At 38.2% G+C, this 72,089-nt stretch overlaps 1 protein-coding gene across 1 annotated transcript; it reads left to right on the top strand.

The window, feature by feature from the left end:
- The first annotated feature begins 16,362 nt into the window (after positions 1–16,362).
- On the top strand, positions 16,363–39,242 carry Gm10147 (predicted gene 10147). Its single transcript, NM_001099919.2, has 9 exons — positions 16,363–16,471; positions 17,940–18,062; positions 23,671–23,737; positions 24,277–24,311; positions 27,409–27,534; positions 27,844–27,907; positions 36,106–36,187; positions 38,637–38,735; positions 39,055–39,242. The coding sequence occupies exons 2-9, from the start codon at positions 17,966–17,968 to the stop codon at positions 39,121–39,123; spliced, it is 639 nt and encodes a 212-aa protein (NP_001093389.1). The 5' UTR covers positions 16,363–16,471; positions 17,940–17,965; the 3' UTR covers positions 39,124–39,242.
- The last annotated feature ends 32,847 nt before the right edge of the window (positions 39,243–72,089 follow it).

Below are 72,089 nucleotides of genomic sequence, written 5' to 3'. Positions count from 1 at the left end.
ACTAAGAGAACACAAACTGCAGCCCAGGCTACTATACCCAGCCAAACTCTCAATTATCATAGAGGGAGAAACCAAAGTATTCCACGACAAAACCAAATTCACGCATTATCTCTCCACAAATCCAGCCCTTCAAAGGATAATAACAGAAAAAAAATACAAGAATGGGAACAATGCCCTAAAAAAAAAAAGAAGGTAATTCCTCAACAAACCTAAAAGAAGACAGCCACAAGAACAGAATGCCAACTTTAAAGACAAAAATAACAGGAAGCAACAATTACTTTTCCTTAATATCTTTTAACATCAATGGTCTCAACTCCCCAATAAAAAGACATAGACTAACAAACTGGCTACACAAACAAGACCCAACATTTTGCTGCTTACAGGAGACACATCTCAGAGAAAAAGATAGACACTACCTCACAATAAAAGGCTGGAAAACAATTTTCCAAGCAAATGGTATGAATAAACAAGCCAGAGTAGCCATCCTAATATCTGATAAGATTGACTTCCAACCCAAAGTCATCAAAAAAGACAAGGACGGGCACTTCATTCTCATCAAAGGTAAAATCCTCCAAGAGGAACTCTCAATTCTGAATATCTATGCTCCAAATACAAGGGCAGCCACATTCATTAAAGAAAATTTAGTAAATCTCAAAGCACACATTGCACCTCACACAATAATAGTGGGAGACTTCAACACACTACTTTCACCAATGGACAGATCATGGAAACAGAAACTAAACAGGGTCAAGTTGACATTCTAAACAGTCCCATATCCCCTAAAGAAATAGAAGCAGTTATAAATAGTCTCCCAGCCAAAAAAACCCAGTACCAGACGGGTTTAGTGCAGAGTTCTATCAGACCTTCAAAGAAGATCTAATTCCAGTTCTGCACAAACTTTTTCACAAGATAGAAGTAGAAGGTACTCTACCCAACTCATTTTATGAAGCCACTATTACTCTAATACCTAAACCACAGAAAGATCCAACAAAGATAGAGAACTTCAGACCAATATCTCTTATGAATATTGATGGAAAAATCCTCAATAAAATTTTCGCTAACCGAATCCAAGAACACATTAAAGCAATCATCCATCCTGACCAAGTAGGTTTTATTCCAGGGATGCAGGGATGGTTTAATATATGAAAATCCATCAATGTAATCCATTATATAAACAAACTCAAAGACAAAAACCACATGATCATCTCGATAGATGCAGAAAAAGCATTTGACACCCATTCATGATAAAAGTTCTGGAAAGATCAGGAATTCAAGGCCCATACCTAAACATGATACAAACAATCTACTGCAAACCAGTAGCCAACATCAAAGTAAATGGAGAGAAGCTGGAAGCAATCCCACTAAAATCAGGGACTAGACAAGGCTTCCCACTTTCTCCCTACCTTTTCAACATAGTACTTGAAGTATTAGCCAGAGCAATTCGACAACAAAAGGAGATCAAGGGGATACAAATTGGAAAGGAGGAAGTCAAAAATATCACTTTTTGCAGATGATATGATAGTATATATAAGTGCCCCTAAAAATTCCACCAGAGAACTCCTAAACCTGATAAACAGCTTCGGTGAAGTAGCTGGATATAAAATTAACTCAAACAAGTCAATGGCCTTTCTCTACACAAAGAATAAACAGGCTGAGAAAGAAATTAGGGAAACAACACCCTTCTCAATAGTCACAAATAATATAAAATATCTTGGTGTGACTCTAACAAAGGAAGTGAAAGATCTGTATGATAAAAACTTCAAGTCTCTGAAGAAAGAAATTAAAGAAAATCTCAGAAGATGGAAAGATCTCCCATGCTCATGGATTGGCAGGATGAACATTGTAAAAATGGCTATCTTGCCAAAAGCAATCTACAGATTCAATGCAATCCCCATCAAATTTCCAACTCGATTTTTCAATGAATTAGAAGGAGCAATTTGCAAATTCATCTGGAATAACAAAAAACCTAGGATAGCAAAAACTCTTCTTAAGGATAAAAGAACCTCTGGTGGAATCACCATGCCTAACCTGAAGCTTTACTACAGAGCAATTGTGGTAAAAACTGCATGGTACTGGTATAGTGACAGACAAGTAGACCAATGGAATAGAATTGAAGACCCAGAAATGAACCCACACACCTATGGTCACTTGATCTTCGACAAGGGAGCTAAAACCATCCAGTGGAAGAAAGACAGCATTTTCAACAATTGGTGCTGGCACAACTGTTTGTTATCATGTGGAAGAATGCGAATCGATCCATACTTATCTCCTTGTACTAAGGTCAAATCTAAATGGATCAAAGTACTTCACATAAAACCAGAGACACTGAAACTTATAGAGGAGAAAGTCGGGAAAAGCCTTGAAGATATGGGCACAGGGGAAAAATTCCTGAACAGAACAGCAATGGCTTGTGCTGTAAGATCGAGATTTGACAAATGGGAACTAATGAAATTCCAAAGATTCTGCAAGACAAAAGACACCGTCAATAAGACAAAAAGACCACCAACAGATTGGGAAAGGATCTTTACCTATCCTAAAACAGATAGGGGACTAATATCCAATATATATAAAGAACTCAAGAAGGTGGACTTTAGAAAATCAAATAACCCCATTAAAAAATGGGGCTCTGAAATGAACAAAGAATTCTCACCTGAGGAATACCGAATGGCAGAGAAGCACCTGAAAAAATGTTCAACATCCTTAATCATCAAGGAAATGCAAATCAAAACAACCCTGAGATTCAACCTCACACCAGTCAGAATGGCTAAGATCAAAATTTCAGGTGACAGCCGATGCTGGCGAGGATGTGGAGAAAGAGGAACACTCCTCCATTGTTGGTGGCTTGTACAACCACTCTGGAAATCTGTCTGGCGGTTCCTCAGAAAATTGGACATAGTACTACCGGAGGATCCAGCAATACCTCTCCTGGGCATATATCCAGAAAATGCCCCAACTGGTAAGAAGGACACATGCTCCACTATGTTCATAGCAGCCTTATTTATAATAGCCAGAAGCTGAAAAGAACCCAGATGCCCCTCAACAGAGGAATGGATATAGAAAATGTGGTACATCTACACAATGGAGTACTACTCAGCTATTAAAAAGAATGAATTTATGAAATTCCTAGCCAAATGGATGGACCTGGAGGGCATCATCCTGAGTGAGGTAACACATTCACAAAGGAACTCACACAATATGTACTCACTGATAAGTGGATATTAGCCCAAAACCTAGGATACCCAAGATATAAGACACAATTTTCTAAACACATGAAACTCAAGAAAAATGAAGACTGAAGTGTGGACACTATGCCCCTCCTTAGAAGTGGGAACAAAACACCCTTGGAAGGAGTTACAGAGACAAAGTTTGGAGCTGAGATGAAAGGATGGAACATGTAGAGACTGCCATATCCAGGGATCCACCCCATAATCAGCATCTAAACACTGACACCATTGCATACACTAGCAAGATTTTATCGAAAGGACCCAGATATAGCTGTCTCTTGTGAGACTATGCCGGGGCCTAGCAAACACAGAAGTGGATGCTCACAGTCAGCTAATGGATGGATCACAGGGCTCCCAATGGAGGAGCTAGAGAAAGTACCCAAGGAGCTAAAGGGATCTGCAATCCTATAGGTGGAACAACATTATGAACTAACCAGTACCCCGGAGCTCTTGACTCTAGCTACATATGTATCAAAAGATGGCCTAGTCGGCCATCACTGGAAAGAGAGACCCATTGGACACGCAAACTTTATATGCCCCAGTACAGGGGAACGCCAGGGCCAAAAAGGGGGAGTGGGTGGGTAGGGGAGTGGGGGTGGGTGGATATGGGAGACTTTTGGTATAGCTTTGGAAATGTAAATGAGCTAAATACCTAATAAAAAAAATGGAAAAAAAAGAGCAAACTAGTACAGCCACTATGAAAATCCACATCATGGTTCCTCAGACTATTGGAAATTGTTTTGTCTCAAGATCCAGATATACCTATCTTGAGCATACACCCAGAATACTCTCCATATTACCACAAGGACACTTCCTTAATCATCTTCATTGCAGCTATACTCATAGTGGCCAGAAATTGTAAACAACCTAGATGTCCCTCAACTGAATAGTAAATAAAGAAAAAGTGGTGAATATACACAATGGAACACTATTCTGTGAGGAAAAAAAAAGATACCATCCTTAAATTTGAAGACAAATGGATGGAACTAGAAAAAATTATACTGAATGAGGTAACCCAGACACAGGAAAACACACATGGAATGTACTCATTTATATTTGAACATTCGTTTTTCTTTAAAGGAAAATAATACTACAATCCTCAGATACAGCGAGCCTAAGCAAAACATGAAGAGCTCAAGGAGGGGGAACTTATTGATCTCCTTAGGAAGGGAAACAAATTTTGTAGGTAGATTTGAGTCAGGTGCGGATGAAAACAGGAGGAATGAGTGAGTGCATGAGAAAGATGGAGGAACAGAGTACTAGGAGAGAAACTGATAAAAATACAAGAAAAATGAACACCATTGAAATCATTTGACAGTAACAAAAAATGAAATGTCATTAAGGTACTTTGAAAACCAAAGGATACTTAATACTACTCTTACACTAATAAGCACTGATGGGAAAACAATTGAAGTAATATTTATCTAAATTTAATTTTTAATAAAGATTTGTATCTTAAGGTAGCAGGTTCCACGAATAAATAATAAAGCTTATATTGATAAAACCAAACCAACATAGCATATATTATTATATTCAACATGTACATTAAAACCATGAAAAGAACTTCATTGGTAAATAAAATATAAAAGTTTATATAATAAAGGAGTGGGGGTAGGGGAAGAATTGGCACAGTTACACAAAAATGGGCAATTTAAACATCAGAGAGTAACTCTAAAGGGAGGGTGTTTGTCTTGGTGGGCAGGACATCTGGCTAAGCTCAAACCATATCAGCAGGTGGTCCACTACTCATCTTGAGCTTGTCTGGGGGATTATCCTTGCATGCCTTTCTTACCTCAAAGGCTAGTTGGTTCCTGGGATGACTTTACATCCTTTGTTCTTTGCTCTAAGCCCAAAAAGCCCTCCTAACTAGCAAGCTGCATGAGACATGGACCTTGAATAAACTTTCTGGGTAGGGCTTTAAAGTCTTGAATTTAGTTTTCTTTGTTTCAATAGGAACCAAATTTGAGATATTAACATAGTCTTTCCTTTTATGGTTACATTATAATTGGCTATAAAGGAGTCTCCATTGTTCTGCACAACCTTGATAAAACATTTTACCATGAACAAATGTAACAATTTTTTTTAAAATTACAATTATAAAAGAAGCAACAAATATATATATATATATATATATATATATATATATATATATATATATATGTTTGTTTGGGGTGACCACAACATAAGGAACAGTATTAAAGGATTGCCAGCATTAGGAAGGTTGAGGACAACTGCTATAAATGGTACAAATAAGCTACCAGATGCAAGGTAATAACAAGTGAGTTTATAGTAATAGTCCTCTGAAAATACTACAGGCCTTGATACAATGGTCAAGATATGATTAGATATTTCCTAATAAACAGACTTGTTTTATCTAGTTGAAGTAAGACTACACACACTAACATTTTCTGTACCTTGCTTTTTGTCTTGTTGAGAGTGTCCTTTGCCTTACAGAAGTTTTGCAGTTCCATGAGGTCCCATTTATGGATTGTTGGTCTTAGAGTCTCATCTATTGGTGTGTTATATTCAGGAAATGTCTCACTATGCCATTATATTCGAGTTTACTTTCCACTTTCTCTTCTATTAAATTCAGTGTATCTCGTTTCATGTTGAGGTCCTTGATCCACTTGAATGTTAGCTTTGTGCATGGTGATAAATATGAATCAGTTTGCATTCTTCTACAGGCAGACTGCCAGTTAGACAAGCACCATTTGTTGATGCCTTATTTTTTTCCACTGTATGGTTTTAGCTTTTTTGTCAAAGATCAAGTGTCCATAGGTGTATGTGTTTATTCCTGGGTTTTCGTTTTTTATCTCATTGATCAACCTGTCTGTCTCTGTACCAACTCCATGTGGGTTATTATTATTATTATTTTTTTATTATTAATTTTTCTTAAGTGATTCTTCTAGATATTCTTTTATTGTTCAGAATTGTTTTGGCTATCCTGGTTTTTTGTTTTCCCATATGAAGTTGAAAATTGTTCTTTCCAAGTCTGTGAGGAATTATATTGGAATAGTGATGGAAATTGTATTGAGTCTATACATTTTCAACCTAAAATTGTTCCTATGTAAAAGAAATGCGGGGGAAAATGAAGTAATAACTAAAGGAATGGCAGACCAGTGACCAGCCCAACTTGGGATCTATCTCATGGGCAGGTACCAAACCCTGACAGTATTACTGATGCTCTGTTGTACTTTCAGAGAGGAACCTAGCAGAGAGGAACCTGATCTCTGATATGCTATACCAACAACTGAATGAGACAGATGTAGATGCATATATCCAACTACTAGACTGAGGTCAGAGACATGTATGGAAGATTTAGGGGGAGGAATGAAAAAACTGAAGGGGTTGGCAACATGGAAGACCAACAGTGTCAACTAATGTGTACCACTGGGAGCTCCCAAAGACTAGGTCACCAATCAAAGAGGAAATAAGTCTGGTCTGAGGCCACCAATATATATGTAGCATTGGACTGCCTTGACTGGCCTTAGTGGGAGAGGTTCTGCCTAATCCTGTAAAGAGTTGCAGACCCAGGGAAGGGGGATGCCTATGGTGATACCCATCTCAGACGCAAAGTGAGAGGGAATAAGGTGAAGAACTGTGCAAGGGGGTGCAGGAGCAGGACAGTATTTGAGATGTAAATAAAACAATGATAATGGTAAGAATATGCTCTTTAAATAAAGATGAAAAATAACATTTTTCTGACTTCACTGGATCTCAGAACAAAGGAAAAAAAGGACCAATGAAAAAAGAATATGAAAATATTATGGAAACATAGAAAGACAGACTATGTGTGAAAGAGAACTTGGTTGGCACAGCTGGAGACATTGAAGTCTCAGTATATTTCTACTGTGTCTTACATGATCATTTCTGGGGGAATCTAATCTTCACCTTTATCCAACAGAGTCCTTTGAAAATATAAAAATTATGCCTTTTTTAATAATAATAATCACATAACATATATGCACAGTGTGTGTATAAATAGAACCAATTGATATGAAATAATGATTATTAATTTTTAGGCAGATAAGGTAATAAAAGACCAAACAGTTAAAATAGTGTGTTCCTGGAGACATTAAAGCCTGAGTATCATTGGTCTTAGGAGGATTGCATTATAATACATTGTGACTGGTGCAAAAGCTAGAAGGGGAATTGGGGTTGGTATAAAATAAAAATAGAAGATAAAAAGATAGTAGGGGATAAAGACTGAGTATCCAAATACCACTCATGCATTTTGCTTACTGAGAGATTAGACCATGATTGATAGAGATTACAAATGGATTGTCAATCTTTTCCAATTGTTAAAAAGCACCACAGAAAGACATAGGAATCAGTGGACTACTCATTGATAACTTGTGAGTTTGGAGATTTGATGGAATTCACTTTGGGAGTTGAATGTGTAGTGTGCACATGCTAAGTGTATAGTTCCATGAGAGAGATAAACAAATAATGCAAGAATAAAGCCAAAGCTCCTGAACAACAAACTATATTAACTATTCTGCTTCTAAGTAACTAACAAAATACACAGGCTGGATCTAGGCCTCTCAGCTTAAAGGTAATAGATGTACAGCTTGGTCGTCACGCGGGTCCTGAAGAACTAGAATGGGGGTTATCTCAAAAGAAACAACAATTTGACAATTCATTGGGAATAACAAAAAACCTAGGATAGTGAAAACTATTCTCAACAATAAAAGAACTTCTGGTGGAACCACATTCCCTGACCTCAAGTTGTATTACAGAGCAATTGTAATTAAAAAAAAAAAAAAACTGCATGGTATTGGTACAGAGACAGGCATGTAGACCAGTGGAATGGGATTGAAGAACTAGAAATGAGTCAACACACATATGTTCACGTGTTCTTTGACAAGGGAGCTAAAAATAATCCAGTAGAAAAAAGACAGAATTTTCAACAGATGGTGCTGTTTCAAGTAGAAGTTAGCTTGTAGAAAAATGCAAATTGATCCATTCTTGCCTCCTCGTACAAAGCTCAATTCCAAATGGATCAAGAACCTCCTCATAAAACCAGATACATTGAAACTAATAGAAAAGTAAGTGGGGAAGAGACTTGGGCACATGGGCACAGGGGAAAATTTCCTGAACAACAAGAGTTAACAAATGGGACCTCATAAAATTGCAAAGCTTCTGTAAGGCAAAGGACACTGTCAATAAGAAAAAATGGAAACCAACAGAATGGGAAAAAAATTTTAACAATCCTACATCAAATAGAAACCTAAAATCCAGTATATACAAAGAACTCAAAAAGTTAGATGGCAGAGAAAAAATGACCCTATTAAAAATGGGGTACAGAGCTAAACAAAGAATTCTCAACTAGGGAATATCTAGTGGCTGAGAAGCACCTAAAGAAATGTTCAACATCCTTAGTCATCAAGAAAATGGAAATCAAAACAACCCTGATATTCCACCTCACACCATTCAGAATGGCTAAGATCAAAAACTCAGATGACAGCAGATGCTGGCAAGGATGTGGAGAAAGAGGAATACTCTTCCATTGCTGGTGGGGCTGCAAGCTGGTACAACCATTCTGGGAATCATTTTGGTGGTTCCTCAGAAAATTGGACACAGTACTACCTAAGGACCCAGCTATACCACTCCTAGGCATGAACCCAGAAGATGTTCCAATTTGTAATAAGGTCACATGCTCCACTATGTTCATAGCTGTCTTATTTATAATAGCCAGAAACTGGAAAGAACCCAGATGTCCTTCAACAGAGGAGTGGATAAAGAAAATGTGGTATATTTATACAATAGAATACTACTCAACTATTAAAAATTAATTTATTAAATTCTTAGGCAAATGGATGTCTCTGGAGGATAACATCTTGAGGGAGGTAACCCAATCACAAAACACATGATATGCACTCATTGATGAGTAGACATTAGCCCAGAAGTTCTGAATGCTCATGAAAAAATTCACAGACCACATAGGTGTAGATGAGAATGAAGAATTTCAACATAAAGGTACAGGAAATATCATCAAAAAATATATAAGAAAACTTCCCATACCTTAAGAAAGAGATGGCCATGACCATACAAGAAGCATACACAACTCCAAATAGACTAGACCAGAAAAGAAATTCCTCCTGACACATAATAATCAGAACAACAAATGCACTAAATAAAGAAAGAATATCAAAAGCAGTAAGGGGAAAAGCTCGAGTAACATATACAGGCAGAACTATTAGAATTACTCCAGACTTCTCACCAGAGACTGTGAGAGCCAGAAGATCATGGACAGATGTTATACAGACATAAGAGAACACAAATTTTAGCCTAGGCTACTGTACCCAGCAAAACAATCAATTACCATAGATGGATTAACCCAAGTATTCCATGACAAAAACAATTTCACACAATATCTTTCCACAAATCTAGTCCTTCAAAGGATATTAATGGGAAAACACCAACACAAAGATGGAAACTACATCCTAGAAAAAGCAAGAAAGTAATCCTTCAACAAACCTAAAAGAAGACAGCAGCAAGAACAAAATCGCAACTTTAACAACAATAATAACAGGAAGCAACAATTACTTTTCTTTAATTTCTCTTAGCATCAATAGACTCTCTTCCCCAATAAAAGACATAGACTAATAGACTGGCTACAAAAACAGGACCCAACATTTTGCTGCTTGCAGTAAACCCACCTCAGGGAAAAAGACAGACAGTAATTCAGAGTAAAAGGCTGGAAAATAATTTTCTAAGCAAATGGTCCCAAGAAACAAGATGGAGTAGCCATTCTAATATGGAATAATATTGACTTCCAACCCAAAGTTATCAAAAAAGACAAGGTGGTGGGAATCATACTCATAAAAGATAAAATCTACCAAGATGAAATCTCAATTTTAAACTTCTATGCTCCAAATGCAAAGGCATCCACATTCATAAAAGATATTTTAGTAAAGCTCAAAACACACATTGCACTGCACACTATAATAGTGGAAGACTTCAACAACCCTCTCTCATTAATGGGCAGATTTTGGAAACAAAACCTAAACAGACACACAATAAAAGTAACAGAAATTATGAAACAAATGGATTTAGTTGATGTCTATAGAATATTGTATCCTAAACCAAAAGGATATCCCTTCTTCTCAGCACCTCATGATGCCTTCTCCAAAATTGACCATATAATCAATAACAAAACATGCATCAATAGATATAAAAATATTGAAATAATCTCATGCATCCTATCAGATCACCACAGACTAAGGCTGATCTTCAATAAAAATATAAATAATAGAAAACTCACATACACGTGGAAGGTGAACAACAATCTACTCTATGATAACTCTGTCAAGTAAGAAATAAAGAAAGAAATTAAAGACATTTTAGAGTTTAATGAAAATGAACCTACAACATACCCAAACTTATGGGAAACAATGAAAGCAGTCCTAAGAGGAGAACTCATAGCTTTGAATGCCTCTAAAAAGAAACTGGATAGTGGATACAGGAGCAGCTTGACAGAACAACTAAAAGTTCTAGAACCAAAGGAAGCAAATTCTCCCAAGAGGAATAGAAGGCAGGAAACAATCAAACTCAGGACTGAAATCAACCAAGAAGAACAAAAAGAACTATAAAAAGAATCAACCAAACCAGGAGCTGGTTGTTTGAGAAAATCAACATGATAGACAAACCCTTTGCTAGACTAACTACAGGGCACAGGGACAGTATCCAAATTATCAAAACCAGAAATGAAAAGGGAGACATATCAAAAGAAATTTAGGAAATCCAAAAAAATCATCAGATTCTACTACAAAAGCCTATACTCAACAAAACTGGAAAATCTGGATGACTTGTACAATTATCTAGACAGATATCAGGTACCAAATTAAAACCAGGATCAAATAAACCATGGAAATACTCCCATAACCCCTAAAGAGATAGAAGCAGTCATCAATAGTCTCCCAAACAACAACAACAAAAAAAGCCCAGGATCTGATGAGTTTAGTATAAAATTCTATGAGATCTTCAAGAAGACCTAATACCAATACTATTCAAAATATTATGCAAAATCAAAAGAGAAGGAACACTATTCAATTTGTTCTATGAAGCCGGAATTACAATTATACTCTAACCATACAAAGACCCAATGAAGAAAGAAAACTTCAGACCAATTTCCCTTATGAATATCAATGTAAAAATACTCAATAAAATTCTTGCAAACTGAATCCAAGAATACATCATGATCAAGTAGTAGTCTTCATCCCTGCGATGAGAGGATAGTTAAGTATACAGAAATCCACCAACTTAATCTACTAGAGAAAAAAACTCAAAGACAAAAACCACATGATCATCTCATTAGATGCTGAGAAAGCATTTGACAAAATACTACACCATTTATAGTAAAAGTTGAGGAAAGATCTGGAATTCAAGGCCCATACTTAACATAATAAAAGCAAGAGACAGCAAACCAGTAGCCAACATCAAACTAAATGGTGAGAAACTTGAAGCAATCCTACTAAAATCAGGGACTAAACAAGGTTGCCCACTTTCTCCCTACTTATTTAATATAGTACTTGAAGTCCTAGCGAGAACAAATCAACAACAAAAGGAGAACAAATAAATACAAATTGGGAAGATGGCAAAATATCAATATTTCCAGAAGATATGATAGCATGTATCAGTGACCCCAAAAATTACACCAGATAAATCCTAAACCTGATACACAACTTCAGTGCAGTAGCTAAATATACAATTAACTGAAACATGTCAGTGGCCTTTCCCTACACAAAGAATAAAGAGGATGAGAAAGAAATTAGGGATACAACACACTTTACAACAGTCAAAAAATATAAAATACGTTGATGTGACTGTAACTAAGGAAGTGAAAAGTCTGTATGACAAGAACTTCAAGTCTCTGAAGAAAGAAATTGAAGAACTCAGAAGATAAAATGATCTCCTATACTCATGGATTGGCAGGGTTAATATAGTAAAAATGTCTATTTGCCGAACAAAATCTACATATTCAATGTAATACCCATCAAAATTCTAACTCAATTCTTGACTGAGTTAGAAAAGGCAATTTGCAAATTCATCTGGAATGACATAAACAAAAACAAAAAACAGAAAAAAAAACAAAAACAAAAAACTAGGATAGCAAAAACTATTTTCAATAATAAAAGAACCTCTAGGGGAATCACCATGGCTGACCTCAAGCTGTACCACAGAACAATTGTGATAAAAACAGCATGGTACTGGTACAGCAACAGACAGGTAGATCAATGGAATAGAATAGAAGACACAGAAATGAATCCACCCTGAGATTCTACCTCCCACCAGTCAGAATGGCTAAGATCAAAAATTCAGGTAACAGCAGATGCTGGCAAGGATGTGGAGAAAGAGGAACACTCCTCCATTGTTGGGTTTGCAAGCTTGTACAACTCTGGAAATCAGTCTGGCGGTTCCTCAGAAAATTCGACATAGTACTACTAGACGATCATGCAATTTCTCTCCTGGGCATATATCCAGAAGATGTTCCAACCAATAAGAAGGACACATGCTCCACTATGTTCACAGAAGCCTTATTTATAATAGCCAGAAGCTGGAAAGAACCCAGATGACCCTCAACAGAGGAATGGATACAGAAAATGTGGCACATTTACAAAATGGAGTACTAATCAGCTATTAAAAAGAATGAATTTATGAAATTCCTAGGCAAATGGATAGACCTGGAGGCCATCACCATGAGTGAGGTAACCCAATCACAAAAGAACTCACACAATATGTACTCACTGATAAGTGGATATTAGCCCAGAAACTTAGAATACCCAAAATATAAGATACAATTTGCGAAACACATGAAACTCAAGAAAAACGAAGACCAAAGTGTGGACACTTTGCCCCTTCTTAGAATTGGGACCAAAACACCCATGGAAGGAGTTACAGACACAAAGGTTGGAGCTGAGGTGAAAGGATGGACCATCTAGAGACTGACATACCCGGGGATCCATCCCATAATCAGCCTCCAAACACTGACACCATTGCCTATACCAGCAAGATTTTGCTGAAAGGACCCTGATATAGCTGTCTCTTGTGAGACTATCCCGGGGCCTAGCAAACACATAAGTGGATGCTCACAGTCAAGTATTGGATGGATCACAGGGCCCCCAATGGAGGAGCTAGAGAAAGTACCCGAGGAGCTGGGGGTATCTGCAACCCTATAAGTGGAACAACGATATGAACTAACCAGTAACCCCCGGAGTTCATGTCTGTAGCTACATATGTATCAGAAGATGGCCTATTCGGCCATCAGTGGAAAGAGAGCCCATTGGTCGTGCAAACTTTACATGCCCCAGTACAGGGTAACATCAGGGCTGAGAAGTGGGAGTGGGGGAGGGGAGGGGGGGGAGTGGGTCGGGGACCGTGTGGGGGACTGTTGGAATAGCATTGGGAATGTAAATGAAATAAATACCTAATAAAACTTAAAAAAAAAGAAATGAACCCACACAACTATGGTCACTTGATCTTTGACAAGAGAGCTAAAACCATCCAGTGGAAAAAAGACAGCATTTTCAACAAATGGTGCTGGCACAACAGGTGGTTATCATGTAGAAGAATGAGAACTGATCCATTCTTATCTCCTTGTACGAAGTTTAAGTCAAGTGGATCAAAGACCTCCACATAAAATCAGAGACACTGAATTTTATAGAGGAGAAAGTGGGAAAAGCCTCGAAGATATGGGCATAGTGGAAAAAATTCCTGAACAGAACAGCAATGGCTTGTGCTGTAAGATCAAGTATCAACAAATGGCACCAGATAAAATTGCAAAGATTCTGTAAGGTAAAAGACACTGTCAATAGGACAAAAAGGCCACCAACAGATTGGGAAAGGATTTTTACCAATCCTAAATCTGATAGGGGATTAATATACAATATATACAAAGATCTCAAGAAGCTGGACTCCAGAAATTCAAATAACCCAAAAAAATGGGGTACAGAGCTAAAAAAGAATTCTCAACTGAGGAATACCGAAGGTTTGAGATGCACTTGAAAAAATGTTCAGCATCTTTAACCATCAGGGAAATGCAAATAAAAACAACCCTGAGATTCTACCTCACACCAGTCAGAATGGCTAAGATAAAAAATTCGGGTGACCTCAGATGCTGGCGAGGATGTGGAGAAAGAGGAGCACTCCTCCTTTGCTCGTGGGATTGCAAGCTTTTACAACCACTCTGTAAATCAGTCTGGCAGTTTCTCAAAAAATTTAACATAGTAATATCTGAAGATTCAGTAATTCCTTTCCTGGGCATATACCCAGAGAAGGACACGTGCAGTAGTATGTTCCTGGCAGCCTTTTTTATAATGGCCAGAAGCTGGAAAGAATCCAGATGTCCCTCAACAGGGGAATGGATACAGAAAATATGGTACATTTACACAATGGAGTACTACTCAGCTATTAAAACAGTGGATTTATGAAATTCCTAAGCAAATGGATGGACCTGGAGGACATCATCCTGAGTGAGGTAACCCAATCACAAAGAAGTCACTTGAAATGCACTCACTGATAAGTGGATATTAGCCCAGAAACTTACAATACCCAATATACAATTTGCAAAAAAAAAAAAAAAAAAAAAAAAAAAAAAACACAAGAAAATCAAGAAGGAAAACAACGCATGGACACTTCATACTACCTTAGAATAGGGAACAAAATACCCATGGAAGGAGTTACAGAGACAAAGTTTGGAGCTAAGTCGAAAGGATGGACCATCCAGAGACTACCCCACCCAGGCATCCATTCCATAATTAGCCACCAAATGCAGACACTATTGCACATGCCAGCCAGATGTTGCTGAACAGACTCTGATATAGCTGTCTTGTGTGAGGATATGCCAGTGCCTGGCAAATACAGAAGTGGATTTTCACTGTCATCTATTGGATGGAACACAGGGTCCTAATGGAGGAGCTAGAGAAAGTATTCAAGGAGCAGAAGGGGTCTGCAACCCTATAGGTGGAACAACAATATGAACTAACCAGTATCCCCAGAGCTTGTTTCTCTAGCTTCATATGTAGCAGAAGATGGCCTAGTCAGCCATCACTGGGAAGAGAGGCCCGTTGGTCTTGCCAACTTTATATGCTGCAGTACAGGGGAGTGCCAGAGCCAAGAAATATGAGTGGATGGGTATGGGAGCAAGACGGGGAGGGGGAGGGTATAGGGGACTTTCAGGATAGCATTTGAAATGTAAATGAAAAAAATATGTAGTAAAAAAATTGAAAACAAACAAAAAACAAAGAAAAGGAATACACCTCACAAGGAAGTTGTACAAGGCATGAAATAGGACAAAAGGAGTTATAGAGAAATATGCAAATTAAAAAATATCAGTGGGTTTTGTGTGTGTGTGTGTGTGTGTGTGTGTGTGTGTGTGTGTGTGTGTGTGTTAGGTCAACATTAATTTAAACACACCAGATGCATGCCTGGTACCTGAAGAAACCATAGGAATGCAAATAAGTGCACAAAACAGTGGTTGGAAAAATGACTCATCTGTTAAAATCACCTGTTCTATGCAGATGACCAGGCACAAAACACCCACATCGTGGCTCACAATTTATGCACAGCTAAAGTTTCAGAGAATCAGTGCACACTTCCAGCCTCTGTAGGCAACAGAGGCATAAGTGAGAGAGAGGGCCAGAAGGGTCTAGCATGTTCTTGTAATCAAGGTCAGTACTAGGAAGGTGGAGACAGGAGGGTACCAGGGGATATAGGGGATCTGGATGCTCCCTTCTGATCTCTTAGGACAGAATAAACTCTTGTGGTGTGCTTATGTACATTCAGAAAGAGTCCACACACATTCATTGTTACGCATATGAATAAATACAAACCAAAATGGCATGCAAGAGCCTCTACTGTTGAAATAAAGTAGTGCCGTTTGCAGTGTTTCATATGTTTCACATTTGTTCAAGTTTTTCAAGTATGTAAGGGCTTAAAACCTAGAAATTGTCTTAAAGCCAGTAGTAGCTCATTCCCACCTTCTGAAAACTCCCTTTGAAGCGATGGTGCCTGGTACTCCATGTACGCATGAGCAGGATATATTCAGCCAATCAGCACAGACCTGATTTCTCCAGCTTGCATCACAAAGGGTCCTCAGAATCCTCAGTCCAGGAATCTCTGCTGACAACGGTTTTTTACCATTGAGGAGTTGAGCACGGAAGGGTGCAGTTGTGAAGGTGTTCACCTCTGAGATAACCTTTAAGTGATAATCGGCTCTGCTCAGGGTTGTTGGACAGTTAATCGAGGTATGACAGGGTGGGGCATATCAGGCCCAGGTGGCCACTAGGTGAGGGAATGCCTCATGATCGCCATTTCCTATGGCTTCTGATTGTTAACTGAAGGTGGAGGACCATATTCATGGCAGAGGATTGAACAGGTCAGGGCCTTAGAAGATTGTGAACCCTTGGAGGACACAATCATGGGGCCTTGGGATAGGATCAGAGAGCTGGCTGCAGGATTGTGGGTCGGGGGAGCATGGGGCTGTGAGTAAGGAGCCTTGGCGCTTGTCCTGTGTGCTGTAAGGAGCCTTAGGGTCCAACTTGGCGCTTGCCCTGTGTGCTGTCCCGGATCCAATTAAAACACACTGAGGATTCCTCCCTCTTCATTGTCTTCTCTACGGTGTGTTCCTTTGGTATAGACTGTATGGACATTGCAGAGAGGGGAGTGGCGTAGGAAGAATGAATGAAAAGAAGAAGAGGAGACATTACAAGAGATTAATAAGTAATCTGGGAAGGATTCTGAACAGGGATCCTCCTGTCTAATCGCCCATGTATTGGGATTAAAGACTTGGACCACCAAGTTCAGCTTTTTCTCTCAGTTTTAGTTCTGTAGGATGGGATCTTCCTTTGTAGCTCAGACTGGTCTGGCTTGGGCTGGCCTTTAACTTACAATCTTCAGATGTTTGAAATCCTCGGCTTCCCCCAATCCCAAATTTCTCCAATATAAGGATTTTCTGTGTGGGTAGTGGTGGTGAGTGTTTGTTGTAGACTGAGCATTGGGTCTTCTTGACATGAATATATAGTTACCATGTTCATCATCTTTCTGGATAGTACTATGAATTTACTTTAAAACTGAGATATACTGAAAATCAGAATTGCTGATGTTTTGTTTAAAAAGAATCTTTGGGAGATAGTACCAAAATTCAGATGCCTCAAAGTTTAAATGCAAACACATTTTGCTCATCATTTTTGGTGAGAAAGGGAGGACTCACGTATTAAAGGCTGGCCTGTTTTTGCCTTTTTTAAACTGAGAAATGACAGATTGTTAACTTGGGTTCTAAAGAAGGATTTAAAATAAGTAAGTTAAAGAAGATTTTAAAACAAAGTTGGGAGGGAGAGGGACATGATAACTGGGATACATGAAGGAAATTTTAAGGGGAAGCATATATATATATATATATATATATATATATATATATGTGTGTGTGTGTGTGTGTGTGTGTGTGTGTGTGTGTGTGTATACATATACACATACACACACACACATACACATGTACACGTGTGACCATATTGAATATGTATGCAAAACTCTCTGATAAAAACAAATTATTAAAAATATAAGTGTTAAAAAACAAAAGAAACAATCTTTCAATGAGCTAAGATAATTATATAATTATTTGACTTTTTGACATTTTTAACTATTTAAATGATACCTTTGGATTTAGATAACTACATTTTTTTCTTTTTTCCTTTTTATTTTTATTTTTTAACTAAGAAGACAACTGAGCGCTTAAGAGAAAAATGTCTATTAAGAAACTGTGGGTGATACCAAAGGATGGTTACTTATTACTTCTTGACTATGATTCAGATGAAGAAGAAGAGCAGGCTCATTCTGAAGGTATCCAGTCTTCAGTATTGATTGTGTCCTGAAGTTCATTAGACCTTTCCCAACTCACCTGCAATGGAAGAAGTCTTTTCTAAGTTTTCATATACTTCATTTCTAATTTTACCTATATCTATATATTCCTATACCTGAGTTTTAGCAGTGCATATACCTACTCTTGGCACTGTAGACATAATATGTTGAGAAACGATAACTTGCTATGATTTTACCCCAGAAAAAGACATGAACGTTGTTCCTATATGTTAGCAAAACATGAATTTATTTCATAATACCTGCAAATAAATTATTTCATTCCTTTTTTCTATTGTATATTTTCTTTATTTACATTTCAAATATTATCCCCTTTTCTATTTCCCCTCTGCAAATCCCCTCTCCTCTTACCTCTCCCCCTGCCCCCAACACACCCACCCCCAATTCCTGGCCCAGGCATTCCTTAATACTGGGGCATAGGACCTTTACAGTACCAAGGGTCTCTCCTCCCGTTGATGACATACTAGGCCATCCTCTCCTACATATGCAGCTGGAGCCATAAGTCCCACCATCTGTTTTATTTGATTGGTGCTTTAGTCCCAGGGAACTCTGGGGGTACTGGTTAGTTCATATTGTTCATCCTCCTATGGAGCAGCAAACCCCTTATGATCCTTGGGAACTTTCTCTAGCTCCATCATTGGGGACCCTGTGCTCAGTACAATGGATGTCTGTGAGCATTCACTTCTGTATTCGTCAGGCACTGACAGATCCTCTCAGGAGACAGCTATATCAGTCTCCTGTCCCCAAGCTCTCGTTGGCATCTGCCATAGTGTCTGGGTTTGTTGATTATTTATTGGATTGATCCCTGAGTGAGGCAGTCTCTGGATTCATTCAGTCTCAGCTGCAAACTTTGTCTCTATAACTCCTTCCATGGACATTTTGTTTCCCATTCTAAGAAGGAATGGCGTATCCACACTTTGGTCTTCCTTCTTCTTGAGTTTCATGGGTTTTGCAGATTGTATCTTGGTTATTCTGAGCTTCTGGGATAATATCCACTTATCAGTGAATGCATATCCTGTGTGTTCTTTTGTGATTGGGTTATCTCCCTTAGGAAGATATCATCCAGATCCATCCATTTGTCTAAGAATTTCATGAATTCATTGTTTTTAATAGCTGTGTAGTATTTCATTATGTAAATGTACCACATTTTCTGTATCCATTCCACTGAAGAGGGACATCTGGGTTGTTTTCAGCTTCTTGCTATTATAAATAAGGATGCTATGAACATAGTGAAGCATGTCATTATTACAAGTTGGAATATCTTCTGAGAATATGCCCAGGGAGGAGTATTGCTGGATCTTCCAGTAGAACTATGTCCAATTTTCTGAGGAAACACCAGACTGACTTCCAGAGTGGTTTTACCAGCTTGCAATCTCACCAGCAATGGAGGAGTGTTCCTATTTCACCACATTCTCGCCAGCATCTGCTGTCATCTGAGTTTTAGATCTGAGCCATTCTGACTGGTATGAGGTGGAATCTCAGGTTTATTTTGACATGCACTTCCCTGATAATTAAGGATGATGAACATTTTTAGGTGCTTCTCAGCCATTCGGTTTTCCTTAGTTGAGAATTCTTTGTTTATCTCTGTCCCCATTTTTTAATGGGGTTATTTGATTTTCTGGAGTCCAGATTCTTGAGCTCTTTATATATATTGGATATTAGTCCCCATCTGATTTAGGATTGGTAAAGATTTTTTTCCCATCTATTGGTTGCTGTTTTGTCCTATTGACAGTGTCCTTTGACTTATAGAAGCTTTGCAATTTTATAAGGTCACATTTGTCTATTCTTAATCTTACAGCACAAGCCATTGCTGTTCTGTTCAGGAATTTTTCCCCGGTGCCCATGTCTTCGAAGCTCTTCCCCACTTCCTCCTCTATAAGTTTCAGTGTCTCTGGTTTTATGTGGAGTTCCTTGATCTACCTAGACTTGAGCATTGTACAATGAGATGAAAATAGATCAATTTGCATTCTTCTACATGCTAACTGCCAATTGAGCCAGCACCATTTGTTGAAAATGTTGTCTTTTTTTCCACTGGATGGTTTTTGCTCCTTTGTCAATGATCAAGTGACAATAGGTGTGTGGGTTCATTTCTGTGTCTTCAGTTCTATTCCATTTATCTACCTGTCTATCAGTATACCTGTACCATGCAGTTTTTATCACAATTGCTCTATAGTACAGCTTGAGATCAGGCATGGTGATTCCAGGAGAGATTCTTTTATTGTTGAGAATAGTTTTTGTATCCTAGGTTTTGTTCTTATTCCAGATGAATTTGCAAATAGCCCTTTCTAACTCAGTTAAGAATTGTGTTGGAATTTTCGTGGGGATTGCATTAAATCTTTATATTGCTTTCGGCAAGATAGCCATTTTTACTACATTAATCCTGCCAATCAATGAGCATGGGAAATCTTTCCAACTTCTGAGATTTTCTTTGATTTTTCTTCAGAGACTTGACATTTTTATCATACAGATCCTTCTTTCACTTACTCAGTTAGAGTCACACCAACGTATTTTATATTATTTGTGACTATTGTGAAGGGTGTTGTTTCCCTAATTTCTATTTCATCCTGTTTATTCTTTTTGTAGAGAAAGGCCACCGATATGTTTGAGTTAATTTTGTATTCAGCTACTGCACTGAAGCTGTGTATCAGATTTAGGATTTCTCTGGTGTAATTTTTGGGGTCACTTATATATACTATCATATCTTCTGGAAATAGTGAGATTTTGCCTTCTACCTTTCCAATTTGTATTCATTTGTTCTCTTTTTGTTGTCTAATTGCTCTGACTAGGACTTCAAGTACTATGTTGAATAGGTAGGGAGAAAGTGGGCAGCCTTGTTTAGTCCCTGATTTTAGCGGGATTGCCTCCAGTTTCTCACCATTTAGTTTGATGTTGGCTACTGGTTTGCTGTCTACTGCTTTTATTATGTTTAGGTATAGGCTTTGAATTCCTGATCTATCCTGGACTTTTACTATGAATGGGTGCTGTATTTTGTCAAATGTTTTCTCAGCATCTAATGAAATGATCATGTGATTTTTGTCTTTGAGTTTGTTTCTATAGTGGATTAAGTTGATGGATTTCTGTATATTAAACCATCCCTCATCACAGGGATCAAGTGTACTTGATCATGATGGATGATCATTTTTATGTATTCTTGGATTCAGTTTGCAAGGCTTTTATTGAATATTTTTGCATCAATTTTCATAAGGGAAATTGGTCTGAAGTTTCCTTTCTTCATTGGATCTTTGTATGGTTTGAGTATAATTTTAATTCTGGCTTCATAGAACAAATTGAATAATGTTCCTTCTCTTTAGATTTTGCATAATGGTTTGAAGAGTATTGGTATTAGGTCTTCATGAAGATCTGATAGAATTCTTTACTAAACCCATCAGATCCTGGGCTTTTTTGTTTGGGAGACTATTAATGACTGCTTCTATTTCTTTAGGTGTTATGGGAGTATTTCTAGGGTTTATCTGATCCTGAATTATATTTGGTACCTGATATCTGTCTAGAAATGTGTCCATTTCATCCAGATTTTCCAGTTTTGTTGAGTATAGGTTTTTGTAGTAGGATCTGATGATTTTTTGGATATCCTAAGTTTCTGTTGTTATGTCTCCCTTTTCATTTCTGGTTTTGTTAATTAGGATGATGTCTCGGTTTCCTTTAGTGAGTCTGGCTAAGGGTTTACCTATCATGTTGATTTTCTCAAACAACCAGCTCCTGGTTTGGTTGATTCTTTGTATAGTTCCTTTGTTTCCAATTGGTTGATTTCATTCCTGAGTTTGATTGTTTCCTGCCTTCTATTCCTCTTGTGAGAATTTGCTTCCTTTTGTTCTAGAGCTTTTAGTTGTGCTGTCAAGCTGCTCCTGCATCCTCTATCCTGTTTCTTTTTAGAGGCATTCAGAGCTGTGAATTTTAGTCTTATTACTGTTTCCATTGTGTAACATATGTCTGGTTATGTTGTAGCTTCATTTTCATTAAACTCTAAAAAGTCTTTAATTTCCTTCTTTATTCCTTCCTTGACCAAGTTATCATTGAGTAGGTTGTTGTTCACCTTCCACATATATGTGGATTTTCTATTATTTATATTATTATGGAAGATCAGCATTAGTCTGTGGTGATCTGATAGGATGCATGGGATTATTTCAATATTTTTATATCTGTTGAGGCATGTTTTGTGACTGATTATATGGTCAGTTTTGGAGAAGGCCTCATGAGGTACTGAGAAGAAGGGATATCCTTTCGATTTAGGATACAGTGTTCTATAGATATCAACTAAATCCATTTGTTTCATAACTCCTGTTGGTTTCACTGTGTCTGTTTTTAGTTTTTGTTTCCAGGATGTGTCCATTGATGAGAGACGGGTTTGGAAGTCTTCCACTATTATAGTGTGCAGTGCAATGTGTATTTTGAGGTTTACTAAAGTTTCTTTTATGAATGTGGCTGCCCTTGCATTTGGAGCATAGATGTTCAGAATTGGGAGTTCCTCTTGGTAAATTTAATTTTGATGAATATGAAGTGTTCCTCCTTGTCTTTTTTGATAACTTTGGGTTGAAAGTCAATTTGATTTGATATTAGAATGCCTACTCCAGCCTGTTTCTTGTGACCATCTGCTTGGAAAATTGTTTTCTAGACTTTTACTCTGAGGTAATATCTGTCTTTGTCTGTGAGGTTTGTTTCTTATATGAAACAAAATGCTGGGTCATGCTTACACATTAAGTCTTTTAGTCTATGTCTTTTTATTGTGGATTTGAGTCCACTGATATTAAGAGATATTAAGAAAAAGTCGATGTTGGTTCCTGTTATATTTGTTTTTAGAAATGGAATTTTGTTCATGTGGCCATCTTCTTTTAGTTTTGCTGCAAGATTACTTTCTTGCTTTTTCTAGAATGTAATTTCCCTCCTTGTTTTGGTGTTTTCCCTTCATTATCCTTTGAAGGGCATGATTTGTTGGAAGATATTGTGTAATTTTGGTTTTGTCATAGAATACCTTGGTTTCACCATCTATGGTAAAAGAGTTTTACTGTTTATAGTAGCCTTGGCTGGCATTTGTGCTCTCTTAGGGTCTGTATGTCAACTGTCCTGGATCATCTGGCTTTCATAGTCTCTGGGGAGAAGTTAGGTGAAATTCTGATAGGTCTGCCTTTATATGTTACTTGAACTGTTTTCCCTTACTGCTTTTAATATTCTCTTTTTTGTGTGCATTTGGTGTTTTGATTATTATGTGATGGCAGGAATGTCTTTTGTGGTCTAAAGTATTTGGGGATCTGTAGGCTTCTTTTATGTTCATGGGCATCTCTTTCTTTAGGTTAGGGAAGTTTTCTTCTATAATTTTGTTGAAGATATTCACTGGCCCTTTAAGTCTGAAATCTTACTTCTCATCTATACCTATTATCCTTAAGTTTTGTTTTCTCCTTGTATACTCAATAACCTTGATGTAATTATTTCATTTATAAAACTGTTTGAAAAACTCACGTGGGCAGTTTTTCCAGAGAAATGCAAATTGAAAATACTTTATTAACTATTACTTATATAGCATACTTTCAAATGTTTCCATTTTCTATTGTCAATATAGTAAAGAGGCCAGCATTTGGCAAACATGAGAATATGCCGCCTCACGTAGAAGCAGATGAAGATATAAGGTAATATTTTCAATTTTTCCCAGTTCAATAGAGTACTTCAAAAGTAGTGTTTGTGATCCCTTCACTGGAGGAGTAGATTCAGGAAAATCAACAATTCATGGTCAGATGCAGCTATATATTGAGTTCAAGCCCAGCTTGGGGTCCTTAAGTCCTTGTCATCACAAACACATAGCAACTAGGACAATATACCCACCTGCATGGGATCTTCCCAGATATACACACAAACAAAAGGAGAAACATAATAAAAATAAGAGGGGGACCATCTGGGAAGAAGAAGGGTCTCAGCAAGTGTGGGAGAGTTATGAATAAACTACTGTGTGTTGTAAATGTATGAATTGTTAAAAGTAAATAATTCAGGTTCACTTTGGTTGTCTGCCATGTATTTTATATGCAAATGACATTTGTTCCAAACCAAACATTATATATTTATTCTAAATAATTAAAAGAAGTTCCTGTGTAAAGTTTTTTGTGTGCTAGGCAAATGCTCTACCAGTCCACTATATTTCTAGCTTTAAAATTTTATTGTCCTTTCTTCACAGAGATGAACAAGACAGTATGTTGGATAAATCTGGAGGTAGGTGTTTTTGGAGATATTTGCCTGTTGTTTGAAGAGGACATAAGATGGCATCAGATCTCTATAAACCCTACAGCATAAGAGGATAATTTTAGGTTTCACAGTAATTGTAGTTTTCTTTAAAACACATACAGATGACTACTCACCCAACATTCAGAAACAAAGATTAGCTGAAGGTGTACCTCAGTGGTACAGCACCATGTAATAGCTATGAGTTTCATCTTCAGTGGTGAAAAAACAAAACAAAACCCAACCAACACACGAAATTAACAAAACACCCACCAAACAAACAAAACACAGCAATAAGCCTAGCAAATGAAATGTTAGTTTTCCCAGTTTGCCCAATTAACTGTAAAGTGAGCAAGAAATGCAATTGGCTATTATAAGGAAACAAACAAAACCAGCATTAAGCATTTTAGGAACCTAAATTCAGGCATGATTAGAGAAATACACCCCCCCCCCCCATATAAAAAGACAGTGGCTACAGCAACATAACAAACCTTGCAGAGTGGCTAGAATTATGGCTCACTTGGTAAAGTGCTTTCCTTGAAAATATATGGACTTAAGGTGGGGACCTAGAATCCACTTTAAAAATGCAGGCTGCAGTCCAGTGCTGAGTAGGTAGAGATAGCTAGCTGGCTAGCCAGGCTAGTGACGTTGGTGAGCTGCAGATTCAGAGACACCCTGTCTCTGAAGATTTAAGTTGGATCAGGCAGTGGTGGCGCATGCCTTTAATCCCAGCGTTTGGGAGGCAGAAGCAGGGGATTTCTATGTTTGAGGCAACCCTGGTCTACAGGTTGAGTTCTAGGTCAACCAGGGCTATACGGAGAAACCCTGTCTGGAAAAACAAACAAACAAAAAATGTAAGTTGGAATATGATTGAGAATAAAGCCTTCTTCTGCACACATATACTGAAATGTATACACATCATTTTTGCTGAATCTCTTTTTATGATTTACAGAATCCTTTAAAATTATGTTTTTTTTCTTTTTCTGGAAATAGACAATATTAGGAAAGTGTCATATTTCTATAATCTCCACTGTATATTAAAAATAAACATCTATCGAGAGAAATGATCCAGCATACCTTAAAACACACACAGGACAGGGATGGAAAGATAGCTTTCAAATTAAGACCACTTGTTGCTCGAAAACCAAGGTTTAGTTCCTAGGACCCATATAATGGCTCACAACCATTTGTAATTCTAGATCCAGGGGAATTGGCATCCTATTCTAGTTTCTATGAGCACCAGACATGCATGTTGAACAAATACAAACAGGCAAAAGCACGTTAGTTAAATAAATAAAACAAATCCGAAATACACATAACAGCCCCTTCAACTGAAACAAAGTAGGAGAGTCTTCTTTAGGGTTCATTTTATTTTAAGTTTCAAGTTAGTATTGCAAACTTGGAAAATGGAAAACTTCTGGGTAGTAGTGGCAGCTAAAATACTATCTCTTATTTGCTGCTTGGATGACAGATGACTGATAGAGCCTCTCTCACTTTAGTAAGCATGTGCAAACACGGCCAATCAGCAAGGGGCTTGGCTGAGATTGTTTTCCAGCTGCCCAATCCCTGTTACCCAGTATGCTTTGTGGTGGCCACGAAGCTGAGTTCTTGAGGAAGGGAAGTTTCTTGAGGAAGCATGGTAGGGGGAAGTCTCTGTGGAGGTAGTCAGTGACCTGTTAAAAGATGGTTAATAATGGTTCAGGTGGGGGTCCAGGTGGGGTGAAGGTGGCGGGGCGGAGGTGTTACTTCCAGAGTAAGGAGAGGAGGTGACCCTCCCTGGACTCCGGATAGCACTGCTGCTGGGTTCACAATCGACTTTACCCACTTAGACCTCTGCGGTGAAAAACGGAGAACTTCACTAAGGGCAGGAGTTTGAAAAGCCTAGCATCTAGCAGAAAGCAGGAAGGCCATGGAATTGGAGACCCTGAAAGTCTTCCTTGGGCATGGGGATGTGAAGTGTGAGTAAACTGGAGGTCAGTTAGTGGCAGAAACAGACTAGAACCTTTTCTGTGCTGCTGCTACCCGACAGAAATTCATTAAAAACAAACTGAAGACGAGTCTTCATTTTCTTCTACCTGGTGTTGAAAGGCCAGATTGCCAAAATTTGTATATATAGGATCCAAACGGCCTCAAAATCCCGAGGCTCCTCTCAGCCTCTGAAGTGCTGGAACTTCAGACATACTTCAGGCCAGGCTGTGTTTATTTATGTGTTGTTTTGGTTTAGGGAAGTAAGCTCTAACTCTGTATCTCAGGAGTGTCTGAAACCTCATGTGCAGCTTGAACTGGCCTCGAAACTGAAGTCCTCAGCCTTACAAATGTACTGGGACCTGAGGAAACATACTTGTTTTATTTTTTACTTTTAAAATTTGTGGGGGTTTTTCATAGTTGAAGATTGAACCCAGAGCTTCTTGCTGTAGCAGTGAAATATATGTCCAGCCAGACAGAACTTTATAATTTAGATTTGTATTTCGATGAAAAAGATTGAGGAGCTTGGTTGTGATAATAGCAACTATGATTTTATTTGGAGATTGAGATGCAGACACATTTGCTCTAACTTATCAAAAACCTTGCAGGAATGGGACCAACATGCAGATCCTCCTATGTTTAGATATAAACCCACATGAAGTCACAGTTAAAGCCATCATAGTGTGTGTGTGTGTGTGTGTGTGTGTGTGTGTCTGTGTGTGTGTGTGTGTGTAAGAGAGAAAGAGAGAGAGAGAGAGAGAGAGAGAGAGAGAGAGTTTTAAACTAAAAAATAACAAACCTCTATTCTTTTATAGTAAGGAAGACCAAGATACTTTATTCAACTTAAATAATTCTTTTTAAAAATGTGTACATATTAAAGTTAAGGTTATTAATGGCTATCTTTGAAGCCAACTATTGTGTTCCATGTTTAAATACTAAAGTCTTTAGTATTAAATCAGAGGGTAATAGAAATATGGTTTTATCTTTAAACTCTTCATGCAATTATGAAGTGCTGTTTTTGTAAAAATCATTCCTTAATGTTATTTTATATTTCAATTTTATTAGTTTAAGTGATTTTTTATTCAAAAGGCTTGAGAAAATTTCTTTTTTTATTTTAAATCAGAAAACGTAAGTTTCTCAGAGGAATGGCAGCGTTTTGCACGTTCTGTAGAGACACCAATGGAAAACTGGAATTTGTTAAGTGGTGAACAGCAAGTTAGGAATGCTTCAGAATTGGACCTTATGGAAGGTACCAGATATTTAATGATGGGCATTGATGTTACACTTCCTTTTTTTCTCAGTTGTTCTTAGGCTTGTAAAGGAGATCAAAAATCTCATATTGTATCTCTTGTCTTTAATCACAACATATAAATAAATAGCTTAAAACATATTTTTAGATGACAATTAGACATTACTTGATTTTGTTTAACTTCTAGGCAAATAATAGATCTGCTTTAAAACCTAATGTTGGCACTATGCCTGAATGATCACAAAGTATTTCATTAAAATTTGCAAAATAACATAATTGTTTTAATATCTTGTTTTATTACGAACCCAGTACAGAATCCAGTAACTCATGATGATGGGAATGCAAATCCTGAAGAAGTAGTTGGAGATACACGGTAATATGTTCAAACTTACTATTTCCTTCTTAGTGTAAGTACTTCCAGAAAAGTTTAATTGATTGTATAGCAAGTAATGTATATTAATAATTGAAATATGATATATACTATAAACAATATTTCTATAAGATTAATCCTTAATTTGAATGGTTTTCTTGGAGGCTGTAATGTTGTGGGTCAAACTCTCATCGTCCTGCTTGTAGGACAAAAGCTGAGCAATCAAACAGTATCCCCAGCATCCTTACTTTGTAAAGCTTTAATTACTTCACAGATCTCCAGTACAAAATATACTGGGAAATTTTGAAGGTACATTTTTGGATATATAATTTGTTTAAAACTATATAGTATTAACATAATTTATATATTAGATAATATTGATTAATATACTATATGACATCTTAATGACTTATTTATATGTAGTATTTTGTGAATATTTTTATTTTAATTTAATTTATTTATTATGTGATAATATCTTTATTTACATTTCAAATAATAGCCCTTTCCTGGTTTCACCCCAGAAACTCCCTATTCCATTACCCCTCCCTGTGATACTATGAGGGTGTTCGCCCACCCACCCACTCCCACTTCCCCACCCTCGCATGTGCATACACTGGGGCATTGAACCTTCACAGGACCAAGGACCTCTCCTCCCACTGATGTCTGACAAGGCCATCTTCTGCTATATATGCACTGGAGCCATGATACCCCCTCTTTTGTTGATGGCTTAGTCCCTGGGTGCTCTGGGAGGTCTGGTTCATTCATATTGTTGTTCTTCCTATAAGGTTGCAAACCCCTTCAAATCCTTCAGTCCTTCCTCTAACTCCTCCACTGGGAACCCTATGATCAGTCTGATGGTTGGCTGTGAGCATCAGCCTCTGTTCTTGCCAAGCTCTGAAAGAGCCTCTCAGGAGAAAGTCATATTAGGCTCCTGTCAGCAAGCACTTGTTGGCATCCACAATCGTGACTGGGTTTGGTGTCTGCATATGGGATGGATACACAGTTTGGGCAGACTCTAGATGGTCATTCCTTCAGTCTCTGCTCTGTACTTTATCTCCATGTTTCCTCCCAGGAGTATTTTGTTCCCCATTCTAAGAAGGACTGAAACACGCACACTTTTGTCTTCCTTCTTCTTGAGCTTCATGTGGTCTGTGGATTACATTTTGGGTATTCTGAGCTTTTAGACTAATATCCACTTATCAGTGAGTGCATACCATGTTTGTTCTATTGGGATTGGGTTACCTCACACAGGATTATATATTTTAGATCCATCCATTTGCCTGTGAATTTCATGAAGTACTTGTATCTGTACCATTACCATACATTTTTATCATTATTTCTCTATAATACAGCTTGAGGTCGGGAATGATTCCCCCTGAAGTTCTTTTATTGTTGAGAATAGTTTTTTGATATACTGGATTTCTATTATTCCAAATGATTTTTCAAATTACTCTTTCTATTTCTATGAAGAATTGAGTTTAAATTTTGATGGAGATTGCATTGAATCTGTTGATTGCTTTTGGCAAGATGGCCATTTTTACTAAATTAATTGTGCCAATCTATGAGCATGGGAGATCTTTCCATCTTTTGAGATTTTCAATTTCTTTCTTCAGGGACTTGAAGTTCTTATCATACAGATCTTTTGCTTGCTTGGTTCGAGTCACACCAAGGTATTATAATTTGTGACTATTGTGAAGGGTGTTGTATCCATAATTTCTTTTTCAGGCTGTTTATCCTTTGAGTAGAGGAAAGCTACTGATTTGCTTGAGTTAATTTTACATCCAACCACTTTGCTGAATTTGTTTATCAGGTTTAGGAGTTCTCTGTTGGAATTTTGGGGGTCACTTACATATACTATCATATCATCTGCAAATAGTGATATTTTGAATTCTTCCTTTCCAATTTTTATCCCTTTGAGCTCTTTTTGTTATATAGTTGCTATGGATATAACTTCTAGTACTATAAAATTCTACTATATTATATACTACTGTGAATAGGTAGGAAGAGAGTGGTCTTGTCTTGTCTGATATTAGTGGGATTGCATCAAGTTTCTCTCCATTTAATTTGATGTTGGATACTGGTTTGCTCTATATTGCTTTTACTATGTTTAGGTATGGGCCTTGACTTGATCTTTCCAAGAATTTTATCATGAAGAGTTATTGAATTTTTGCAAATGATTTCTCAGCATCTAATGAGATAATACTGTTTTTTTTTCCTCAAGATTTTTTACATAGTGGATTACGCTGATGGATTCCCATATATTGAACCATCCCTGTATCCCTGGGATGAAGAACACTTGATCATGAAGGATGATCATATTAACATGTTCTTGGATTAGGTTTACCAGAATTTTATTGAGTATTTTTGCATCAATATTCATAAGTGAAACTGGTCTCAAGTTCCCTTTCTTCATTTGGGTCTTTGTATGTTTTGGGTATAAGTGTAATTGTGGCTTCATAGAAAATTGAATAGTGTTCCTTCTCTTTTGATTTTGCATAAAAGTTTGAAGAGTATTGGTATTAGGTCTTCCTTGAAGGTCTGATAGAATTCTGTACTAAACCCATCTGATCCTGGGCTTTTATTTTTTGTGAGGGGGTTGGGAGCCTATTAGTGACTGCTTCTATTTCTTTAGGGGTTATAGGAGTGTTTACAGGGTCTATTTGATCCTGATTTAAATTGGTACCTGATATCTGTCTAGACAGTTGTCCATTTCATCCAAATTTTCCAGTTTTGTTAAGTATAGGCTCTTATAGTAGGATCTGATGATTTTGGGGGGGGGGGTTCCTAAGTTTCTGTTGTTATGTCTCTCTTTTCATTTCTGGTTTTGTTAATTTGGATACTGACTCTGTGCCCTCTCTTTAGTCTGCCTAAGGGTTTATCTATTTTGTTGATTTTCTCAAAGAACCAGCTCCTGGTTTGGTTGATTCTTTGTATAGTTCTTTTTGTTTCCACTTGTTTGATTTCAGCCCTGAGTTTGATTATTTCCTGCCTTCTACTCCTCTTGGGTGAATTTGCTTCCTTTCGTTCTAGAGCTTTTAACTGTGCTGCCAGGCTGCTAGTGTATGTTCTCTCCAGTTTCTTTTTTGGAGGCACTCAGAGGTATTAGTTTTTCTCTTAGGAATGCTTTCATTGTGTCCCATAAGTTTGGATATGTTGTAGCTTCATTTTCATTAAACTCTAAAAGTCTTTAATTTCTTCCATGACCGAGTTATCGTTGATTAGACTGTTGTTCACCTACCACGTGTATATATATGGGTTTTCTATTATTTATATTTTTATTGTTATTATTATTATTATTATTATTTGGGGGGTTAAGACAGGGTTTTTCTGTGTATCCGTGGCTGTCCTGGACCTCACTTTGTAGACCAGGCTGGACTTGAACTCAGAAATCCACCTGCCTCAGTGTCCCGAGTGCTGGGATTAACGGCATGTGCCCCCATGCCTGGCTTATTTCTATTATTATTGAAGATAAGCCTTAGTCCGTGGTGACTTGATAGGATGCATGGGATTATTTAAATATTTTATATCTGTTGAAGCCTGTTTTGTGACCCATTATATGGTCAGTATTGGAGAAGGCATCATGAGGTGTTGAGAAGAAGGCACATTCTTTTGTTTTATGATAAAATGTTCTATGATATCTATAGATATAGATATCTGTTAAAACCATTTGTTTCATAACTTCTGTTAGTTTCACAGTGTCTCTGTTTTGTTACTGTTTCCAGGATCTGTCCGTTGCTGAGAGTGGGGTGTTGAAGTTTCCCACTATTATTATGTAGGGTACAATATATACTTTGAGCTTTAGTAAAGTTTCATTTATGAATTTGGTTGCCCTTGCATTTGGAGCATGGATGTTCAGAATTGTGAGTTCATCTTTGTTGATTCACCCTTTGACAAGTATAGTGACAGTCCTTATCTTTAAAAAACAAAAACAAAAACAAAAACAAAACAATAACAAAAAAAACAATAACAAAAACCTTTTGGTTGTAAGTTGATTTTATTCCATAGTAGAATGGCTATTCCATCTTGTTTCCTGGAAATATTTGCTTGCAAAGTTTTTTCCAGACTTTTCCTCTGAGGTAGTGTCTGTCTTTGTCACTAAGGAGGGTTTCCTGTATGCAGCAAAATCCTGGGTTCTGTTTATGTATCCAGTCTATTACTCTATGTCTTTTATTGGGGAATTGAATCCATTGCTAAGAAGAAATATTAAAGACCAGTGACTGTTGGTTGTTTCCTGTTACTTTTGTTGTTTGAGGTGGAATTATGTTTATATTGCTATCTTCTTTGGGGTTTCTTGAAAGAAGATTTCTTTCTTGATTTTTGTATGGTGTAGTGTTTCCCTCCTTGTGTTGTAGTTCTCCATCTATTTTTTTGAAGGTTTGGATTCGTGGAAAGATATTGTGTGAATTTGATTTTATCATGGAATACTTTGGTTTCTCCATCTACGGTAATTGATAGTTTTGCTGGGTATAGTAGCCTGGGCTGGCATTTGTGTTCTCTCAGGGTCTATATAACATCTGTCCAGAATCTTCTGGCTTTTATAGTCTCTGGTGAGAAGTCTGGTGTATTTCTAACAGGTCTGCCTTTTTATGTTATTTTACTTTTTTCCCTTACTGCTTTTAATATTTTATCTTTAGTGCATTTGTTGTTCTGATTATTATGTGTCGGCAGGAATTTCTTTTCTGGTCCAGTTTATTTGGAGTTCTGTAGGCTTCTTGTATGTTCATGTGCATCTTTCTTTAGGTTTGGGAAGTTTTCTTCTATAATTTTGTTGAAGATATTTGCTGGCCCTTTGACTTGGGAATCTTCTCTCTCTTCTATACCTATTTTCCTTAGGTTTTGTTTTCTTATTGTGTCCTGGATTTCCTGGATGTTTAGGGTTAGGAGATTTTTGCATTTTGCATTTTCGTTCACTGTTGTGTCAATGTTTTCTATGGTATCTTCTGTACCTGAGATTCTCTATTCTATCTCTTGTATTCTGTTGGAGATGCTTGCATGTATGTCTCCTTGGTTTTCTTTCTCCAGGTTCATCTCTCTTTGTGAGTTTTTATTCTGTATTTCCATTTTTAGATCTAGATGGTATTTGTTCAATTCCTTCACCTGTTTGATTGTGTTTTCTTTAACTCTTTAAGGGATTTTTGTGTTTCCTCTTTAAGGGCTTCTAGCTGTTTTCCTGTATTTCTTTAATGGAACTATTTTTGTTCTTAAAGACCTCTATCATCATCATGAGATGTGATTTTGAATCTGAATCTTTCTTTTCCAATATGTTGAGGTATTCAAGACTTGCTCTGGTGGCCAAACTGGGTTATGATGATGCCGACTAGTCTTGGTTGCTATTGCTTATATTCTTGCACTTACCTCATGCCATCTCATTTTCTTTGGTGCTACCTTCCCTTGCTGTCTCTGTCTGGAGCCTGTCCCTCCTGTAATCCTAGTTGTGTCAGAACTCATAGGAGTCCAGCTGTCTCTGAGATCTTGGGATCCTGGGATCCTGATATTTTGGGGGTGTCTGAGCTCCTGGAAGTCATGCTGCCTCTTGGATCTTGAAATCCTGGTGTGACCAATCTCCTGAGATCCTGCTGTGTCAGAGCTCCTGGGGGTTAAACGTTTTCTTGGTGTTGCAAGATTTGGTGGGGTGCCAGAGCCCTAGGTTTTCTCTAGACACAGTTGCATACTGCAAGGAACCTGTGCCTCTGGCCGGGAGGATGATTTTGTTTCCCTGGTTCTTGTGGGGGTCCCAGATACACAGGTTGTTGGGAAAGATGTTGTGCCCTCAGCTGTGCTCTTCTGTCAGAACTCCAGTGTTCCTGGGTGTGTCTGATCTCCTGGGAGTCGAGCTTCCTCTGTGATCCTGTGATCTTGGGCATTTCAGAATACCTGGGAGTCATGCTCCCTATGGGTGTTTTAAGAGTGGGTGCAGAGCCAGTACCCCAGGTCTGATCCAGGTGCAGTTTCAGACCAGAAGGAATCCATGCCACTGGCAAGGCAGGAGTTCCTGTGTCCCTGGATCCTTAGGGACTCAGTTACTCCTGATGTTGGGGCCATTCCTGTGATCCTGGTAGTGTTAGAGCACCTGGGATTTGAGCTTACTAGGGGTATTGTGGGACTAGGTCAGCACCCAAGATCTACTCATGACACGGACTCTTGCAAATATTTTTGATTTAGCATCATGGACTTATTTTTGCCTGTGGTACAGAAGTGAAAATGGTGCTTTTTCAACAGGTGTGACATTAATTAAACTTAATTTTAATTTTTTCGTATATTTGTGTCTGTGGTGCATATATACACATGTGGAGGGCAGAGGAGGATGTTGGGTTTTGCTCTATTTCTTTCCACCTTATTCCCGTAAGACCTGCTCTTTCACTGAACATGTAGCTAGATAAGCAGCCAGCAAGTCCTAGCAATTCTCACTCTGCCTACCACAGTGCTGCTATTGTAGAAGCAACCATCCATGGTTAGTTTTCCAAATGGGTACTAGAATCAAACTTGCGAACGTCCTCCTTTCACAGTAAATCCTATTTATTACTGAGGCATTTTCATAACTGCATTGAAGGGATTTTTAGAGGAAAAAAATGATGTAAACTTTTCTACATTCCATGTATTCAAAGCTAAGTGATATGTATACAAAATTCTGTACATGCAACAGTATTTCGTTGACCCAGTATTAATTTTATATTAAGTCAGTTTCTTTTCTAAAACTCCTCTGTGCTTTTCTTTATATGACACAATGGAAAAATGAATTCTTTAATATAACCCTTATTACTTATTTTTTTAAATTTTATTTTATGGGTATGTTTGTTTTGCTTGATTGTGTGTATGTACACAGCTTGTATGTCTTGTACCTGAGGAGGCCAGATGAAGGCATTGAATTCCCTGGAACTGGAGTTATAGGTTGTGAGCAACCTTGTGGATGCTGGGAATCCATTCTCACATCTCTGGAAGGGAACCAGTGCTCATAACTGATGAATCATCTCACCAAACCCCTCACTGATTTTTATAAAATGAATTATGTAACTGAAAGTGAAAGACAAATTTACTAACCAGTGAGGGAATGAAACTCAGATCCCAAAGAATCTATTTTAAATTATATGTAATTGAATGTTGCATGAGCTTTCTTTGAGGATAATAATTTGTCTTTGATATATAGTCTCACTATGTATGTCAGGCTGGCTGGAATTTTCCTATGTAACCTATGTTGTCCTTTACACTGGAAATCTCCTGCTAAGCTTCCTAGACTAGGATCATAGACCCAAAACGTCTTACATGGCTTAAGAAACAAAGCTCTTAATACCTATTTTTCAGACATATTTGTGTATTAGTGTTTTGCTTACAGGTATATATGTGCACCACATATGTGCCTGTTTCCCATAGATATAAGATGATTATTTCAGACACCTTGGACCTGGAGTCACATAAAGAGAAAACACATGGAAACTTATATCAAAGATTCTTTCAAAAAAAAGCAACCAGAAATTAGAATGACTTTGGCAAACAAACAAATGGGAGAGGTAGAGTTGTTAGGTTTGTAGGGTCACATTTGTATCATTTTAAAAATTATATGTGGCTGAAGTTGAAAAAAAAACATTACTGAGCTTTTAGTAAAAATGTGCGTCTTTGATTTTGTCTAAGCAGTTAACCCTATAACTTCATGCCTTCAAGGAAACTAAATCTAAATCTTAGAAATCTGTGAAAATTTTTATTTTCTACTTTAAGTACCTGTTAATGAGATTTTAAAATTTGGTTTACATTCATTGTGGAAACACAGAAGTCTTGCACAAAATCTTAGAAATGTAATTTGTTGTTTATTATGTTTAACAATATGGAAAAAATCAATTACATATGCAGACAATTTGTATATTTTAATTGACTTATGTTTTGCACTAAGTCTTAACTGAATCAATATAGCAAAATAAATTAGACATTATATTTGATAGAAAATAATGAAAAAATACTTTGAAATACAATTAATTTTCTAAAATAAGATATATATGTATTAAAACTACTTTAATTTTTGAAAAGCTAAAACATAAAAGAAGACTTCTCTGATAATCTTTCAGGGAAAAAAAACTATAATGATTTCCCATTAGATAATATTTTACTGCTGTTTTTCTTTTTATAGTATGAAATGGTCAATTTAATTTTTTTTGAGTGTTCTTTTTCATATTGGTATGAAATGTGACTGCTTTTATTACTGTGCTTTACAGAAAGAAGATCAACAACAAATTGTGTGAGCAGAAGTTTGATATGGATATACAGAAATTCAATGAAGAACAAGAAAAATCAGTGGTTGGTATCATAACTAACTTTATAATTAACCTAGAATAACTAAGTATCAAGTAGGAATGGAGAAACTAGCCTTGTGTTGGGCACATGAAACGAAGTTAAGTTTCATTATCTATCTATCCTTGGTTCTGTTCTAGTCCTACTGAATTGTAAAGCAGAGAAGTATGATCACATACTATATCAATGAAAACCACTAGGTATTTTCTGGTAGACCAGATTATAAATTTTCAAGAGGCAGACTTTTGCTGAAAGATGAAGAGAGGATTACCAGTTTCTACAAAAGTGAGCACACTATGTCAGCCTCAGGTACAGTTGAAAGGAGAGAGAAAGCTTACTTACTGGTGTCATCTGGACTCTGTTGTTAATATTCGAAAGCCAACTCAAACTGGCAAATCAGTTCTTACAATCCTAAACTTAGTACAAATTTTGTAACAACAGTGGATAGAAACAACCTTTCTCAACAGCCCTGGCAGAATATTCCTGTGGAAGAATATCACCAAACTATTTTAGATCATCTCTCCATTACTGTACCAATGACTGTAGTCAGCACATAGTTTCCAAGTAAGATCTGAGATGATGACCATATTAACTATTTTTTATTTGATTGGTTAATAGTTTGAGAAGTATTCAATTTGAAATGAACAGGAGATCCATTCCTGCCTGGGAAGGCATTGAGGAAGCCGCCATTATGAGTCAGTTCTGGAAAGAGATAGGGACTAAAGATAAAAAGTAAATGAATACTCCAATTGAAGGCAATTTTTAAACCTTGAACCCTGGATGAAATTTCAAGGGGGAGTAATCATCCATGTATATGAGGAGTCTAAAGACAGACTCCCAGAGTACTTCAATATTTGTAATTCTGCATGAGGTAGGGGTGGGGGGGTGAGAGTGAACCAGTAAGGGAAGAGAAAAATTGGTACAAATAAAACTACCATGAGTGAAGGAAAACATTTAAGGAAGAAAAGTTCACTAACTTTGTCATATGCTGCTAATGGGCCAAATAAAATAGATTTGCAGGGCTGGAAGATGGTTTATTTGGTAATCTTTCTCACTGTAGGCATGGAGACTCGAGTTTATATTCCCTGAGTAAGCATGCACGCACACACCTCCACCACCACCACTACCACCAACACCACCAACAACAAAACAAACTAGCAAAACTAAAAACAAACCACCACAACAATAAAAGTTGGTGTGGTGGTGAGCATTTTAGAACCACCAAACTCAGATTTAGTTCAGAGATAAGAAGATTCCCAGAGCTTCCTGGCCACCAGTTGTAGCCTAATGGATGAGCTCTAGGTTCATTGAGACCCTGTCTCCCAAACAGTGGGATGCAACCAAAGAAGACACCCAATATTAATCCTTTGTCTCCATATGTATGCACGTGTACATTTTTTAAAGGGAAACTTCACAAAGTGCAGGTCATTGTACTTAATCAGGATGATTTGAGTGGAAATGTGAGGTACAAAACTGATCACAGTGAATAAAGGACAAAATAGGAATCTAGTAGCACAATGAGAAAAGGTGGAAACGGCTTGTCTTAATTTTTTTAAATGCAAATTACCATGGTTGTCTGCCAACATAAAGAATACGAAGAGAAATTTATATTACTTCTTCCATGTGTTACTTGAGATTGGAACCTAGAGACAACAAATCTACCACTAAACTTTGTCCCCAGACATCTTTTTACACTTTATTTCGAGGCAGGGTATCTTTAAGTGATCAAGACTATTCATGATCTTGTGATCATTCTAACTCAAACTTTATAAAAGTTAGTTTTATAGGCATTACACTGACAACCAGCTAAAGTCATGAATTTAAAATAACAGTTACAATTGCTGAAACTCTTGACAATAGTTGAGAAAAGTGAAGATGTTGGACTTAGTAAAGAATAAGTATAAGGCATCCTTAAGAAAGGAAGAGAAAGTAGAAGACATGGCACATACACCTTAGGTGGGGACTAGATACAGAGATGAGGTAGTGAACCACCTCCTGGGATTACTTCTGCTAGTTAGAAAAAGGAGGCCACCATATGGTAAAAGCATTAACACTAGCTAGAGTTAAGCTTCCAGGGCTAGGATTTTACCAAGTTCATGTTTACATGGTGCATGCCTATAAACTTAAGTACTTGAGAGGCTAAGGCCAGTCTCTGCAGCATGGCAAACAATTTCTCATAAAAAAAAAGTTTTATTAACCCACAATTGGTAGTATAATTGTATTTCATGTTACTTAAAAATATAAGTATATTTAGTCATAAAAGTTGTTAAAATGTTAAATCACTTGGAAAACTATTCCTTTTACTTTTCATATGGAATTATTTTTGCTCACGTAAATATTTTAGTATTGGAAATACATTAAGTGGTTGGTTGTTAGCCTAGCATTCATGCTGCATGGCAGTAAAAACAAAAATGAACAGAATTGTTACAGTAATGTTTTCCTTTTACATTTGTAGAACAATTATCAAAAAGAACAACAAGCATTAAAACTGTCCGAATGTAGTCAGAGTCCGACCATGGAAGCAATTGAAGACATGCATGAGAAGTCCATGGAGGTATGTTGCACATGGTCCATAAAATGTTCTTAGGAAACGAAATATGTTTTAGGAATCAAAAAGTTTAACTACTTGCTATTTTGAATTATTTCTTGCTGAAGTGACTGATATTATCTGTAAAATCCTAATGACTTTGTAGGACTTATTCAAGACATGAAATGATAAATTGGGAATTTGACCTCAGATGTACCTCATAGTTTATTAACACTATAATTATCCTGCTTAACTAAACATAGCACATCTATACATCATTTGCACAGAATCTTTCATATTTGTATCCTTGGGAGTTTCTTTAGTAAGAAGTGCTTTTCTGTTTTAGGGTTTGATGAACATGGAGACCAACAACTACGATATGCTTTTTGATGTAGATGGTGAAGAGACATTATGAAGCATACTCTGAAGTACTCTTCTCCTTTCCCATCTTCAGACTAATGAAGCATACATATTTCTCACTTGCTGGTACATTTGTAACCTAATAAAAAATTCACTAACATTTTTGTCTCCTATGAAACAGAGTTTGAAAGGCTCTTTAATCCTTGTAATTCTGATGATTCTAAGAATGAAGTTAACCCCCATGATTACAAAGTTAACTAGGAGGTATACCTTTAGAGTCAAAATAGAACTCCTTTATTTTTAAACATCTTTAATCATTTTCTTGTTTAAGTGTAAGAGCCTCTTTATATTAACTTCCAAACAAAATCTAAATGAATAAGTGAGTGGCAAATAGTCCTTTGTACCGAACTTCCACACACTAATGTAGTGAATTATTTAAAATTTATTCCTTAATCTTTTTTTAAAGTCCAGACTTTATCCCCCTCCTTGTCCACCCTCTGATTGTTCCACATCCCATACCTCCTTGCCTCATGCTCCCACACCCCCACTCCTCATCTCTAAGAGGATATCCCCACCATCCTACCCCCACCCCACCAGACCTCCCTACTCCCTGTGGCCTCAAGTCTCTTGAGAGTTAAATGCACCTTCTCTAACTGAGAACAGACCTGGCAGTCCTCTGCTGTATATGTGTTGGGGGCTTCATATCAGCTGGTGTATGCTGCCTGGTTGGCGGCTCAGTGTCTGAGAGATCCTGGGAGGTCCAGGTTATTTGAGACTGTTGGTCCTCCTCCTTCAACTCCTCTTCCTCAGCTTCTTCTAGCTTTTCCCTAATTCAACCACAGGGGTTCCCAGCTTCTGTCCATTGGTTGCATGTAAATTTCTGCATCTGACTCTTTCACCTGCTGGTTGGGTCTTTAAGAGGGCAGTCATGATAGGCCCATTTTTGTGAGCACACCATAGCATCAGTAATAGTGTCAGGCCTTGATGCCTCTTATTGAGCTGGATCCCAATTTGCGCCTGTCACTGGATCCCCTTTTCCTTAGGTTTTTCTCCATTTTTTTCCAGTAGTTCTTTCAGACAGAAACAATTCTGGGTTAGAGCTTTTGACTGTGGGATGGCAACCCCATCTTTCCACTTGATGTCCTGTCTCTCCACTGGAGGAGGACTCTACAAGTTCCCTCTCCCCACTGCAGGGCATTTCATCTAGGGTCCCTCCCTTTGAGTCCTGAGAGTCTTTCACCTCCCAGGTCTGTGGTATATTCTAGAGGGTTTTCTAACCTCCTACATATCAAAGATGCCTGTTTCCATTCTTTTTGCTGGTCCTCAGCGCTTCAGTCCTTTTCCCCAACCCCACATTACCTGATCATGTTCCTCTCCTCTTCTCCTTGTCTGCTTTCCCACCCAGGACCCCTCCACCCTCCCTGTAGTGATTTTTTTTAACCTTCTTAACATTTCTAATTATTTTTATTCATAAGGATAATTGAAATTTATTTTTGATTCATTATCTTATTAGTTCCCGAAGGTACAAGATACAAATATAGAAGGCACATTGGTTTGGTTTTATTTCATTTATTTTATTTTTGAGATAGGCACTTAGTATTTTTTGTATGTCTAGTAAGGTCTAGAATGTTTTGGTTCAGCATTCCATGTAGGTGCTATACAGGAATGTGACAACATACCTGGCTTACACTGTTCTTAAGAAAATAGTCCCAAAAAATCTCCTATAAACACTATAAAATTAACACTGTCAGTTCTGAGAGACGAAAATATTTCCTGTTCACTTACAAAATTCATTGACAGAAAGTATATTTGTTTCTTGAAACAAACTAAACTGCTAACTGTGAGGCAGGATAAAAGAACTGATTAGCCCCATCTCACTGTTCCAGGCCCAGGCCCTTCTCTCTGTTCCCATTGTTCTTGTTTCTGAGCTCTCTGTCTCTGTCTTTGTTCTCAGCTTCCCCTCTATCTGTTCTCTGCCCTACTTTTTCTGACCTAATGACTTTGCTTCTTCTGTCTGTCTGCCTCTATCCCTTCCCCAGTTCCTCACTCTTCTCCCCTCCCCCAATAAATCCATTTTATACCAGGTCTGTTGCATGGTATAATTTCTCAGGGGCACACCTTGCATGAGACCACCAAAGGTACTCCCTTGCCATGTTATATTTCATAACACTAACACATTAAATGCAACTGACAAAATCTATAAATATTAGTTTGAGACGTGGATTTTTGTATTCTCATAAAGGCATCAAAACATCATTTCATTGTGCTTGGCCTTCAGATAAATAACACCTAACCTTACCTAATGCTTAAGAATGCTTCACATATGTCTTCAAACATAAGTAATCAAGAATGCCTTCTATTTTCATGTTCAGCAAACATATAGAAGTTTGATTTTTAGATTCATTCTTTTTTTAGTATTAGTATTTTATTTATTCATGCAGATTCAACATCTTGCAAACTTTATATGTTTCAGTATGGGGGAACAACAGGGCCAAGAAGTGAGAGTAGGTGGGTAGGGGAGTAGGGGGAGGGTCTAGGGGGTTTGGGGGATAGCATTTGAAATGTAAATGAAGAAAATACCTAATTTTAAAAAAGAAATAATTCTGATAGGCCTGAATTTATGTGTTACTTGACCTTTCTCCCTTACTGCTTTTAATATTCTATCTTTATTTAGTGCATTTGTTTTTCTGATTATTATGTGTCGGAAGGAATTTCTTTTCTGGTCCAGTCTATTTGGAGTTCTGTAGGCTTCTTGTATGATCATGGGCATCTCTTTCTAAAGGTTTGGGAAGTTTTCTTCTATGATTTTGTTGAAGATATTTGCTGGCCCTTTAAGTTGAAAATCTTCGTTCTCATCAACTCCTATTATCCATAGGTTTGGTCTTCTCATTTTGTCCTGTATTTCCTGGGTGTTTTGAGTTAGGATCCTTTTGCATTTTGTATTTTCTTTGATTGTTGTGCCAATGTTCTCTAAGGAATCTTCTGCACCTGAGTTTCTCTCTTCCATCTCTTGTATTCTGTTGCTGATGCTCACATCTATGGTTTCAGATTTCTTTCCTAGGGTTTCTATCTCCAACTTTGCCTCACTTTGGGTTTTCTTTATTGTGTCTACCTCCCTTTTTAGGTCTAGTATGGTTTTGTTCATTTCCATCACCTTTTTGGATGTGTTTTCCTGTTTTTCTATAAGGACTTCTACCTGTTTGTTTGTGTTTTCCTGTTTTTCTTTAAGGACTTGTAACCCTTAAGCAGTGCTCTCCTGTATTTCTTTAAGTGAGTTATTAAAGTCCTTCTTGATGTCCTCTACCATCATCATGAGATACGCTTTTAAATCTGGGTCTAGCTTTTCGGTTGTGTTTGGGTGCCCAGGACCAGGTGGGGTGGGAGTGCTGCGTTCTGATGATGGTGAGTGGTCTTGATTTCTGTTAGTAGGATTCTTTTTTTTTTTTAATTAGGTATTTTCCTCGTTTACATTTTCAATGCTATCCCAAAGTTACCCCATACCCACCACCCCAATACCCTACCCACCCACTCCCCCTTTTTGGCCCTGACGTTCCCCTGTACAGGGGCATATAAAGTTTGCAAGTCCAATGGGCCTCTCTTTGAAGTGATGGCCGACTAGGCCATCTTTTGATACATATGCAGCTAAAGACAAGAGCTCCCGGGTACTGGTTAGTTCATATTGTTGTTCCACCTATAGGGTTGCAGTTCCCTTTAGCTCCTTGGGTAATTTCTCTAGCTCCTCCATTAGGGGCCATCTGACCCATCCAATAGCTGACTGTGATCATCCACTTCTGTGTTTGTAAGGCCCCGGCATAGTCTCACAAGAGAGAGCTATATCTGTGTCCTTTCAGCGAAATCTTGATAGTGTATGCAATGGTGTCAGCATTTGGAAGCTGATTATGGGATGGATCCCTGCATATGGTAATCACTAGATGGTCCATCCTTTCGTCACAGCTCCAAATTTTGTCTCTGTAATTCCTTCTATGGGTGTTTTGTTCCCATTTCTAAGAAAGGGTAAAGTGTCCACACTTTGGTGTTCATTCGTCTTGAATTTCATGTGTTTGGCAAGTTTTATATTATATCTTGGGTATACTAAGTTTCTGGGCTAATATCCACTTATCAGTGAGTACATATTGTGCGAGTTCCTTTGTGATTGGGTTACTTCTCTCAGGATGATACCCTCCAGGTCCATCCATTTGCCTAGGAATTTCATAAATTCATTTTTTAAATAGCTGAGTAGTATTCCATTGTGTAAATGTACCACATTTTCTGTATCCATTCCTCTGTTGAGGGGCATCTGGGTTCTTTCCAGCTTCTGGCTCTTATAAATAAGGCTGCTATGAACATAGTGGAGCATGTGTTCTTCTTACCGGTTGGGACATCTTCTGGATATATGCCCAGGAGAGGTATTGCGGGATCCTTCTGTAGTACTATGTCCAATTTTCTGAGGAACCGCCAGATTGATTTCCAGAGTGGTTGTACAAGCTGGCAATCCCACCAACAATGGAGGAGTGTTCCCCTTTCTCCACATCCTCGCCAGTATATGCTGTCACCTGAGTTTTTGATCTTAGCCATTCTGACTGGAGTGAAGTGGAATCTCAGTGTTGTTTTGATTTGCATTTCCCTGATGGTTAAGGATGTTGAACATTTTTTCAGGTGCTTCTCTGCCATTCGGTATTCCTCAGGTGAGAATTCTTTGTTCAGCTCTGAGCCCCATTTTAAATGGGGTTATTTGATTTTCTGGAGTCCACCTTCTTGAGTTCTTTATATATATTGGATATTAGTCCCCTATCTGACTTGGGATAGGTAAAGATCCTTTCCCAATCAGTTGGAGGCCTTTTTGTCTTATTGACGGTGTCTTTTGCTTTGCAGAAGCTTTGCAATTTTATGAGGTCCCATTTATCGATTCTTGATCTTACAGCACAAGCCATTGCTGTTCTATTCAGGAATTTTTCCCCTGTACCCATATCTTCAAGGCTTTTTCCTACTTTCTCCTCTATAAGTTTCAGTGTCTCTAGTTTTATGTGGAGTTCCTTAATCCACTTAGATTTGACCTTAGTACAAGGAGATAGAAATGGATCAATTCGCATTCTTCTACATGAAAACTGCCAGTTGTGCCAGCACCATTTGTTGAAAATGTTGTCTTTTTTCCACTGGATGGTTTTAGCTCCCTTGTCAAAGATCAAGTGACCATAGCTGTGTGGGTTCATTTTTGGGTCTTCAATTCTGTTTTATTGGTCTACTTGTCTGTCACTATACCAGTACCATGCAGTTTTGATCACAATTGCTCTGTAGTACAGTTTTAGGTCCGGCCTGGTGATTCCACCAGAGGTTCTTTTATCCTTGAGTAGCGTTTTTGCTATCCTCAGTTTTTTGTTATTCCAGATGAATTTGCCGATTGCCCTTTCTAATTCGTTGAAGAATTGAGTTGGAATTTTGATGGGGATTGCATTGAATCTGTAGATTGCTTTTGGCAAGATAGCCATTTTTACTATATTGATCCTGCCAATACATGAGCATGGGAGATCTTTCCATCTTCTGAGATCTTCTTTAATTTTTTTCTTTAGAGACTTGAAGTTCTTATCATACAGATCTTTCACTTCGTTAGTTAGAGTCACGCCAAGGTATTTCATATTATTTGTGACTATTGAGAAGGGTGTTGTTTCCCTAATTTCTTTCTCAGTCTGTTTATCCTTTGTGTACAGAAAGTCCATTGACTCTATTGAGTTAATTTTATATCCAGCTACTTCATTGAAGCTGTTTATCAGGCTTCGGAGTTCTCTGGTGAAATTTTTAGGGTCAATTATATATACTATCATATCATCTGCAAAAAGTGATATTTTGACTTCTTCCTTTCCAATTTGTATCCCCATGATCTCCTTTTGTTTTCTAATTGCTCTGGCTAGGACTTCAAGTACAATGTTGAATAGGTAGGGCGAGAGTGGACAGCCTTTTCTAGTCCATGATTTTAGTGGGATTGCTTCCAGCTTCTCACCATTTACTTTGATTTTGGTTATTGGTTTGCTGTAGATTGCTTTTAACATGTTTAGGTATGGTCCTTGTATTCCTGATCTTTCTAAGACTTTTATCATGAATGGGTGTTGGATTTTGTCAGATGCTTTCTCAGCATCTAAGGAGATGATCATGTGGTTCTTGTCTTTGAGTTAGTTTATATACTGGATTACATTGATGGATTTCTGTATATTAAACCATCCCTGCATCCCTGGGATGAAACCTACTTAGTCAGGATGGATGATTGTTTTGATGTGTTCTTGGATTCGGTTAGCAAGAACTTTATTGAGGATTTTTGCATCGATATTCATAAGGGAAATTGGTCTGAAATTCTTTATCTTTGTTGGGTCTTTTTGTGGTTTAGGTATCAGAGTAATTGTGGCTTCATAGAATGAGTTGGGTAGATTACCTTCTACTTCTATCTTGTGGAATAGTTTGTGAAGAACTGGAATTGGGTCTTCTTTGAAGGTCTGATAGAAGTCTGCATTAAACCCGTCTGGTCCTGGGCTTTTTTTTTTTTGGCTGGGAGACTATTAATAACTGCTTCTATTTCTTTAGGGGATATGGGACTGTTTAGATGGTCAACTTGATCCTGATTCAACTTTGGTACCTGGTATCTGTCCAGAAATTTGTCCATTTCGTCCAGGTTTTCCAGTTTTGTTGAGTATAGCCTTTTGTAGAAGGATCTCATGGTGTTTTGGATTTCTACAGGATCTGTTGTTATGTGTCCCTTTTCATTTCTGATTTTGTTAATTAGGATTTTGTCCCTGTGCCCTCTAGTGAGTATAGCTAAGGATTTATCTATCTTGTTGATTTTCTCAAAGAACCAACTCCTCCTTTGGTTAATTCTTTGAATAGTTATTCTTGTTTCCACTTGGGTGATTTCACCCCTAAGTTTGAGTATTTCCTGCCTTCTACTCCTCTTGGGTGAATTTGCTTCCTTTTCTACTAGACCTTTTAGGTGTGTTGTCAAGCTGCTAATGTGTGCTCTCTCTAGTTTCTTTTTGTAGGCACTCAGAGCTATGATTTTTCCTCTTTGGAATGCTTTCATTGTGTCTCACAAGGTTGGGTATGTTGTGGCTTCATTTTCATTACACTCCAAAAAGTCTTTAATTTCTTTCTTTATTCCTTCCTTGACCAAGGTATCATTGAGTGTAACACAAAAGTGCCCCTCCTTGTCTTTTTTTGATGACTTTGGGTTGGAAGTCAATCTTATCAGATATTAGGATGGCTACTTCAGCTTGTTTCTTCATACCATTTGCTTGGAAAATTGTTTTCCAGCCTTTCAATCTGAGGTAGTGTCTATCTTTTTCTCTGAGATGAGTTTCCTGTAAGCAGCAAAATGTTGGGTCTTGTTTGTGTAGACAGTTTGTTAGTCTATGTCTTTTTATTGGGGAGTTGAGACCATTGATATTAAGAGATATTAAGGAAAAGTATTTGTTGCTTCCTGTTATTTTTGTTGTTAAAGTTGGCATTCTGTTCTTGTGGTTGTCTTCTTTTAGTTTTGTTGAGGGATTATCTTCTTGTTTTTTCTAGGGCGTGGTTCCCATACTTGTATCACGAGATATGCTTTTAAATCTGGGTCTAGCTTTTCTGTTGGGTTGGGGTGCCCAGGACTAGGTGGGGTAGGAGTTCTGCGTTCTGATGATGGTGAGTGGTCTTGATTTCTGTTAGTAGGATTCTTACGTTTGCCTTTCGCCATCTGGTAACCTTTGAGGCTAGCTGTGATAGTTGTCTCTGGTTAGAGCTTGTTCCTCAGGTGACTCTGTTAGCCTCTATCAGCAGACCTGGAAGGCTAGTTCTCTCCTTAGTTTCAGTGGTTAGAGTATTCTCTGCAGGCCAGCACTCTTCTTGCAGGGAAGGTGCCCAGGTATCAGGTGTTCGAACCTGCCTCCTGACAGAAGTTGTGTTCTACTCACCAAAGGTCTTAAGATCCCATGGAGGGTCCTGTGCGGACCTTGGGGATCCCCAGAAACTCTGCGCACAAGGAACTCCGGTGCTGGTATGGACTGGAAGGGAATTGTGACCCTGATCAGGCTGGTATATCTGCTTCCCTAATTAAGGCAGTCTCAGGTCCTCTGTGATTGGATTGGAGTAGATGGTGTGTTCCACTCACCAGAGGTCTTAAGATCCCATAGGGGATCCTGTGGGGGTCCTTGCAGGTGTCCGGAGACTCTGTGGGCAAGGAACCCCGGTGCTGGAGTGGACCAGCAAGGCCACCAGTAGCTTTCTTGAAACATATAACCTACGTTGCTTCTGGAGGTATTGTTAATGCTAAGGGTCCCTGAGACCATCAGAATAATGTGAAGTTCAAGTTCAATAGTGTCGCCTATTTTCATGTTGAATTACATATTCTGGCATGTGCTATGTTGAAAACATATCAATTGTGGTACCGGACACCGGTATATGTCCATGTTACTTCAGGCCTCCAGCATTCTTGATGCCAATTGGGACAATATTGATATGAGGGTGTCCGACAGTCAATGGAATTATGACAGATGTATGTTATCCATTTTTCTGCTCAATTTGTGTGAAGAATCTTACCATCTATAATAATTTTGATGTCACTATGGATCCTGCCTCTTGAATTACCTTGATGTCCCTTATTCTTCTTGGCAACAGACTTTACTTTGTATGCCAGATGCCTGGTGTCATAGGCATCCAGGTCAGGGGTGAATCTTACTCCCACTTTAGACTAATTAATGACACCCGAGACCCCAAAGCAAAGTGAAGCTTGCTCTTCCTTTGGACTAATTAATGACATCAGAGATCCCAAAGGCCATATAGTCATTCATCCATGATGTCACTGGTAACCATGTTGAGATTTATAGTCAGAGTTTGTAGCAGGCATGGTGTTTCAACAAGTGTTACCTTTGAAGGGGTCCATGACACCTGAGATGCCCCAATCATAAATATCTATTGTGAGCATCATTTTCAGTGCTGCTGCCTAAGTTTATAATGACAAAAGAGTTGTGTACTGTTATTGAAGTTCCCTTTGATGTCAGTGATCACATCTGAATATTGAAGCTATGCTGATATCATTGCTGTTTGCTGTGATAAGCATGCATAATGGTATCTATTACATGAATTTCCTGTTATTAATGGAGACCCTGGTAATGGTTATGAGCAGTGTTGTTTCTGGAGAAACTGCTGAATTCCAAGGTAAATGCTGATACACAATGCCATATTGAGGTAAGTGTTGTTATCTGACACTGGATAGAAAATTGATGTCTGAGATCCTACCCACCACAGGAAGTTCTGTTGATGTCCCTGATGCATTCATGTAGCTCCTGATGTGAAACATGTATGGTATTTTCATTATTATGATTCTACGTGTAAAAAAAAAAAAAAAGAAAACTATGTTGATGCCAGTGATGTATGCTGTGACCAGCAATTTTGATGGAGTCCAAGTTTGATTTTATTCCTATTGCTAATGGAAACCCTAGTGGTGGCTATGATCTGTGCTACTGCTTGAAAATATAATGAACCTCAAGGTCCACAATAATGCCCAAGTTTATTTTGAGGGAAGTATTCTTATCTGGTTCTGGAGATCAGATTAAAATGTGGAAACCTACCTGCAACAGGATCATCAGTTGGTATTTCTCATGTATGAGTGTAGCTCACAATATCTAACATGTGATAAATATTGATACTTGTGATCCTGCTGGAAACATGAAGTTATTTTGAAATCAGTGATGCCGCTATGACCAGCAACCATGATGGGGTATTTTATTCCTGTTGCTAATTGAGACCCTGGTGATGGCTATGATCTGTGTTGTTTCTTGAGAACCTGATGAATTCAAAGGCCCGTAGTGAAACGATAGGTTATATTGAGGTAAGTGTTCTCAGTAATGGAGATCAGATTGATATCTAAGATCCTAACAGCCACTACAAATTCTGATGATGTCACTGATACATGAATACATTGCATGATGTTGACTAAGTAATGTGCAAGATCCTTACTGCCACATGAAATAATGTGAATATCAGTGATTTATCCTGCAACTAAATGAAACAATTATGACAATGATTTATTCTGCTCTGTGAATTGAGGTTGATGTCATTGATATATAACTGTCTTCACACCCCATTGGATTGCCCTAGGTCCATGCTACCATTCGCAACCTGGTTGCCAGTGATCCCTGCTGTCCCTGGTTACTATGTTAATATCACTATTACATAGTTCCTGTAGAAACTATGGTGATATCAATCATCCATTCTGCCTCAAGTAGCCATGTTTAAACCCACAGTCCATGATGCTTCTTGGATTATTGTTAATGTCAAGGATCCCTGAGGCTAGCAGAGTCTTAGGTGAAGTTTTAGATAAATTTTGTTGCGTCACATCATGTTGAATTACATGTTCTGAGATATATTATGTGGAGGTCACATATAGTGTGGCAATGGACACTGTTGCTTATTACATATACTTCAGGCGTCCAGCAGCCATGGCAGTGATACCTTCTGTCTTATGGGACCACATTAATATCATTGTCTCCTACTGCCAATGGAATCATTGTTGATGTCTGTTATCAATGCTTCTGTCAAATTTATGTCAAGTATCCTTCTACCTGTAAATATTTTGATATCATGATTCAAAGTGCCACTAGGGGAGTTTCTTTACATGGTCATATCTACCTTTGAACCTCTCGTGATATCCCTGGCAACTGATACCATGGTATATTTCAGATTCCTACTCATACAGGCAACCAGGCAGTGAGTGATTACTACTAACACTTTGGAACAATTTGATATCAGTGATCCCAAATGCTAGGGAAACTGGCCAAGGGAATTTGGAAATTGATGTCACTCATCCATGCTGCCACTGGTAACCATGTTGAGATCCTCAGTCAGTGTCTTTGAAGATGTCGTGATGTCTGTGATAAATCAACAAGAATAATGTGTTCTGAAGTTCATTGTCAGTACTGGTGTCTAAGGTCATAATGAAATAAGTGCAGTGTGCTGCTACTGGACACATGTTTGATGCCACTGAACATATTTGCAAGCTGAAGCTATGTTAAGGTCAGTGTTGTATTCTGCAACCAGAAATCATGATGAACTCAATTCTTATTGCTTATGGAAACCTTGGTGATGTCTATGATCGGTGCTTTTTCTAGAGAACATACTGAATTCCAAAATTCATACTGACACTTGATGTCATGTTGAGGTAAGTGTACTTATGTAGCACTGAATATCAGATTGACGCCTGAAATCCAACCTGCCACAGGTAATTTTGTTGATGTCCCTGATACTTTCATGTAGCACCTGCTATCATCCATGAAATGTACAATATTCTTACTACCACCAAAAGAAGTAGTGATGTAAGTGATCTATCTTGTTCCTGGAAAAGCGTTTTATGACCCTAATTTTTTTATGCCCTCTGAATCAATGCTGATGTCACTAATATATACCTGGCAACAGACCCCATGATATTGTCTGAGAATATTGTTGACAATGGCAAAATTATTGTCAGTGATCCTAGCTGACACTGGAACCATGTTGAATTCACTAATGCACAGGTGCCACAGAAATGTGGATGATGTGAATCATGCATCCTGCCTCTAGTAGCCATATTGAAATCCATTGCCTGTGTTGCTCCTGAAGGGACTGTAAATGTGAAGAATCCCTGAGACTGTCAGAATCTTCAATGAAGTTCAGTCAATAATGCTATCTTAGGTCATGTTGTGTTACATGTTCTGAGGTATGTTATGGTGAGGTATATATAGTGGCATCAGATACCACTGTATGTCCATGATACTTCAGGCCTCTAGCAGAAAATATGTCAGTGATCCCTGATGACTCTTCTGCCCAAAATATGACTTTCATTAACTGCCAATGGAATTACTACTGATGACTGTTATCTATTCTTCTGTCTAAAATCTCAGAAGTGTCTTGCCATTCATAAGCAATTTGATGTAACGATGCACGTGGCAACTGGAAAAGAGATTTGTTTACATGAAACCCTCTGAAAGTATTTTTATGTCCCTTGTACTTACTGGCAATGGACACTATGTTATATCAGAGATCCCTGCTGCCATATACAAACAGATTAGGCGTGTTTTCTACTCCCATTTTGGACAATATTGATGACATCTGTGATCCTGACTACCAAGGAAAATATATTGACATTACTGATTCATGCTGCCACTGGTAACTATTTTGACACCCATAGTCTGTGTGGTCATTGAAAAGCTACATGATGTCTATGATAAATCAACCATAAGAATCTGTTGTAAAGTCTATGGTAAGTGTTGCTGCCTAAGTTCATAATGAGTTAAGTGTTGTTCGCTGTTACTGGAGACTAGTTTGATGCCTGTAATCCTAACTGAAACCTGAAAATACCTTGATGTGAGTGCTGCATGCTGTGACCAGCAATAATGATGGAATCCATTTTTTTTTCTATTGCTGATGAAAAACCCAGTGATGGCCATGATCTCTCCTATTGTTTGAGAACCTGCTGACTTAAAAGGTTCATGTTGATGGTAGAGATCATGTTGAGGTAAGTGTTCTGAGGTGACACAGTAGATCAGATTGATGTCTGAGATTCTATCTTCCATAAGAAATTCTGTTGATGTTCCTGCCAGCTATCAACCATGTAATGTACATGGTTGTTACTGCCCCTGGAATTGCGCTGTCAAGATAAATATTGCCACCTGATAAGAGGTTTATGATCATAATTTTTCTTCCCTTTTAATCTATGCTAATGCCATTGACATATAAATGGCAATAGATTCCATGGTATGGCCTTCCTTACATGCTGTCATTGGCCACCTTGTCATTAGTGATCCCTGCTACCACTGAGAACTATATTAATGTCACTCATTCAAAGTGCCTACAGAAAATATGATGATATCCATTATGCTGCCTTCAGTGGCCTTGTTTAAACCCACAGTCCATGATGCTTCTGATGAGACTGTTAATGTCCAGGATCTATGAGACCATCTGAAGATAAGGTGAAAATTTAGGTTTTACTGTTTCTCCATGTCATGTTCAGTTTCATATTCTGTTACACTGAGGACACATAGTGACAAAAGATACCATTTTTATATTCATGACATTTCAGGCCTCAAGCAGATGTGATCACAGTAATCTCTGCTAACTTATGGGACAACATAAATATGAGCGTCTCCAACTTCCTATCTAATCTCTACTGATATCAGCTATCCAAATTTTTCTGCTGTTATTTATGAGAAGTATGCTTTCAGCTCCAACAATTTTTATGTCAAAGATCCATCCTGTCATCAGAGAAGAGGATTCTGTACATAGTCATTCATGCCCTCTTAAATATTTTGATGGCCTTGATACTTCCTGACAACAAACAAGGTGGTATATACCAGTTCTAAGCTGCCACTGGCAACCAGGTCCTGAGGGATTGTTACTGCCTCTTTGGAACAGGTAATGACATCAGAGATCCCAACTTCCCAATTGCCAAGTTAAAAGTATTGACATTACTTATCCATAAAGCATCTGGTAAACATGTTGAGATTCATAGATAGTCTTGACTTTGAAGAGTCTGACTTTGAATTCTGTCCTGTCTATGATCCTTTAGTCAAAGAGTCAATTGTAAAGTTCATGATCAATATTGCTGCCTAATGTCATAATGAGTTAAGTGCTCTGTGCTGCTAGTGGAGATACTTTTGACACCTGGAATGGTATTTGAAACCTGAAAGTATGTTGATATGGGTAATGAATATTTTGACCAGCAATCATGATTGATTCCATTGTTTCTATTACTGAAGTTGATGGAAACCCTGATCATAAGGATGAACTCTGCTCATATCTTCAAGGCTTTTCCCCACTTTCTCCTCTATAAGTTTCAGTGTCTCTGGTTTTATGTGAAGTTCCTTGATCCACTTAGATTTGACCTTAGTACAAGGAGATAAGTATGGATCGATTCGCATTCTTCTACATGATAACAACCAGTTGTGCCATCACCAATTGTTGAAAATGCTGTCTTTCTTCCACTGGATGGTTTTGGCTCCCTTGTCGAAGATCAAGTGACCATAGGTGTGTGGGTTCATTTCTGGGTCTTCAATTCTATTCCATTGGTCCACTTGTCTGTCTCTATACCAGTACCATGCAGTTTTTATCACAATTGCTCTGTAGTAAAGCTTTAGGTCAGGCATGGTGATTCCACCAGAGGTTCTTTTATCCTTGAGAAGAGTTTTTGCTATCCTCGGTTTTTTGTTATTCCAGATGAATTTGCAAATTGCTCCTTCTAGTTCGTTGAAGAATTGAGTTGGAATTTTAATGGGGATTGCATTGAATCTATAGATTGCTTTTGGCAAGATAGCCATTTTTACAATGTTGGTCCTGCCAATCCATGAGCATGGGAGATCTTTCCATCTTCTGAGATCTTCTTTAATTTCTTTCTTCAGGGACTTGAAGTTTTTATCATACAGATCTTTCACTTCCTTCGTTAGAGTCACGCCGAGATATTTTATATTATTTGTGGCTATTGAGAAGGGTGTTGTTTCCCTAATTTCTTTCTCAGCCTGTTTATTCTTTGTGTAGAGAAAGGCCATTGACTTGTTTGAGTTTATTTTATATCCAGCTACTTCACCGAAGCTGTTTATCAGGTTTAGGAGTTCTCTGTTGGAATTTTTAGGGTCACTTATATATACTATCATATCATCTGCAAAAAGTGATATTTTGACTTCCTCTTTTCCAATTTGTATCCCCTTGATCTCCTTTTGTTGTCGAATTGCTCTGGCTAATACTTCAAGTACTATGTTGAAAAGGTAGGGAGAAAGTGGGCAGCCTTGTCTAGTCCCTGATTTTAGTGGGATTGCTTCCAGCTTCTCTCCATTTACTTTGATGTTGGCTACTGGTTTGCTGTAGATTGCTTTTATCATGTTTAGGTATGGGCCTTGAATTCCTGATCTTTCCAGAACTTTTATCATGAATGGGTGTTGGATCTTGTCAAATGCTTTTTCTGCATCAAAGAGATGATCATGTGGTTTTTGTCTTTGAGTTTGTTTATATAATGGATTACATTGATGGATTTTCGTATATTAAACCATCCCTGCATCCCTGGAATAAAACCTACTTGGTCAGGATGGATGATTGCTTTAATGTGTTCTTGGATTCGGTTAGCGAGAATTTTATTAAGAATTTTTGCATCGATGTTCATAAGAGAAATTGGTCTGAAGTTCTCTATCTTTGTTGGATCTTTCTGTGGTTTAGGTATCAGAGTAATAGTGGCTTCATAAAATGAGTTGGGTAGAATACCTTCTACTTCTATCTTGTGAAAAAGTTTGTGCAGAACTGGAGTTAGGTCTTCTTTGAAGGTCTGATAGAACTCTGCACTAAACCCGTCTGGTCCTGGGCTTTTTTTGGCTGGGAGACTATTAATAACTGCTTCTATTTCTTTAGGGGATATGGGACTGTTTAGAAGGTCAACTTGATCCTGATTCAACTTTGGTACCTGGTATCTGTCCAGAAATTTGTCCATTTCGTCCAGGTTTTCCAGTTTTGTTGAGTATAGCCTTTTGTAGAAGGATCTGATAGTGTTTTGGATTTCTTCAGGATCTGTTGTTATGTCTCCCTTTTCATTTCTGATTTTGTTAATTAGGATTTTGTCCCTTTGCCCTTTAGTGAGTCTAGCTAAGGGTTTATCTATCTTGTTGATTTTCTCAAAGAACCAACTCCTCGTTTGGTTAATTCTTTGAATAGTTCTTCTTGTTTCCACTTGGTTGATTTCACCCCTGAGTTTGATTATTTCCTGCCGTCTACTCCTCTTGGGTGAATTTGCTTCCTTTTTTTCTAGAGCTTTTAGATGTGTTGTCAAGCTGCTAGTATGTGCTCTCTCCCGTTTTTTCTTGAAGGCACTCATAGCTATGAGTTTCCCTCTTAGAAATGCTTTCATTGTGTCCCAAAGGTTTGGGTACGTTGTGGCTTCATTTTCATTAAACTCTAAAAAGTCTTTAATTTCTTTCTTTATTCCTTCCTTGACCAAGGTATCATTGAGAAGAGTGTTGTTCAGTTTCCATGTGAATGTTGGCTTTCTGTTATTTATTTTGTTATTGAAGATCAGCCTTAGTGCATGGTGATCTGATAGGATACATGGGACAATTTCAATATTTTTGAATCTGTTGAGGCCTGATTTGTGACCTATTATGTGGTCAATTTTGGAGAAGGTACCATGAGGTGCTGAGAAGAAGGTATATCCTTTTGTTTTAGGATAAAATGTTCTGTAGATATCTGTCAGATCCATTTGTTTCATCACTTCTGTTAGTTTCAGTGTGTCCCTGTTTAGTTTCTGTTTCCATGATCTGTCCATTGGTGAAAGTGGTGTGTTGAAGTCTCCCACTATTATTGTGTGAGGCGCAATGTGTGCTTTGAGCTTTACTAAAGTTTCTTTAGTGAATGTGGCTGCTCTTGTATTTGGAGCATAGATATTCAGAATTGAGAGTTCCTCTTGGAGGATTTTACCTTTGATGAGAATGAAGTGTCCCTCCTTGTCTTTTTTGATGACTTTGGGTTGGAAGTCAATCTTATCAGATATTAGGATGGCTACTCCTGCTTGTTTCTTCATACCATTTGCTTGGAAAATTGTTTTCCAGCCTTTCATTCTGAGGTAGTGTCTATCTTTTTCTCTGAGATGAGTTTCCTGTAAGCAGCAAAATGTTGGGTCTTGTTTGTGTAGCCAGTTTGTTAGTCTATGTCTTTTTATTGGCGAGTTGAGACCATTGATGTTAAGAGATATTAAGGAAAAGTAATTGTTGCTTCCTGTTATTTTAGTTGTTAAAGGTGGCATTCTGTTCTTGTGGCTGTCTTCTTTTAGGTTTGTTGAGGGATTACCTTCTTGTTTTTTCTAGGGCGTTGTTCCCGTTCTTGTATTGGTTTTTTTCTGTTATTATCCTTTGAAGGGCTGGATTCGTGGAGAGATAATGCGTGAATTTGGTTTTGTCGTGGAATACTTTGGTTTCTCCCTCTATGATAATTGAGAGTTTGGCTGGGTATAGTAGCCTGGGCTGCAGTTTGTGTTCTCTTAGTGTCTGTATAACATCTGTCCAGGCTCTTCTGGCTTTCATAGTCTCTGGTGAAAAATCTGGTGTAATTCTGATAGGCTTGCCTTTATATGTTACTTGACCTTTTTCCCTTACTGCTTTTAGTATTCTATCTTTATTTAGTGCATTTGATGTTCTGATTATTATGTGTCGGGAGGAATTTCTTTTCTGGTCCAGTCTATTTGGATTTCTGTAGGCTTCTTGTATGTTCATATGCATCTCATTCTTTAGATTTGGGAAGTTTTCTTCAATAATTTTGTTGAAGATGTTTGCTGGACCTTTGAGTTGAAAATCTTCATTCTCATCCACTCCTATTATCCGTACGTTTGGTCTTCTTATTGTGTCCTGGATTTCCTGGATATTTTGAGTTAGGATCTTTTTGCATTTTCCATTTTCTTTGATTGTTGTGCCGATGTTCTCTATGGAATCTTCTGCACCTGAGATTCTCTCTTCCATCTCTTGTATTCTGTTGCTGATGCTCAAATCTATGGTTCCAGATTTCTTTCCTAGGGTTTCTATCTCTAGTGTTGCCTCGCTTTGAGTTTTCTTTATTGTGTCTACTTCCCTTTTTAGGTCTAGTATGGTTTTGTTCATTTCCATCACCTGTTTGTATGTTTTTTCCTCTTTTTCTGTAAGGACTTCTACCTGTTTGATTGTGTTTTCCTGTTTTTCTTTAAGGACTTGTAACTCTTTAGCAGTGTTCTCCTGTATTTCTTTAAGTGATTTATTAAAGTCCTTCTTGATGTCCTCTACCATCATCATGAGATACGCTTTTAAATCTAGGTCTAGGTTCTCAGGTGTGTTGGGGTTCCCTGGACTGGGGGAAGTGGGTGTGCTGGGTTCTGGTGATGGTGAGTGGTCTTGGTTCCTGTTAGTAAGATTCCTCCGTTTACCTTTCGCCATCTGGTAATCTCTGGAGTTAGTAGTTATAGTTGACTCTGTTTAGAGATTGTTCTTCTGGTGATTCTGTTACCGTCTATCAGCAGACCTGGGAGACAGATTCTCTCCTCTGAGTTTCAGTGCTCAGAGCACTCTCTGCTGGCAAGCTCTCTTACAGGGAAGGTGCGCAGATATCTTGTATTTGGACCTCCTCCTGGCCGAAGAAGAAGGCCCAAAACAGGACCTTTCTCAGACACTGTGTTGCTTTGGCAGTTCCCAGGTGGTACAGACTCTCACCTAAGCAGACTAAATTCCTAAGTTCCTTGGAGTCCCGGGACCAAGATGGCGACCGCTGCTGCTGTGGCTTAGGCCGCCTCCCCAGCCGGGTGGGCACCTGTCCTCCGGTCCGGAAGGTGGCCGGCTGTCCCCGGCCCACACAGGGTGCTGCCTCAGCGCCTCTGTGCTTCTGCCTGTTCCAGAAGCTGTCAGGTTCTCTGGCGCACCCTCTCACCTGTTCAGACTAATTTCCTAAGTTCGGCGGGTCTCGGACCAAGATGGCGACCGCTGCTGCTGTGGCTTAGGCCGCCTCCCCAGCCGGGCGGGCACCTGTCCTCCGGTTCGGAAGGTGGCCGGCTGTCCCCGGCCCACAAAGGGTGCTGCCTCAGCGCCTCTGTGCTTCTGCCTGTTCCAGAAGCTGTCAGGTTCTCTGGCGCACCCTCTCACCTGTTCAGACTAATTTCCTAGCAAACACAGAAGTGGATGCTCACAGTCAGCTAATGGATGGATCACAGGGCTCCCAATGGAGGAGCTAGAGAAAGTACCCAAGGAGCTAAAGGGATCTTCAACCCTATAGGTGGAACAACATTATGAACTAACCAGTACCCCTGAGCTCTTGACTCTAGCTGCATATGTATCAAAAGATGGCCTAGTCGGCCATCACTGGAAAGAGAGGCCCATTGGACACGCAGACTTTGTGTGCCCCGGTACAGGGGAACGCCAGGGCCAAAGGGGGGGAGTGGGTGGGTAGGGGAGTGGGAGTGGGTGCGTAAGGGGGTCTTTTGGTATAGCATTGGAAATGTAAATGAGCTAAATACCTAATAAAAAATGGAAAAAAAAAAAGGATGAACTCTGCTGCTGTTTAAGGTAATTCCATATTTTATAGTCCATACTGACACTGGTTATCATATTGAGGTAGAGGATCTGAGGTGCACTGGAGATCACATTGATATCTAAGATCCTATTGGCCACAGGAAATTCTGTTGATATCCCTGATGTATGCATGTAGCCCCTGCTCTGGACCATGAGTTCACTAATATATACATCATGGGAAGACAAATCGTTCTATGTCTATACTCTTTGATACCACAAGCAACAATATTGTCATTGATCCTTTCTCCCATTTAGGGCCACATTAATGAGTGATTCCAACTGTCATTGGAATCTATACTGATGTCAGTGATGCATGCTTCTCTCACCTGTGTGAATGTCATTTATTATATATATATATATATATATATATATATATATATATATATATATACACTTAGCTGTGATAATTTTGTAGTCAATGCTCCATTCTGACACTATAGATGTGATTTCTGTTCATGGTTCTCCCTGCTCTCTGAAAGAATCACTATGTTCTGATTCTTTCTGGAAATAGACGCCATGGTATATCCAAGAACTTTGATGCCAGAGGCAACCAGGATGTTAATGATACCTACTGACACTTTGGACCAGATTGTGATACCAATTGTCCTATTTGCTAAGATACATATGTTTATTTTACTCTCCCACTGTACCATTTGTAACCACTTGTGCTGACTCTGAAGATCTTGGTAATGTCTATGATCACTGTGGACAAAAGCATCAATTATGAAATGCATGGTCAGAACTTCTGCCCAAGATCCCAATGAGGTTAGTAGTGTGTTTTCCTATTGGAAACTTGTTTCAAGCCTCTGATGTGACTTAGAACCTGAACCTATGTTGCTGAACCCAGGAAACATGATGGTATCCATAGTTTCTATTCCTTGGAAGACCCTATTGATGTCAATGATCTGTTTTGCTGCATGAGAACAGTCTAAATTCCAAGGTTCATATTGATGTACAAAGTTATACATTGAGGTGAATGTTTTGAGCTGGCATTGGGGATAAGCTTGATGTCTGAGAGCTTACCTGCTGCTGAAAACTGTGCTGATATATCTGATACATGAATGTATTTTCTTTTTGTAGACCTTGTTGTGGGTAATATTCTTGCTGCTGCAAGAAGAGATTTGATGTAATTGATCCCTCCTGCCACCAGAGAAAAGATTTATGTCCCTAATTGAATCTTTTCAATATCAGTGATACACTTGTCAGCAGACACCATACTATATCTACAGTTCTTACCCCCAATAGCAAACATCATATTAGAGATTTGTGCTGCCACTTTGGACCATGATGATATCAGTGATTCCCAACTACCTATAGTAAAATTATGATGATAGCCATCCATATTGCTACATGTAACTCTGTTCATATCTATAGACAGTGCTGCCTCTGAAGATCTTGCTAAAATCTATTATCCCTACTGCTAGAAGACTCTGTCTTGAAATTCTTGGTAAATACTGTTGCCTAAGTCATGTTTACTTAAGTGTACTGTGTTACAATCAGTTATGATTTTCATGCCTGTGACCTGACTGCCTTCTGACATCAGTAATCACGACAGTGATTATTGTACCTCTCAAGATATTATGGGGCACAGGAATCTATGAAATGTCCATGATTTATGCATATAGACCCTCCTGGTTTTTTTTAAATAATTTATATGCTCTTTACTGCAACCAGAAGAACTGATCACAGTATCATTGATCCATCCTGGCAATGGAGAAGACGCTTATGTTAATACTATACCCAGGTTCTGAATCTATGCTGATGTCAAAGATACACCTGGAAACAGTAACCATGTTTTTTTCCGGCAAGATCTGTGCTACCACAGGCAACCTTGATTTCAGTGACCCCTGTTACAAATGAGTACCATATTAATATCAATAATTCAAAGTGCAGTTAGAAAGTATTTTGAGGTTTATAACCAATGATGGCACTAGCATCTATATTGAAATGTATGGTCTGTGTTGCTTCTGATGGAATCAAGGAGCCCTTTGGCCACCAGAGTCTATTCTGAACTTTAAGGTCAAAACTGCAGCTTGAGGTCATGTTGTAAAGTGTTCTAAGATATGTTATATTGATTTCATTGATATAATGTGGGAAAAAATACCATTGTTGTATGTCCACAATCCTTGATACCGGGATCATCCAGGATCATCCAGGATGTCCATGTTCTCTGCTGCCACTTGGAACATTAATACATGCTACTCCAAATGCCACCAAAATATATACTGATATCATCAATCCACACTTCTGCCAACTGAAACCATGTTAGGTATATGATGTGTACTGCCAGCTCTAACCAATTTGATGTCAAAGGTCTATCCTGCCACTACAGTGGACATTACTGTCTATGGTCTTATATGTCCTCTGAAACTGTGTACATGCCAATGATACCTCCTGGCAACAAACAACATGGTTCATCTCAGATGATTGCTTCCATTAGCCACAAGAAGATTAGGGATTCTTGCTGTCAGTTTGGACCCTATTGATTATATCATTGATCTCAGTTGCATTGGAAAATATCTTGATGTCACTTAATCCTGCTGCCTGTGGTAACCATGTTGATATCCCTAGTCAGTTTTTGCTCTCAAGAGCTTGGTGATATCTGTGAGCCCTACTGCCAGAAGAATCTATCTTGAAGTTCATGGACAGTGCTGCTACCTACTTCATGTGGAGTGTTCTGAGTTCCACCTCAGAGATGTGTTTGATCCTACTTGCAACTGGAAGCTATACTGATATCAATAATACCTGCTTTTACCAGCAAAAAAAGATGGTGTACATAGGTATTATTGAGATCCTACCTGCCACAAGTAACTATAGTGAATTCCTTGATGCATGTAAGCAGCCCTCAATGCAGATCATATTAATTAAATATCCTTTTTGACACCAGATTCGCTATTGAAGTCAATGATCCATCCTGCCACTGGAGAAGAAATTTATTTGCATGATCTCTTCTTCCCTCTGAGTCTACGATAATATCACTGATTTATCTTGCAATAAACACCACGGAATCTATACTGATGTTGGACCTGCACTCTGCAACAAATGTGTGCAAGGCCCAGGTTCAGCCTGTGTATGCTCCTTAGTTGCTAGTTCAGCATCTGAGAGCCTCAGTGATCCAAGTTGTTTGATTGTGTTGGCATTCCTTTGGAGTTCTTATCCCCCTTGGGGCCCTCAATTTTCTCCCCAACTCTACCATAAGAGACCCAAGCTCCATTCAATATTTGGCTGTGGGTGTCTGTGTCTGTCTGAGTCAGCTGATGAGTAGAGCCTCCTAGAAGTCAACATGCTTCTGTCTGCAATCCTATAACTGTATCATTAATGCTGTCAGGGATTGGTTGTTGCCCATGGGATGGGTCTCTAGTTTGGGCAGTTATTGCTTTGCCATTCATTAGTGTTTTTTCTATCTCTTGTCCATGTATTTCTCATAGACAGAAAAAATTTTAGGTCCAAAGTTTGAAGATGTGTTGGTGTGACGATAGCTTCACTGGAGTTCCTACATAGACACAAGAGGTGGACCATTCAGATTCCATAGCACAATATTGTAAGTCACAGTTAAGATCATCCACATTGGTATTTGAGTGCCTTCTCTTTCCCAGGTTTCAGTCTCATCCTCAACATGCCACATCCCTACACTCTATACCCCTGCAAGTTTCAGTTTTCCCTTCATTCTCATGGTCATCTAGACATCTACCCTGCCCCTACCCACACTGAATTCTGAACACTGCCATGTCATTACCCATTCTTTCTCTCACTCACTTAATTTTGCCCATCTACTGCCCATGATTTTTTTAAGTGAGATTCAATCATCCTCACTTTGTCCTTTCTTCTTGTTTAGCTTTCTTGGGTCTGTGGAGTACAGCAAGTTTATCCTGTATTTTAAGACTAATTTCAATTTATAAGTGACTACATGCCATACATGTCCTTTTGTGTCTGGGTTAACTAGCTCAGGATGATATTCTCCATTCCATCTATTTTCCTACAAAATCCATGATGTCTTTGTTTGTAATAGCTCTATAGTATTCCACTGTGTAGATGTGTCACATTTTCTTTATCCATCTGTCAGTTGAAGGACATCTAGGCTGTTTCCAGTTTCTGGCTATTATGAATAAAGCTATGGACATGGTTGAGCAAGTGTCCTTTTGGGGACAGTGGAATATCTTTTGGGTATAGGCACAGGAGTGGTATAGCTGGCTCTTGAATGGAACTTGAATACAATATTTACAGTTTTCTAAGAAACACCAAATTGATTTCCAAAGTTGATGCAGAAGTTTGCAGTTACACCAGCAATTGAGGTATGTTCCCCTTGATCCACATCCTCACTAAAATGTATTACCACTTGAATTTGCGATGTTAGCCAATATGACTATAGTATGATAGAATCTCAGAGATGTTTTGATTTGCATTTCCCTAATGACAAAGCACATTGAACATTTCTTTAAGTGCTTCTTGGCCATTCAAGATTCTTCTGCTGTGAATTATCTGTACCTAATTTTTCTCCTAGGTTATTTGGTTTTTTGGAGGTTAACTTCTTGAGTTTTTGGTAAATTTTGGACATTAGTCCTCTATTTGATGTCCATTAAGTGAAAATTTTTCATAATGTGTAGGTTGCTGATTTGTACTATAGGCTATGCCCTTTGCTTTACAGAAGCTTTCCAGTTTCATGAGGTCCCATTTATCAGTTCTTGATCTTAGAGCCTGAAATATTGGTGTTCTTTTCAGGAACTTGTTTCCTGTACCAATGTGTTGAACCTATTTCCTACTATCTCTTCTATGAGATTTAGTGTATCTGATTAATGTTGAGGTCTTTGGTCCATTTGGACTTCAGGTTTGTGCATGATAGATGTGGATCTATTTGCATTCTTCTATAAGCAGACATTCAGTTAGACCAAAAAATACTTGCTGAAGATGGCTCCTTTTTCCATGTATTCTTTTATCTTCTTTGTCAAAAATCAAATGCCCATAGGTTTGTGGGGCCATCTCAGGATCGTCCATTCAATTTAATTGATCCACCAGTTTGTTCCTATATAATAGAATGCAGATTTTAATATTATTTCTCTGTATTATAAATCAAGGACAGGTATGGTGGTACCTCTGGAAGTTCTTTTATTGGTTAAGATTGTTTTAGCTATGCTGGTTTTTTTTTTTTTTTTTATCTGTATGAATCTTAGAATTGTTCTTTCAATGTCTGGAAAGAATTGTGTTAGAATTTTGATAGGGATTGCATTAAATTGCTTTTGGTCAGATGATAATTTACAATATGTTAGTCCTACTGCCCCATGAGCATTGAAGATCTTTCCATTTCTGATATGTTCATCAGTTTCTTTCTTCAGAGAATTGAAGTTCTTCTCATTTAATTCCTTATACATGCTTGATTAGAGTTTCACAAAGATATTTTATATTGTTCATGTCTATTGTAAAAAGTTGTATTTTCCTATTTGTTGGCCCAATTATCATTTATCAACGGAGGGCAGGCTGTGTATTATTTTTGAAATAACTTTATATTCAGCTGTTTTGCTGGAGGTGTTTATCAGCTTGCTTATGTTTACTAAAATATCATCTGCAAATAGTGATACATTGACCTCTTCCTTTCTACTTTGTATCTCTGTGAACACCATCAGTTAACTTATTGCTCTGGGTAGAACTTTTAATACTATATTAAATAAATAGTGAGAGAGTGGGGTGCATTCACTTGTGTCCAATTTAGTGGAACTGTTTTAAATTTCTCTACATTTAATTTTATGTTGTCCATTGGCTTTCCATATACTGCTTTGATTAAGTTTATGTATGTGCCTTATATCCCTGATCTCAAACTTTTGACATGAAGGGGTGGTGAATTTTGTTGAAGGCCTTTTCATCATATTATGAGATGATCATGTGAATATTTTCTTTCAATTTGTTGATATGGTGGATAATGTGGATTGGTTTTCAGATATTGAGCCATCCCCACATCCCTGGGATGAAGCCTACTTGATCATCATGGATGAAAGTCTTGATGTATTTCTGAATGGGGTCAAGGTCGCACTTAAAGAAATGTTCAAAGTTCTTAGTTATATGGGACTGCAAATCAAAACGACCCTGAGATTCCACCCTAAACCAAACAGAATGCCTAAGAACAAGAGCTCATGTGACAGCACATGCTGGTGAGTATGTAGAACCCGAGGAACACTCCCTTATTGCTGTTGGGATTGCAGGTTGGTACAACCACTATGGGAAACAATCTGGCTATTCTTCAGAAAATTGGAAATAGTTCTACCTGAAGAACCAGCTCGACAAATTTGGGCATATATCCAAAATATGCCCCACCATTCCACAGAGCCATGTGCTCCACTATGTAGCCTTACATGCAATAGACAGAAGCTGGAAATAACCCAGATGTCCCTCAATAGAAGAGTAGAGACAGAAAATGTGGTTTCTTTACATAATGGAATATTATTCAGCTATTAAGAATGAGATAATCATGAGTTTTTCAGGCAAATGGTTAGAACTGGAAATTATCATCATGAGTTAAGTATCTCAGACCCAAAAGGACATTCATAGTATGTGCTCACGAGTAAGTGGATATCAGCCAAAAAGTACAGAATACCTAGGATACAACCTACTGAACTTAAGAGATTTAACAACAGAAAGGCACAAGTGAGGATACTTCAGTAACATTTGAGGGTGAAGAAAATAATCATAGGAGTCAGGGGGAAGGAGGAACCTAGGTGTGAGTGGGGAGATGGAACAGAAATGGGAAGAGGATCAGTTAGGTGGGACAGGAAAGAAGCCCAGAGTGGTAGAAGAATGAGTGGAAATATTCAGGTTTCAGGGTGGGGTTGAGGTACCATGGAACTCTAGAAAGTACCATGGACCTTGGAGTTAAGACTCTCAGGAATTAGTGATATGCTCAACAGTGGGGAAAGTGAACTTAAATAGCATCCACCTCCAGTAGATAGACAGGGCTTCAGATAGTGCTATTCAGGCTCCTGACCCACATTACATCTCCTCCATCTCCTCTGATATAAGTTTCTTCCCTCTTTTTCACCTACCCCTTTTCTCTTACATTCCAGTCCCTTTCACCCTCTATTTCCCATGAGTATTTTGTTTCCCTTTCTAAGTAGGGCTAAAGCATTCACACTGGTCTTCCTTCTGCTTGAGGTTCATTTGCTCCATGAGTTGTATCTTGGGAATTCTATGTTCTTTGACTAATATTCACTTATTAGTGAGTACATACCATGTATGGTCTTTTGTGACTGAGTTACCTCACTCAAGACAATAGTTTTTATTTTATTTTTTTTCAATTTTTAATTAGCTATTTTCTTCATTTACATTTCAAATGCTATCCCGAAAGTCTCCTATACCCTCCCCTGTGCACTGCTCCCCAATCCACCCACTCCCACTTCTTGGCCCTGCATTCCCCTGTAATGGGGCATATAAAGTTTGCAAGACCAAGGGGCCTCTCTCTTCCCAATGATGCTGACTAGGCCATCTTCTGCTACATATGTAGATAGAGAAAGAAGATCTGAGGGTGCTGGTTAGTTAAATTTTTGTTCCACCTATAGGGTTGCAGACCCCTTTAGTTCCTTGGGTATATTCTCCAGCTCCACCATTGGGGCCCTGAGTTCTATCCAATAAATGACTATGAGCATCCACTTCTGTATTTGCCAGGCACTGGAATATCCTTACAAGAGACAGCTATATCAGGGTCCTTTCAGCAAAATCTTGCTGGCATGTACAATAGTGTCTGTGTTTGGTGGCTGATTATAGGATGGATCCTTGGATGGGGTAGTCTCTAGATGGTCCATCCTTTCATCTTAGCTCCAAACTTTGTCTCTGTAACTCCTTCCATGTGTGTTTTGCTCCCTATTCTAAGGAGAAATGAAGTATCCACCCATTGGTCTTCCTGCTTCTTGATTTTCTTGTGCTTTGCAAATTGTATCTTGGATATTCCAAGTTTCTTGGCTAATATCCATTTATCAGTGAGTGCATATCAAGTGACTTCTTTTGTGATTGGGTTACCTCACTTAAGATAATATCCTCCAGACACATCCATTTGCCCAAGAATTTCATAAATCCATTATTTTTAATAGCTGAGTAGTATTCCCTTGTGTAAATGTACCACATTTTCTGCATCAATTCCTCTGTTGAGGGACATCTGGGTTGTTTCCAGCTCTGGGCTATTATAAATAAGACTGCTATGAACATAGTGGAGCATGTGTCCTTCTTACCGGTTGGAACAGCTTCTGGGTATATGCCCAGGAAGGTATTGCTGCATCTTCAAGTAGTACAATGTCCAATGTTCTCAGGAACCGCCAGACTGATTTCCATAATTGTTGTACAAGGTTGCAATGCCACCAGCAATGGAGGAGTGTTTCTCTTTCTTCACATCCTTGCCAACATCTGCTGTCCCCTGAATTTTCAAACTTAGCCATTCTGAATGGTGTGAGGTGGAATCTCATGATTGTTTTGATTTGCATTTCCCTGATGATTAAGGATGTTGAACATTTTTTCAGGTGCTTGTCAGCCCTTCAGTATTCCTCACTTGGGAATTCATTGTTTAGCGCTGTACCACATTTTTAATGGGGTTAGTTGAATTTCTGTGGTCCAGCTTCTTGAACTCTTTATATATATTGGATATTAGTTTCCTGTCAGATTTAGAATTAGAAAAAAATCCTTTCCCAATCTGTTGGTGGCCTTTTTGTCTTATTGACAGTGTCTTTTGCCTTACCGAAATTTTGCAATTTTATGAGGTCCCATTTGTCAATTCTTGATCTTACTGCACAAGCCATTGATGTTCTGTTCAGGAATTGTTCCCTTTTGCCTATAACTTCGAGGCTTTTACCCACTTTATCCTCTATAAAATTCAGTCTGGTTTTATGTGGAGTTCTTTGATATACTTAGACTTGAACTTTGTACAAGAAGATAAGAATGGATTAATTTGCATTCTTCTAAATGATAACCTCCCATTGTTCCAGCACCATTTCTGAAAATGCTTTTTTTCCAATGGATGGTTTTAGCTCCCTTGTCAAAGTTCAAGTTATGATAATGTGTGAGTGCATTGCTGGTTCTTCAATTCTATTCCATTGATCTCCCTGTCTGTTGCTGTACTAGTACCATGCAGTTTTTATCAGAATTGCTCTGAAGTACAGGTTGAGATCAGGCATGGTGATTCCACCAGAGTTTCTTTTATTTTTGAGAATAGTTTTTGCTATCTTAGTTTATTTTGTCATTCCAGATGAATATGCAAATTGACCTTTCTAACTCAGTGAAGATTTGATTTGGATTTTTGATGGGAATTGCATTGAATCTGTAGATTTCTGTTGGCAGGATAGCCATTTTTCTATATTAATCCTGCCAATCCATGAGCATGGGATATCTTTCCTTCTTCTGAGATCTTTAATTTCTTTCGTCAGAGACTTGAAATTCTTGTCATACAGATCTTTCATTTCCTTAGAGTCACACCAATGTATTTTATATTTTTTGTAACTATTTTGAAGGGTGTTGTTTCACTAATTTCTTTCTCAGCCTGTTTATCCTTGAGTAAAGAAAGGCCATTGGTTTGTTTGAGTTAATTTTATATCCAGCTACTGTACTGAAGCCATTTATCAGGTTCAGGAATTCTCTGGTGGAATTTTTAGGGTCACTTATATATACAATCATATCATCGGCAAATAGTGATATTTTGACGTCTTTCCAATTTTTATCCCCTTGATCTCCTTTTATTGTAGTATTGCTCTGGCTAGCAATTCAAGTACTATATTGAATAGGTAGGGAGAAAGTGGGCAGCCTTGTCTATTCCCTTATTTTAGTGGGACTGCTTCCAGTTTCACTCCATTTGGTTTGATATTGGCTACTGGTTTGCTGTATATTGCGTTTATTTTGTTTAGGTATGGGCCTTCAATTCCTGATCTTTCTATGCCTTTTATCATGAAGGGTTGTTGGATTTTGTCAAATGCTTTCTCAGCACCTAATGATATTATCATTTGATTTTTGTTTTTGAGTTTGCTTATGTAGTGGATTATTTTTTAAAGTTTTGCTGTAGGAGTGATATGATACGGGCTAAATTGCAATAGTGTTGACCTGGCGCAGATTCCACTAGGGGTTGACAGAGGAAAATGGGATTAGAAAATCCTAAACAGGCATTTGTCTGCAATCTTCAAGAGCTGCTTCAGGCTAGAGGAGTAGGGATTGAAAAACAACTGTTAGAATATTTTCCGGAATACATTGATAGCTTTCCGTATATTAAACCATCCCTGCATCCCTGGGATGAAGCCTACTTGGTCTTGATGGATGATCGTTTTGATGTATTATTGGATACGGCTTTCGAGGATTTTATTGAGAATATTTTCATCAATATCCGTGAGGGAAATTGATCTGAAGTTTTCTTTCGTTGATGGATCTTTGTGTGGTTTAGGTATTAGAGTATTTGTGGCTTCACATAATGAATTGGGTAGAGTAACTTCCATTTCTATTTTGTGGACTAGTATGAGGAGAGTTGGAATTAGGTCTCCTTTGAAGGTCTGATAGAACCTAAACACATCTGGTCCTGGGCTTTTTTTTTTTTTTTTTTTTTTTTGGTGACTATTAATGACTGCTTCTATTTCTTTAGGGAAAATGGGACTGTTCAGATCTTTAATCTGATCCTGATTTAACTTTGGCACCTGGTATCTGTCTGGGAAGTTGTCCATTTCATCCAGGTTTTCTAGTTTTGTTGAATATAGCCTTTTGTAGTAGGATCTGATGATGTTTTGGATGTCCTCAGGTTTTGTTGTTATGTCTCTGGTATCTGTCTGGTAAGTTGTCCATTTCATCCAGGTTTTCTAGTTTTGTTGAATATAGCCTTTTGTAGTAGGATCTGATGATGTTTTGGATTTCCTCAGGTTCTGTTGTTATATCTCCCTTTTAATTTTTGATTTTGTTAATTAGGATACTGTCCCTGTGCCCTCTTCTTAGTCTGATTAAGGGTTTATCTAACTTGTTGATTTTCTCAAAGAACCAGCTCCTGGTTTGGTTGATTCCTTGAATAGATCTTTTTGTTTGCACTTGGTTGATTTCTGCTCTAAGTTTGATTATTTCCTACTGTCTACTCCTCTTGGGAGAATTTGCTTCCATTAATTCTAGAGCTTCTAGGTCTGTTGTCAGGCTGCTAGTGTGTGTTCCCTCTAGTTTCTTTTTGGAGGCATTCAGGGCTGTGAGTTTTCCTCTTAGGACTGCTTTCATTGTGTCCCATAAATTTGGGTATGTTGTGGCTTCATTTTCATTAAATGTTAAAAAGTCTTTAATATCTTTCTTTATTTCTTCCTTGACCAAGTTATCATTGAGTAGAGTGTTGTTCAGTCTCCACATGAATGTTGGTGTTCTCTTATTTATGTTGTTATTGAAGATCAGCCTTAGTCCATGGTGATCTGATATGTTGAATGGGATTATTTCAATATTTTTGTATCTATTGAGGCCTGTTTTGTGACCCATTATATGGTCAATTTTGGAGGAGGTACCATGAGGTGCTGAGAAGAAGTTATATCCTTTTGTTTTAGGATAAAATGTTTTGTAGATGTCTGTTAAATCCATTTGTATCATAACTTCTGTTAGTGTCCAGGAGTCTCTGTTCAGTTTATGTTTCTAGGATCTGTCCATTGGTGAGAGTGGGGTGTTGAAGTCTCCCACTATTTTTGTGTGAGGTACAATGTGTGCTTTGAGCTTTACTAAAGTTTCTTAAATGAATGTGGCTCCCCTTGCATTTGGAGCATAGATATTTAGAACTGATAGTTCCTTTTGGAGGATTTTACCTTTATGAGTATGAAGCACCCCTCCTTGTCTTTTGTGATAACTTTGGGTTGGAAGTAAATTTTATTCGATATTAGAATGGCTACTCCCACTTGTTTTTTCAGACCATTTGCTTGGAAAATTGTTTTTCAGCCTTTTACTCTGATGTAGAATCTGTCTTTCTTCTCGAGGTGGGTTATCTGCAAGCAGCAAAATTCTGGGTCCTGTTTGTGTAGTCAGTCTATTAGTCTATGTCTTTTTATTGGGGAATTTAGTCCATTTATGTTAAGAGAAATTAAAGAAAAGTAGTTGTTGCTTACTGTTATTTTTGTTGTTAAAGTTGGGATTCTGTTCTTGTGGCTGTCTTATTTTAGATTTGTTGAAGGATTACTTTCTTGCTTTTTCTCGGGTGTAGTTTCCATGTATGTGTTGGTGTTTTCCCTTTATTATCCTTTGAAGGGCTAGATTCATGGAAAGATATTGTGTGAATTTGTTTTTATCATGGAATACTTTGGTTTCTCCATCTATTCTAATTGAGATATTTGCTGGTGCATATTAGCCTTGGCTGGCAATTGTGTTCTCTTAGGGACAGTATAACATCCGTCCAGGATCTTCTGGCTTTCATAGTCTCTGCTGATAAGTCTGGTGTTATTCTAGTAGGTCTGCTTTTATATGTTACTTGAGTGTTTTCCCTTACTGCTTTTAATATTCTATCTTTATTTAGTGCATTTGTTGTTCTGATTATTATGTGTCAGGAGAAGTTTCTTTTCTTGTTCAGCCTTTTTGGAATTCTGTAGGCTTCTTGTATATTCATGGGAATCTCTTTCTTTAGGTATTGGAAGCTTTCTTCTATAACATTGTTGAAGATATTTGCTGGCCCTTTAAGTTGAGAATCTTCATTCTCAACTACTATTATCCATAGGTTTGGTCTTCTCATTGTGTCCTGGGTTTCCTGAATGTTTTGAGTTGGGATCTTTTTGCATTTTGCATTTTCTTTGATTGTTGTGTTCATGTTACCTATGGAATCTTCTGCATCTGAGATTCTCTTTCCATCTCTTGTATTCTGTTGTTGATGCTCACATCTATGTTTCCTGATTTCTTTCCCAGGGTTTTTATCTCCAGAGTTGTTTCCCTTTAGTTTTTCTTCATTATTTCTACTTCTATTTTTAGATCTTGGATTTTTTTTTATTCAATTCCATCACCTATTTGGTTGTGTTTTCCTGTAATTCTTTACGGGATTTTTATGTTTCTTCTACCAGTTTAGCAGTGTTTACCTTTAGTTCTTTAAGGACTTGTACTTGTTTAGCAGTGTTCTCCTGTAATTCCTTGAGGGATTTCTGTGCTTCTTCTTTAAGGGCTTCTACCTGTTTAGCGGTGTTCTCCTGTTATTCCTTTAGGGATTTCTGTGTTTCCTCTTTAAGGGCTTCTACCTGTTTAGCCGTGTTCTCCTGTATTTCTTTAAGTTATTAATGTACTTCTTAAAATCTTCTACCACCATCAAGAGATATGATTTTAAATCCGAGTCTTGCTTGTCGGGTTTTTGGGGTATCCAGGACTTTCTGTGGTGGGCTTACTGGATTCTGATGATGCCAGGTGTTCTTGGTTTTTGTTAGAAAGATTTTTACCTTTTCCTCTCAACATCTGGTAATCTCTGCTGTTAATGTTCAAGCTGTCTCTGGCTGGAGCTTGGTCCTCCTGTGATTCTGTTAGCCTCTGTCAGCACTCCTGAGAATCCAACTCTCACCAGAGTCCCAGTCTCAGATTATCTCTGCAGGCAAGTTCTCCACTTGCAGGCTGGTGTCCAGAAGTCTGGAGCTCTGATCCACCTCCTGAGTCCAGTTGTCAGAGCCCTCCCTGTAGGCAGAATCACCTTTGACAAGGAAGGTAGCCAGGGTTCTGGGTCTCAGCTCTGCCTCCTGGCTGAGGATGAAGGCCCGAAGGGACCCTGTCCAAAAAGCTCTGTTGCTTCAGTCGCCCACATGCCCTCCAGTGCTCAAGAGGTCTTGGGTATGCTAGAGGAACTGCAGAGTGGAGAGTTCTCTGGGGCCCTCAACACCCTTGGCCGTGTTAACGCAGAAGATGGTGGGGCTGGCACCCACTGGAAAGAATCCCAGCCTCTTGTTGGGCAGGTTTCCTTTGTCCCTGTTCCTGCTGGCAAAAGACCCTTCTCGACTCTTTGGACCTAATGTTGTGTTCCACTCACCTGTGATCCAGAGGTCCCAGGTGTGCT

This window comes from Mus musculus, chromosome X (genome assembly GCF_000001635.26).
Source record: "Mus musculus strain C57BL/6J chromosome X, GRCm38.p6 C57BL/6J".
Taxonomy (NCBI): Eukaryota; Metazoa; Chordata; class Mammalia; order Rodentia; family Muridae; genus Mus; species Mus musculus.
Note: the sequence above shows the minus strand (reverse complement) of the source record. Positions and strands in the feature narration are given on the sequence as shown.

Coding starts and splice junctions, on each gene's coding strand:
- Gm10147 (NM_001099919.2), top strand. CDS start 17,966: ATGTCTATTAAGAAACTGTGGGTGATACCAAAGGATGGTTACTTATTA. Junction 23,738..24,276: donor GAAGCAGATGAAGATATAAG/GTAATATTTTCA, acceptor CTTTCTTCACAG/AGATGAACAAGACAGTATGT. Junction 24,312..27,408: donor TATGTTGGATAAATCTGGAG/GTAGGTGTTTTT, acceptor ATTTTAAATCAG/AAAACGTAAGTTTCTCAGAG.